Source organism: Colletotrichum aenigma (assembly GCF_013390185.1).
Source record: "Colletotrichum aenigma strain Cg56 chromosome Unknown KSG_Cg56_contig04, whole genome shotgun sequence".
Taxonomy (NCBI): Eukaryota; Fungi; Ascomycota; class Sordariomycetes; order Glomerellales; family Glomerellaceae; genus Colletotrichum; species Colletotrichum aenigma.
Window position 1 is genome coordinate 5,567,492 of NW_023500910.1, and position 68,288 is coordinate 5,635,779.

Consider the following 68,288-nt stretch of genomic DNA (forward strand, 5'->3'; position numbering starts at 1 on the left):
ATCCGGATTTATCACAATTTCTGTCTTCGTTCGACGTTCTTCAGCAAAAAGCAATCATTGCCGTTTTGGGTTAATTCCTATCACATCTGGGCATCCAAGGATCTGACAATGTCACGCGCAGTCCGCCCAGCTTTGGAGACCGTTGGTTGGCTGACGTAATTTCTAAAATGAGCCCTGGGGTCCGGGACCCAACTCCGCTCTCAGCCTTCGCATGCAACCCAACCTATCGCCTCAGAAGGTCTCATGGCAGTGGCGCAGCTTGTGAAAAGGGTTGTCCAGGCTAAAATATAGTCTTTTAGGCCACCAACCCATCACTTATTGCGCCCGACATTATGCTCACTGCCTGGCTGAGACTCAACACCCCCAAACAGCTGAATCCACAACATGGAGGCCTTTGAAAGATGTCCACCTTTAGGGAAGGAGTTCTGATGGATAGGTTTTGAGAATGAGGCTGAGAACAATAAACACCAATTTGAGTTCAGTAAATCCTCAGAACGGAAATATCAATGGTGGCTGGGTCATCAAGGAGGCATTTGAAGAGTCTGAACTACGCTCAAGACTCTAAATGCCCCCCAACGCCACCAGACATTTCTTCGATCAAACCATTGCTCATTATCAGCAAATTACATTCAAACAATCTGTAACTACTTTAAACTACTTTGAACTAAGCCGACATGTTTTCCTTAACCTCAATCCGGTTGTTGGCCATTCTTGCTGCCCTAAGCACTGCGATGGAGATTAAGTTGAACGTCACCGCCATTGGCACGCACAACAACGCCTCGCGATTCGAATGCTGGGAGTTGGACGAGCCTTTCCGCTCCTCAAATCAATCCGGACTGGTTGATACGAGAACAACAGTTCTCGGAGATGTCTCAAAGATGTCGTACAATGTCGTACCGGCTGGTTTCGACAGTGGCTTCCACCCTGCGCCCACCAACCAGTACGTTTCCCCAGCCAAAAAAAAACAATCTGATACGCTAACACAGCTTAGGTGGGTAGTTTTGGTTGGAGGCCTTGGTGTCATCACTTTGCCAGACAATAGCTCCACCACCTTGACTACGAAGGGTGGAGAGTTTGGCTTGCTGTTTGCCACTGACACGGCGGACCTTACCGAAGAAGGGCATGGCTCCATCTTCCCTGGCGCAACGGAAAGCATTGTTCTTCAGATCCCGACCAAGGACAACAAGATTCCAAAGCATCGCGTGTTGTACGATAACAAGCCATGCACAGCGGGCGAGGTTGCGGGGCTGCGAGCGTGGGCAGTTAGTGCTTAATCTGAGTATTGCTTCAATTGTTTCACGTCAAAATGGCATGGGATGGCTTCAGGATATCTGTTTCATGGTCCTGTATGCATATTAGAAAGAGGGGATTGATAGAGGTCACCCACTTTTCCTCAGGGTTTATACCAAATACTACTATTGTTGTCGTCATCGTTACCTCTATTGAAAGTATTAATGTGACTGGAATTATCTACGCCATCTGCACCATCGTTATCTCCATTATTGTCGTCATCGAATGAAGAGGCTAAGTGCCGAGAAAATGTAGCCGCGCAGCTATCAAAAGATTAGGCGGTTTCTATGATCACTTGCATAAGGCTATTCGCAAGATCTTGTTTCGTTCTCAGTGCAGCAATCAGTCGCTGTCGATATTTTTGACAAAGTCATATCTCAGAGCTCTTCGCTCCGGGCGTCCACCATGTGTTCCGTCGTAAATGGGGCTGTTGACCCAAAGTCCTCCACTCGTCCCAAAAGCACCTCTAGCGCTCGAAACGAGATGAACGGTGCATCACGACCAACAAAATGGCCAGACATCGGGGTCTCGAAATACGTGAGACCTCTCTCTGAATGCCATACCCCAAGCTCACCACTACCGCCAAAGGCTTCCATGTCTGGGTGAAGCGGGACGTTCAGTACATTCTCAGGCTGCACTTGGAACCCCTGCGTCCCGCCCCACGTCATGTTTTGGATACCAAGCAATGTGCCGGTGCTCTGTAAAATGAAGTCTTGTAATCCGTGCCCGATGATTACGTTTTCGATTCTCTCGATAATGCCTGGGATAACAGGCAAACTTCCAGGACCTGGGTTGTTGGAGTTGTCAATGTCATCTACAAATACGGGCTCTCTGCTGCAAAATCGCCACTCCTTGTCAACAGGAGCATTGATGGCTGCTTTGACGTCTTCTCGGTCAAAGTAAACCGGACCAGCTGACGGACGACGGAGCCTGTTGTCGGTAAAGCCGATGGGGTCGTACGTAAGCGGGCAGGTCTGAAGGACGTTATAGAGACTGAAGCAGGGATTTCGCAACCCTCTCTGCTTCGGCGACAAATGACAGGATGTCGCACTCCGGTATGTACTCGTTGTCTGGGTTCCAAGCTCTCGGGACGTCGACTGGTTGAGTTCCTGACGGTGGGAATGTCAGATATTTATCCACATACTCGCTGTAGCCACATCTTTGATCGATTTCATTGACTTTCGCCCTTGCTGTGTCGTTCAGCGTGAAGACAGGACCCCAGTATTCGAGAGTCTTGGTTACTCCAAATTGCTGACCAATACTCCGCTGCGAAATCAAAGGATCAAAGATCATCATGCCCTTGACGTTGAAGTAATCCGTATCTTCAGCATCTAGCATGGCACTCGAGATGTACGGAGAGAACAGGCCGCTATAGGAAGACCCAGTAACAAAGACTTTGTAGCCATGCAAGTCGAACGTGTCAACAAAGGCTTTCCAGAATCCCATGAACTGTCTTGCAACATCTCTTTCGTCGGTAGCCGTGACCGGGCCCTGAGAGAAGCCTGTTCCCACGGGTTGTTCAATCCACACAACATTGCTCAGGCGGTGCCAACTCCAGGGGTTCTGCACAGGCCCGAAGGTTCCAGGCTTCCACGATATGGGGCCATTTTCTTGAAGAAGTTCACCTATGGACGAGCAACCAGGCTGCATCTTGATTAGCTTTTCGTCTTCAACACCACCAATGTGCATGGAAACCGAAAGAAGTCTTACACCACCAGTGAGCCAAATGACAATCTCCTTTTCAGCCGGTGGCTCATTAGAGGGAAAGAACCAGAAGAATAGCTCTTGCAAGTCATCCTTGGCCACGGAAGAGTTCCGCATAAGACTCTCCAGCATCAAAGTGTACGTTTGGGAGGGTCTTTCCATCAACAGTATACCCTGGTCGTGTTAAAATCGAATTCATTTGGACTATCATTTGATTGTTGCCTTACCTTTGGTCTTCTCAGTCAAGAACCTGTGTTGTTCTGGCTGCGTTTGATCCTCCTCAAATGACGATTCGACGAAACGTTCTCGTGTCCAGTCTAGTCCTGGGTTTTGAACTTTTAACGCGGGTTCATTGAACACCCCAGCGACTTGTGTAGCGTAGAGCGGAAGTAGAGATAGCCAATGCATCGTTTTTCGGATGGTCCGATAACCTTGAGGATTGAAACATTTCTTCCATCTCGCGTGATATCTGCTATTTGCTTTGCCAAGCTCGCTTGTGTTGGCGAAGCCGACGCGTTGAGGTCTCACTCGGCTAACCGCTTTCGCTCTCGCCAAGATTTCGAACAGGCAGGCGGTAATGTGAATAGCGTCATTGTGCAACGAAGGCCGACGCGTGTCGGCGCCCTTCGCGTGGGGTCATCGGCAGGGAAAAACGGACCCTCGGAAACCCTAGCCAGCCGGGCGATTCTGAGATTGGATGTCGCATTCGTGCCAAGGTGTTTGGTCGCCAACAGCGAATCCGAGCCTTGGCAGTTAATTACCAGCAATTCAACAGCTCTTTGGTGAATCTGCGTTTCCGCAAGGTTAGCTCCGGCTAGCTCCAAGGGTCGCCTATCTTGCCACACGTGGCATCGAAATTGACTTTGCGAAAGAAGCATCCAGTTTAACGGCATTGCATCTTCAATGAGCCGCCCCTCGATGAGCTCCCTACACGAGTTGACACGCCATATTAATCGAGGCCGCACTTTTGCCCAGGGCCAGTCCGGCCGTGGCGCGCGCGCGCTAATTAAGGAAGCTGATCCCTGTTGCGCCCGGGCACGCGGTGACAAGAACAGACAGGGATATCCGAACTCCGTGAGGTCTCCGCGAGAGCTCAACACGGATCCGAAGCGCCCCGAGGGCGCAAGCGACTCGGGCACGGTCGTTTCGCGGAGATATCTCGTGCGATTGCCTTACTCGTGAGCAGTAGCGATAACTTAGATTCTATCACTCGATGATTGATCCCATCATCCTCCCACCTATGTTTATGCCGCGGTCCTGGCCGACCTTTTTCGTCTGTATCGTCCTCCTGCCGTTGCCTTTATCGTCCAAAAAAGTCGTTGCAGACTCTAAATGTTCGGCATGTGGGAAATTCTCAGCTGGCGGGCTGTTCACAGAAGCCTATTCTACAATTAGACCTTTGTGGCGCTAGGAGAGGTCAGATTTCAGATGGAAGCCGTCGATCCGGAAAGCTCACTAACGGCCTGAGGAAGCTGGGCATCGTGGGATTTCCGTTGGGTTCGATTATTATTTCTCCGACAAACTCATTGGTACTAGCGCAGGGGAAAAAGCCTTACAGCTGGGGTCTTTGGGTTTACCCCTGACTACGACAGTGAGGATCGCTGCCCCTTGGGCCTAACTGACTCTGGGCATTGCTTGTCTGGTTTATGGTTGACAGAAACCCCACTGGCGGGCGAGACGCAGCGCGACTGGATACTTCACATTCGAGACACCTCGCGACGGCGACCCTGCCCCTTATGCAGACTTCGGACGGAAACTCAAGGCGGAGAAGTCCAGTCAAAAGTGGCATGTTGCTGCACACCATCTCAACCTATCGCCTAACCGTCATAGGCGCGGATCCCCACAGGCTTGAGTTTATCCTCTAGCTCAGCGCCCTGATCTTGAGGCAATCGCTTCTTGCGGTCTCGGTTGTCTTCCAATGCGGGATGCCGGTGAACGAGAAGCACTCAAAGTGTGTTTGCAAATCACTCAAAATGCGTTTGAACTACAGTTGCGGGAAGATGGTTCTGCCCGGCTTGTGATCATAGCTTCTGCAGGTATGACAGGTAGTAAAAGCAATTGTTTCTCAGTCGCGTTTCTGTCACGATCCTCCGGGATGGCTCATTCCGCAGGGCAGTTTTTTTCAGTCTCCACAGCATGGCTTAGCTGATTCAAGATGCTGTTATCTGGGGCTATATAGCATGGAATATCTAAGATAACGCGCTTGTCGTATCTGGCGATAAGTCATGCAGCCTACCATCGGCGATTCTTGTGGAACGCGACCTCCATTGCACCGTTGCACGTCTCGGGATCGGCCTTTTGCCAAGAGCGCGCCGAGAGGAGTGTTCGCCCATCATATTGGGTATGAAAATCCCAGCAAGGGTTTCAAAATTGAAGACACAAGAGCTTTGATTTGCATGAGAAGATGAATGTGGTGTGGTGTCGTGTGGTACTGGTCAAAACACGGGCTGGCTTATTACCATGAGCGTTTCCGGGATGAGGCTCGTGGTTGAGGCTGACACTCATAGTGTCTTTCTTAGTTGGGATGATCATCTCGCCTATTCTACAATGCAATGTGCACATGACAGATTCTTAGAATCGAAGGTGGTGGGCTCGATTGCATGCAAGCGTGGTGGCGCACATGGACATCCGTTGGCGACGGAGTAGTGTTATTCTCCGCGAAGATGGTGGCGCTCAGTCCGATCAGTGAGAGCCAAACATCTGGGACAGCCAGAGGGAGAGTTTCTGTAGATCCGAGGAAACATTTTTTAGCGGGTGACCGAACGCCTCCCGCAGCTTCCACAACGTGGGAAGGGAGCGGGGGAAGGTTGACCGAGATCCAGGCCGCTCTTGTGCAGCCCTATCAAACTGCCAAGGAAATTATATGAGACTCTGTTAAGAGTCTGTTAAGAGGCCGGGCCTCAGCCAGCTGCTGGCCTGATTGACCACTGGGGCCAGAGCACTAGACATCAATTTCGCTACGGTCCATTTGAAACTGCGCTTTCTTTCAATTAAGAGAAGGAGGGAGAGACCCGGACAGGCAAACAAGCAATTAAGTTGTTAACTTGCAGGTTTTGAGGACGGGTGTTTGAACTGCCATCCGTTCCTTTTGGCTTAGATTGGGCCACCTTCGGCCTGCTGGAGGCTGCTTGTAGTAGCATCACCCAAGGATGGGAGATGACTAACCAAAAGCTTAGCCTATTGTAGCGACGGCGCTGTCATTAAGCTTCTCGGAGAAAGTACTCTTTTCAGCATTGATGGGTGTGGGCAGCGGAAACATCCTTCAGACGAGTCATGGATGTAGCCATGTTGGCAGTCGGCAAGACTCACCAGTCCCCCTGAATTTCCAGGAGAAGAGGGACGAGAATGGGCCCAAAGAGAGCGGGAAGGAAGGGCACCATTCCAATCTAAGTTCGAAGGCCGAGACGTAAAGTTGTGACGTCTGGTCGGGGACCGCCGGCGGCCCCCCTGCGAAGGTGCCAACCAACGCCAATCCGCTCCGCATGTTCGGACTCGTCCTGCCTTATGAAGCCGACCACGAGTCGGCAGGAGGGGAGAAGGGCAGGTGGAATCTGGACCGGCGCCCTGCCACCAGGGATGTGATTCGTGGGCGGTGTGCCTACTCTGATACCCTGCATCTCAATGCACCGTCTGTGCGACTGAACAATCAGGGAAATCCTTCCTTCGTCCCAATGGTATTCAAGGTTCGAAACAAGCAGCACAGCGACTCGGCGACCGCACCAAAACACTACAGAAAGTCTATCATCCGGAAGTTTCAACCTCCTTTGCTGGCCCGCCCTGTCTTCTGCGCTGCCGCCAATGGCTCCCCCACCCGCGGCATCATCTCATGATTGCTTCGTGAACAGTGCCGGCGTTGGACTGAATGCCGTCCCGTCGTTGCAACTTACTTATAAGACCAGTTGACCCAACTCTGTATACCCATTCACTTTTGGCCGGTACTGAATCTGGATTCGGCATCGTCGTCAAGCAGCAGCAACGGTCATTACTCAACCAGCCCCGGGCAGGTCCTTCATACGCTAATCAACTGCTATTCAATCTTTACCAATAATCAGTAAACAAAAGCAAACCGCAAAAATGAAGGCCTACGCTGTTATCCTTTCCCTCGCCACCTTGGCCGCCTGCCAGGCTCCCCAGCCGCCCCCGGCCCCGGCCCCGAATGACACCCCCGCTTGCGCTGAGGCGAAGATTCTGGCCGGCGGAATTGCTCTGAACATCCAGATCCAGCAGCAGGAGCAGGCCGGACTCGCGGCCGTGATGCAAACTCTTCAGGCCAACCCCGTCAACATGCAGCAATTCCAGGTTGCCAAGTCCAACTTGCTGTCCTTCGTCAGCGACGGTATCCAGGTCCGCCAGGCCAACCAGCTTATCGCCCCCTCCGGCAACGGTGCCGCTCAGGGCCTCGCAGTTGTACGTAGTGCTTAGAAACGATATGAAACAGAGCATGAGAATTAATAGTCCAATAGGTTGCGAATGCCCAGCTCTCTGAGCTGCAGAAGGTTGCTGGCCTCACGGGCAACCCTCAGCAGGACAACCCGGTCACTCAGTCACTCCAGATGGACTTCTCTGGAGGTATCCAACAAAACATGAAGAACCAGCAAGCTGTACGTGGCGATCACTCGAAAAGCTCCAAGAAATAGTTACTAACATCCTCTAGGCGCTTACTGGCTGCTAGAGAATGACATATCAAAGCGGTCATCATGATGATAAGCGACGGTGCTTGGGATGGGTCTCGGACAACGGCGTTCAGCGGCTTTGTCCATATCTTCTTTTTAATTCAATGAAAGAACCGGAGCTGGGGCGGCTGGGACTTGACGATGTTGATCCTCGACGGGATTCAGCCGGCAGAAGCACCCATTAGGCTACTTGAATACCACCAGACATCCGACTACTATTAGTTCCATTCTCGTCGGGGGTGAGGATCTAGGTTTCCCTCCTGAAATATTATACAAATAAAATATTACCATTTGAGGGAACTCTCTGTATTATTCACAGCTCCAGTGGCATGTATGGTGAAAGAACACTCCTCGATCCAGTCCGCAAAAATGACCTCATTGTCACGCGAAGTGCGGGCACATCAAACTCGCCTTACATGTATTTACAAAGATCAGCCTTAGACGATGCTGATCCGGCGACGCAACCGACAGAACCCCACCTGGAGAGGATGTTCTCCGTCGGCCAAAGGAGGGTGGGGTAGCAAACTATATTCAAAACAAAAGAAGACGTGCTCTCTGTAGCCCAGTTGAGCCTTGCAATGCAAAATCAAATACCCAAAGCCTCAAACAATGTCCCATTTACTTGAAGCTAGCTTCTCTCCAAGTGGACCTCTATCCTCGAATGAGACGCAGACAACGTCGGTTCGGACGATGCCACCATCCGCAGACTGGGGCGGAGTCGTCTCGTGCCTGTATGACATGCACGCCGGGGCTGGCCTCTTGCACTCGGGTAGAATGTTCTCCTGGCTGTCATCCTCCATGATTGTGAAGCCTAAGTCGTCCCGAGGTTTCGGCCTGGGCTTGCGCTGCCCAAGCTCGATCTTGCTTCCTCCTCGGGACTCCCTCTGAGAAGCGTAGTCCTCGTAGAACTTTGGCGTCTCCTCGGTCGTATTTTTGGCGGTGCTGAAGGGGTTGCGTCGCAGGATCAATTCGAGCAAGGGCTGGAGGACAGGGATGGTGCTCGCAATGGTGATCGTGCTGCCTTCGACCCTGTAAACTCTAGTCAGTTCCGTATGATCGACACAAAGAATCAACTACGGCTCGGAGCCGACCAGCCGAGAAATTGGAATAATGCTCACACAGTTCGTATTTGAAGGTCAGAGGTGAGATCTGGGTCGCGTGTCAGTGCCTTCCATGGCATTTCAAGGAGGGTGGGGTCATACAGGTGAAGTCGTCTTCCCTGAGTTGTGGCAGGCGTATGGACTTGACAATTGCAACAGCACCACCACTGAATCAGTGTTAGTCAAGCCTCGCGAAACACTAGACAGTCTTCATGGGAGTTCCATACACAGCACCGACTCCAAGTGCACAAGACAAGGCAATCTTTCTCTTCATTGCCATCTGCAATCTGAATAGCACCACTGCTGGGTACAACGCTAGATAGACATCTACAAATGCTGACAGCACTACGCAGGGATGTTAGCCAAGACTCCCATGACTGAAGGTCCACGTTGTTCTCGATTACCTCCTCCATAGATACTGTAATCGACGATGATGTTTGGGTCAAAGCAACGGCCGAGGACATGCTCATCCCAGATTGAAGCGACGGGAACGCATCGACCGAAATGTAAGCCGGGGACGGCGATGTGTGTTAGTAAACACAGAATTGTGATACCCCAGAGAAACCAAAGATGATATCGCCTTGGGTTCATTAACCGCGTTAATAATGAGACAACCGCGAGTTTCGGAATCGCGAAAGACATGATTCCCGGAGCAAACCCCACATGTGACCAGAAGATGGCACCCTTCCTCTGCTCATATGTGAGTACATCCTTATGCCTGCCATAACCATAGCTGATGGCACCGGTAGCAGCTGCACAAGACGCAAGTATACAAGCCTATGATGAACCAGTGTCAGTGCGAAGACAATCTCGCCATCCTCGAAGAAGAGACCACATGTGGACCCAAGCTCCCAATAGATGCACATACCAATGATAGGATGCAGCAGTAGTCATCGCTGTAGAACGTCCTCCCAATCCTCCGCCTACACCAGACTCGCGCCAAGACGAAAACTGTTGTCAACCCAGCCATCGTCCAACAGACCCATAGCATCTCCGGCCCTTTGTCCTCGGCCCTCCATGCCTCAGACCCCTTGACCGACATCGTCTGGAGGTGTTATGCAGAGGTGGCTGGCTTGTTGTGTTGAGCGCTAGGCGCGACTGGCGGTGAGAAGAAACTGCCACCTGAGTGTCGATATGCAAGATCAGTCGCACAAACAATGGAATGAACTTTGGAACCGATGAAGCCAAGGTGTTGGCGAAGGCGCAGAAAGCGAGTTGAAAATTAGAACACCGCCAGGTGTCTCTGGCAGGACGACCATCACCATTTTGTTATGTGGTCACCCGCACCCATCTCGGCCATGACGCTCGACGAACAATGGGGTTCCCTTTGAGGCGGATATGTATGCTGACCCATTCATTCAGCTGCCCGTGGCCTGGTTCTGCGTTGAGGAAGGGGGCAATCAGAACGCCCCAAAGAGCGGGTGCAAATTACTTGGCAAGTGAGCCAAATGACCGGGTGCATCTGCCCAGAATCTCGGTTGACAGGCGGTTGGCTGATTAGAGCCCAGGTCGTCGAGGGGTCCCATCAAACGCCGTGGAAAGTGGTTGGCATGAGCACAGAAACGTTGGAAACAGGAACTGTGCTGGCATGTCAGGTGCCTGACGGCAATCCGTGCTGTGGAGAGCTGCCTGTTGGAGCCTGCATGCTGCGTGGTTACGGACGTATGGAGAGCACGGATGATCTGCAAACGAAAAGCAAACAATCAAACAAGACTCGACCCCATGGCGAGGCCGGATAAGATGTAAATGACAACGCCACGTGGGATTCGCCGAGGGGGGGAGTCCAGGGCTTGGACTCGATAGACGATCTGGATTGAGCATGCGAACGAATCACTAGGACTTATGGGTGATGCTCCTTATCGCAGGCTCATTTGACGTATCAACATTGAAGGATCATGCGAAAGCCTGTTCTCGTGGGTTCGTGGTGGCAGCCTCGTGGCAACAATGGCGCAACGAAACAATAAATTCATTCACTACAGCGATTTTAATCTTATCACCTACCATGGATACAATGACTTTGACGAGTAAGATTGACTCGAGTCGGCGGGATCCGACACTCCATAATCATCGCCTGTAGGCGAAGCTCGGCTGTGCAAACATACCAGGGTGTTTGCGCCGTTTGTCCAAGAGGGGTAAATGTACACCGAAGTGCTGACCTCGAGGCCGGAAATAGCTGTCTGCATAACATGAGAAGGTTGCAAACAACCAAACCCTGGGTAATGACAGCACATCCAAGCCCGCAGTTGAGGGCAGAGAACTTTTGCCCGGTCAATCGGACCAGTTATCCACATGCGAAGACGGGCAAATTGTGTCACTAATCGCAAACAGTGACAGTGAGATCCTTCAAGAGGACACACAGAACCTGATCTGCCTCATCATTGGCGCATTCGATCGAAGTGTGAACCGACAAGGCCAAGTTCCAAGCCAGCAGGTTTGATGTAGCTGAATGACATATAGGCTGCGTGGAAGAAGACCGAGATTCGGTGGCTCAAGTATCCGAGTCACCATTCTAAATCGAAACGCACTCGGGATTTTGTCAGATCTCAGACTTTGTACGCAAGTATCTCTGATGATTTGGTTATGCCATATGACTTCACTGAAAGATAACGTGTTTTGTTTATTGCCTCGTTAGTCAAGCAAATGCCAATTAGATCTAGTCCAAGAGGCTTGAAAGGTCTCCGCGCCATTCAGAATAGCAATTGAAGTTGGCCACACATGCTTCATGACCCATCATGATGGAGATACATTGATTTCGTAACATTTGCCAGGGGCAAGGATTCTTTCGCTGTGTGTCGCTAACTTCCTGTCCATCGCTTTCGAAGCACATGCGCTGCCATCTTCGGTCTCCGATCTCTCGTGAACACACCCTTCTTGTTCCCGTCCACGCGGAAGATGAAGGTTGACGGGGTCTGAAAGTCGGCAAAGTTCCACACGTGCTCCCCGACAACACTGTCTATCCGATCAAAGACTCTGTGGCTCATTTCCAATACGCGGCTCTGGTATTCCTCACTCCACGGAACATCACCCACAGTGTGCAGCCCAGCAAGAGTGTCGGCACCATATTCTGACATCACGATGGGTTTGTTGAACTTTGATTGCCATTGAAGCAGTTCCTTCTCGAGATTGGTCTCAGCAGCCTCGAGGTCGCCCGTGTGCAGATACCAGCCGTAGTAGCGATTGAGACAGAGCACGTCGAACAGGCTGGAAATGAGACATTTGTCGACGCTTGCTTGGAATTCGTTGGCATAGCAAATCGGACGGGAGTCGAGCTGACGAGCAAGCGCGACCAACGGTTCAAAATACTCCCTGGCTCCAGGCTCATGTGCCGCCGGCTCGTTGGCAATGACCCACATGACGACTGAGGGATGATTCTTATCGCGGTCGATGAGTTCTCTGATAGCTTGCTCGTGTGACCTCCTCGTCTCGTCACTGACCGTGTCAGGGGAGTATGTTGGTAATTGCTTCGATCCGTGAAGGCCGGCAACCACTGCCAGGTTCAAGCCAACTGCAGCCGTTTCGTCGATGATGACAACTCCATGACGATCCGCATACTCTATCACTTCCTCTGCGTAGGGATAGTGCGACGCGCGGAATGAGTTGGCTCCGATCCACTTCATCAGCTCGAAGTCATGGATCATGTAGGCGGCATCATGGCCTTTGCCTCGAATAGGGGTATCCTCATGCTTCCCAAACCCGCGGAAATAGAAGGGCTCGTCGTTAATCAAGAACCGGTTGTCTCTCACCTCGACCGATCTTATGCCAACGGGAAGATGATACGTATCCTCGGCACGACCCTCGTCGTTGACAAGGTGAATGCGAAGCTGATATAGGTATGCTGCTCCCGGCTGCCACAGATGGACCGAGCTCACCACTACCTTTCCGGCCGTCCCAGATGCTTTTCCAACCACCTTGCCGTCTTCATCTGCAAGTGACACATTGACTTTGGAGTCCGGTATCGACTGGCTGGTGCTGATCTCAAAGTTGACGATACCAACTCTTCCCCCTTCGGTGACGTCGGTGTTGACGGTTACATCAGAAATATGTATCTGTGGGACACAGTATAGCCACACAGATCGAGCAAGTCCAGAGTAGTTGAAGAAGTCGTGTTGATAGTGCTGCTTTCGCTTCCCGTCCTCGATCTCGATCCTGCCTGGAGGGATCGTCGTCCAGTCCAACTCATTGCTGACAGCAACAGTCAAACGGAACTGTTGCCCCGGCGACACAACATCAGTGATATCCGCCTCGAATGGCGTATATCCACCAATGTGTTCAGTGATGAATTGATCGTTCACGTAGACACGGCCCCGATGGGTGGCGGCATCGAAACGAAGGACATACCGCCTTCCAGACCACGCTCGAGGAATCGTTGCGTGACGTTGGTAGTATACCCATCCGACATGGTTTCGAATCTTTGGATCGATGAGAATGTCGTTGTAACTGGCTGGTACAGGGACTTGGAGCTGGTGTGGTAAATCATGCTCCCACGCTTTCGGCTGCGGCTGTGTTGAAGGTTCCAAGGCGAAGTTCCAGACCCCGTCAAGTGAGATGAGTTCTCGAATAGCGTTAGCCTGTGGCTTAAGCATGTTGTGTTGAAAGAATATGCTTCGAGTAAGAGAATGCGATTTCAAACATGCCGTGAGCTTGGGGGTTAGGCGATACGACTGATGTTTGAGTTGAAATACACCGCGGCTCCAAATGGGCACACTTGCTCCCATATGCCCCACCAAATACGAAGCGCAATATTAGCTACCAACTATCATTGCGTCATAATGAGGGGTATGAACTGAGTACCCATGATCTTTTAGGCGTCATGTGAGCTACAGGTGAATCGAACAGGTGGATTTATCTCGAGAAAGTGCACTTTGCGGAGACCGGATAACGATCGGCCGGTGGTCGGCCGGTCATCGGCCGATGGTTTCCCGGGGCTAAACATCCATTTTGGTCCACACCGACTGCTTAAACGTCAGGACGGTCCATTTACCGAGCACATGGGGTAAGTACGGCTGAACTATAGAAACGAGTGCCGGGCTTTTGGAAATGTTCGGCTAAAGGCCGGTCTGCTCACGTTGCAATGGCCAACCATCTTGAGCCATCATCAACGAAGTGGATGAAGTGAGGTGGGCTTGCCCTGTGGTGTCAGGGATCGGGCATGGTCGAGAGGCCGGGACATATTTCTGGACCCCAGAAATCACGCTATTCTCATATCCATGGGTGTAATGTGACATGATTCTAAAAATGCTCTGGTCAGTGTTGACCATTTATGGTAACATTAAGCGTCGTGGCTCAAGGTCCCCGCGATCTCCAGGGAACCTGTTTCCCCAGGGTTGGTCTTCATAACCACCCCACATCCCCGGACTTTCCAAAACGTCGGAACTTGCGACTACTCAACTTCTGAGCCTTGAACTCTTGTGCTTCTTCTTACACTGTTCGTGGTCATTCATTGCCGCTGTCTTGAATTGTCATTCACTCTCTTCATTCGCTTTCTGTCAACAACAAATGACACAAGATCGCGACGGTGCTCATATAGCCGAGAAGCCGAATGGCGACTATCTCGAGGAAGCAGCCGAGATGGACCATGAAGCCGGCATCTCGAAAGAGGGTGCGGAGGTAACACCCATCACCTCTGCATTTGCCGACTGGGGTAGGGCGAAATGTATCAAGAAGTTCTGGAGACTCTACGCCTGCGGCCTCTCTGTGTCGCTTGCGGGAATATCCGTTTACTCCCCATGAATTCACAAACCAGACACGCTGAGACTTCCTTCCAGGTACGCAGGCTATGCAAATTCGGTAGTCGGAAGCATCGTCGCCAACGAAGGCTTCATCAAGCAATTCGCTACCGTTCGAGATCCGAAGACTGGCCAACCGGCTCTCAACGCCAACCATGTATCCCTATGGAGCTCCATGTTCTTCGTCACTGCCATCGCCATTCAGCTCATCGCTCCCCACACAGCGGATCGCTTCGGGCGCAAGTTCAACATGTGGGGAGTCACGTTCTTCCTGACATTGGTAAACAATCATTGTCCACACCTCTAGAACCGACAAAGACTAACAACAAAAGTCCATCATAGTAGCCATTATATCAAAGAATTGGACCGTCCTTCTTGTCGCTCGACTGATCGCAGGCTGTGCCGGTGGTATGATGGGAACATCTGTCATGGTGTACATGTCCGAGATTGCAATGCCTCAGTTCCGTGGCGCGCTATTGGGCAGCTTTTCCCTCGCCTTCTCGTTGGGTCAAGTTTTCCTTGCCATCAGACTCAAGATCCTCGAGGACACCAACCCCATGCACTTTAAAAAACATCTTCTACTCGGAGTTTGTGTTCTGTGGACTCTGGATCATGCCGATGCTTTTCCTACCGGAGTCACCAGGTACGTTTCAAGCCATCCGGGAGCAGTTTTGGGCCATGGCTAACTAGGCTCAGCCTGGTATGCCTCCAAGGGGAAGCACGAAGAAGCCAAGAAGTCCCTCCGCAAACTCGTTGGAGACGTCGAGGGTTGCGACGTTGAACACGAATACGCTGTCATGCGGTATGAAATCGATCAGTCCATCGCCCTTTCCCAGTCCCTCGGCGGCGATAGTGACTGGAAAGCCCTCATGACTCCAATCAACCTCAAGCGTGCCATCATCTCAACCCTGCCCCTGACCTTTCAGAATGTTGTTGGCGTGCCTCTCATGTTTGGCTACACAACATATTTCTTCTCCATGGCAAACGTCGAAGATCCCTTCTTGGGCAAAATCGTCATCAACGCCATTCTTCTGGTCGGGATGATCTTGTCGTTCTACATGGTTGACAAGGTCGGTCGCCGCACCCTGGTTCTCGGAGGGGGTTTCGGCATGATGGTCATTTGCTTCATCGTCGGCGGCCTGGGGTTTATGCAACCCACCTCGGCGTCTGGTCCTGTACTGATTGCTCTATGCGGTATCTGGGCGTTCCTGTATGCCAACTCACTGGCTCCAATCGGTGAGCCTGTCTTTAGTTTAACCTTCTGGGATCGATCAAATGCTGACATTTCTAGGATGGATCTCACTTGTCGAGGTCTCAAGTCCGAAGTTGAGGGCAAAGACAACTTCACTAGCTGTAACCGTTCAGTACATCACGGGTATCATTTTTGTATGTCATACCGTTACACCTTGTCGTTTTCTTTCCCATCCAAGCCTAACCAGAGTAGAACTACACTGTGCCGTTGATGCTTTCAAATCAGTACGCTGGCTGGCAGCAAAAGATTGGTCTCTTTTTTGGAGGCATTACCTTTGTATACCTGATCCCTTGTGTTCTGCTCTATCCTGAGACCAAGGGGCGCACATATCAAGAGCTTGATGAACTATTCGAGCGCCGTATTCTCGCATGGAAATTTGCCAAAACAAAGACAGCGCATCAGGCCGGTATCGAGCTGCGCGCTCGAGACCTTTAAGCTGTGGCGCATACATCAAATGGTTCACGAGGCTTACCTACATCTGTACCTTACTCTGCGTTAGCTACTGCGGTGGATTTCATGCTATGTTGCCGAACGCAACATTTCGAAATTGGTTTTATGAGGCTGGGCTTCGATGCCAATAGAGCTGCTACGGTTACTCAAACCACAGTAAATGTATCAAATGAAATCTTTTTCCAAATTGAAGCTGGGTATATAGGTCGTACATGCTCCCCCCGAACCATTAAATTGACATTCCTGTCAAGGACCCCTCCGTACAATAGGAACGAAATATGGAACTAAGTAAATGCTCATCCGGTGTGTAAAAACTTTGTCGTTGATCGTCTACTCCATCTCAGAATATGTATGTTTCCATTAGCGCACCGGACTTGAGTGACATTCACATCAAACAAATTCCTGCGTTGCAGTCCTGGGTCAACATTAGCTAACGGATCTTTAAACATGCCTATTTTGAGATACGAACCGCCCTGCACCGAGCCAAGCAGATCTACACCACGTATTAGCCGCAAAATACAGTACGCGACGTCATCATTGAGTGACTTACGCATTTATTGTGTTGACCATTGTACCGACAGCAGACGTTGTATCTACCACTCGAACCTTGACCCGGGCTAGGAGATCCGCCATTGTCGCCGACAGGCCCGCCGTTCTCACCCTCGTTTTCGTCACCACAGTCGGGCGGGTGGCCTCTGAGAGTCAAAGGGTTGTAAGGGTCACGAAGATCCATTTGGAACTCCATCAATGTCTCGGGACTTGCGGCATAGGCCGCCGCCGCAAACATAAACAAGGGAAGAAATAGCTTCATCTTTACAGCGGTGTCTTGTCTCTGGGTGCAAAATGAGAGGATGGGCACTCGAGGAAGATCTCAGAAAGCATGAGGCTGTTAATATGTAGGTATTGACCACCCAGGGCCTCGGAGGCATCGCATTGACTCGCTCGAATGTGAGTGTCACGTTTCCTCTCAATTTAATCATCAAACGTTACCGACGATTGACGATGTTCTGGAGTCCGGCTGACTCGGGAAATAAAACGGTTTGGCTTTATTTTTTGAGCGATATGCAGCAAAGCCCTGCGCATTGCCCTTCGCTTTGATTGCGCAGCTCTGAGTGGCCCCAAGGCTGCGAGACTTCGGCCAAAGTTTAAACGATTCTTTGGTCCAGTATGCGCACACTGAGGCGCGGAATATGCTGCTTACTGAGAGTCTAAGGGCTTCCCTATGCAACGTTCCGGAACTTCCATGCAGGTCTGATGCATACACGCACAGTCAGCGCATGACAACCCCTGGCTGTGCTGATGAAACCTCGACCCGAGCCCCAGAACAAGCGGTGGACTCAAGTGATAGGTCAACGCTTTTTTGAACGATTCATTAAAAATGGTGCTGGGTTACGAAAAATGACAGTAAGCAGTTATCAGCAACTGAATATCGAGCTTGCGGTGACTGTCTGGAAAATAAGCTGATGAGTTCTGAAATTGAATGCGAAGATTGGTGCTGGCTGCATTATGGATGTTTATGAGGTAAAAGCTAAGATGAACCCATACCACTTGCGAAATAGCACTTGCGATGAGTAATGCGCTAGGCGTAGCCAAATTTGGTTGCACCCTTCGTGTTGCCTCACCACCAAAGGCAGATGTCCAGCTCGTGCTCGGTCTAGGCTGTTTCATCAGTATCTCTCTGTCTACCATCGTCCTAAGGGTTACATTGAAGCATAGATCAGCTCTTGTGGCGATAGGCATTATGCATTACCTTTATGCTGACTGTGCCACGTGTTCAATTAAGTCCGAGGTTTTGCTGCTACGAATTTTCACGAGAGGAATGAGCTGATGCGTAGCTCCAGTCGCGATTCTCCTTGAAGAGTCAGCAGTTCAGATGGGGTGGAGATGCTCTTGGGCCCATGAAGTCAAGCGTGTCAATCCATGGAATAGAAGTAAACAGATATGGACCATGCATCTATTTCCTAATATACACTGCGCGGCGGCCGCTTATCATCTGGCCAAGGATACGAAAGTATCCAACAATCTCCTAGCCTAAGCTCTTCAGGAGAAAAATTCTTAAAGGTTTCCGAAGTGCAAATGTGGCTAAGCGTCTCCCGGCCGGCAAATGCCCCTCTATCAGGCTGTTCATGGCCAGTCCATGTAGCAATGAACCTTCCCGGGTTCTTATTGATTAAGGCGGTTGCTTCTGTAGATTTCTCGCCGCCTTTCCGGAGGTTAGCCGGTAATGAAAGCTTCAAACTACCGTCATGCAGTCCGAGTGCTGGTTTTCTCACCCTGAACTTTGGCTGCGTCTTTCCCGCTGGAGTTAAACAGCCAAGTCGTCCCGGCGCCGCTTTGAGACGCAAAACCATTGGAGCCACCCGAGCGGCTCGTTTTGAACCCGCCAAAAGGGCTCGTGTTGGGTTGTATGCTTTCCTTTGTTCCGAATCCCTTTTCAAAATTGAAGGTTGTCCCAAGTTTTGATTGAGGCTGGCTTGAGACTTGGTTGAAGACGTTGATAGACCCGTCACTATACCCGGCGGGCTTTCTGAAACTGGAGCCAAAAGGTCCGCTGTTCTCAGTCGGAGAGACTTTCTCAGGATTGGTTGCAGTTTTTGCGTAGCTTTCGGAGGAACCTAACCCGACTACTGGGTCTTGTTTCTTCTTCTTCGAAATTGGAGTAGACTCGGCTGAGTTTTCCCTCTCTGTGGGTGTTGTGACGATGGGAACTGTTTTTGGTATGAATCCTAGCCACGTCTGTTGGCCGTGAGGTGTAGCTATCATTGGCATTCAGCATCAAGCTTCTCATCTTGAAGTAGTAGGATACTGCTTACCGATCGTGGGCAATCCCCCAGCAGTTTCCCACTGGATACTCTTCGAAGGGATGTTGCGTTGAACTGAGGAAATAGATGTTAATGTGACATGGTCTTTCAGTGCTGAAGGCATTGAACTATTCTCACCCGTCAAGCCTCTGGGTCTGTACCGGCGGCACTGGTCCAGGCCCTGCTTGAGCAGCTTAATATCGGTTTGCAGCTGTGTGCGGCGCGCCCGAATGTCCTCTGACTCGGCCGCGAGCTCCGCCAACCTCGTGTCATCCATTTCATTCACAGATTTCGGTGTCAAAATTCCTGGAAGCTCCTGTATGAGACAACTCTCTAACGCCAGATTGATCAGGTTATCGGTGAATGTGCGCAACACCATCTAAGCCAAGTCAGCAAGTCTACGACTGATTACATTAACAAAAAAGAGTACGTACGTCGTAGAATGTCTGCATTGTTTCGATGGCCCGCCCGGTCCCAAACTCATTGCATTGATGTGGGAGTTCTTCTTTCGAATATTGCAAGGCGCTTGAGCTACCGTCGTATGAGTCGTCTACCGCGTCTTCTGAAACCCGATCAGATGTTCTATGGTCCATAGCTTCCTGAAAGTCAGCATCGAGAGGTAGCGCATACCCCTCCTGAAGAGGTCGGAGAAGCTCCCGCAATTTGTTCTGGAGGATTTCCTCTCTTGCATCGAAGAAAGGATCGACGCAAGTCGACAGAATAGTGGAAGTGGTACTGCAGGTGCCCAAGGGCCCAGCGACGTGCTCAAACACGTCGTCCACGAAGGCCTTCACAACAGCGGTGACCTTCTCCAAATGCACCCTGGCAATGGCTTCCCAGGGCTTCGACTGTCTCTGAAAAAGCTGCAAGATCAAGTTCGTACTGGCATATCCGGGAAACTCGGTGCCCTGGTTTGCGGCCGCTTGCCGCTCCAGTTGAGTGGCCATCTCGGACCAAGTGATTGGTTCTGGCATAGGAAGATCGTATGGATACTTGCTGAGGAACTCTTGAAGATGCAGAGGAATGCTTCTTTGTCTCGTCGCACCAGGAGTGCCAGTGGTAATCCTCTGCGATGACCCCTGCACAAGGAGGATGTGACGAATAGCTCGATTGAAACTTCTTAAGTGAGATCGCAACTTTCGATCACTACCATCAAAGCCGCCGAAAAATGGATCATTATAATGACCCTGAATACCATCGCGGACAAGTCTCTCGAACCCTCCCGCGATGTCCACGAGATAAGCCCTCATGTCGGCGGCACTGGATCTGGCCTGCCCTAAGCGTGCGAGCTCAGCCTCATGCTCAGAGAGCTTCCCTTGAATCTCTTCAAGAACACCAGGCAGACTTTTCTTGATATGGTCGTGAAGAATATGGCTGAGACGTTTCCGAAGGGCAGATATGCCCCGATGAATTACCGGGACGGAAGCCCAAACCCCGGATTCGAAGAACGCTTTTTCGACTGCGTCACGAGAGTCAGGATGCGCCTCAGATTTGGCGTAGTCTGGAAGGTTACGCAACACATGCCATCCCAATTGCAGGTTGTGCACCGCCTCGCGGCCTCTGACTACCTGAAGATATTCGAGTTCGTCGGGAGATCCTGGATGGAGAAGGTCTGGCTTGGTAATGACCCCAAGTGTACGCTCTCTAGCGGGGTCGTGTTTCGCGGCCTCCTCCAGGACTCTCTGGTTAGCAAGCTGATTACTCGCTGATATGATGGCGAGGATGATGCTGTTTTGCTTTTTCATGTAGCTTTCTACCAGCTCCATGACCGTTGTTCTACCCTCCGCTGATTGCTTCGCTGTCGCAGTGTGGAAGATTCCGGGCAGATCGACTAGGCTGAGAGGATACAGATTCGGGCCTTCAACCTCCAGACGAAGGACGTCCTTAGAAAATCCTCTGTTGGAATCTGTGAGGCCCATGTGCTCTTTAGCGGCGGCGACGATTTTGCCAATATCCTCTCCTTCAGAATAGTCGACTCGCATTTCCTGCGCAGGCTTAACATCGTTGTGGAACTGAATGGTGGCCTTGACGCGTCGTTGGCTGCCGTTCCGGAGAACTAGTTCCGTAGCAAAACGCGTGCACAAGCCCGAGCTGACGGGAAACTTGACATGGGAGATGGCTTCAAGAACAGATGACTTTCCAGACGACTGATCTCCAACGACGATTATCTGAGGGAGGTTGACAATCCTGCCAATTCCAAGAGAGGAAAGCTTGTCGGTAGTATCGAATAAGGCGCGAGTTTCGAAGGAGTTCAACTCGTCGAGAGCTCCAGGATCGAGGGTGACTTGAGCCATGTCTGTAAGAGTCTGCACGAGTTGCAAATAGCTGCGAGCTGACTGTCATCAAGGGAAGTAGACTTTCCCCGGAGAAAAATGGCATCTTTATCTTCCTCATGTTATAGTAACCAAGGCCCACTGGGTCTTGCTGGTTCAGTCTGTTGGTTCAGTCTGTTGGTTCATTTGCGAAGGGTGTGGCGCAGCTCATGCATACCAACTAACCACACGCAATTTGACACAGCTGAAATGCAGGAGACCCGATCTAACCCTTGGCCCGAAGAAATACTGACTCAGTATGGAGTTGATGGTCCGATATCTACAGCTTGCGATCTTGATCAGGCAAGGCTCCGCGCACATCTAGGATCAGTCCCAGATACGCCATTCTCATTTCGGATTCGTATGGGCCCCAATCTCCGCGCCCCTTGTTGGCGCGCGCCAACAGGTCAGTTGTCACTGTTGGTATCACATATCACAGAGCTAGGTCTCATACAGCCAGCTTTCTCCAGGGTAGTGGGGCGTCAATTGAAACTCAGTTGGGAATCGTGGGCGTCGCAAAACTAAATTCGACGACGCGGAGTCCTTTTCACACCTGCCTCGTCGCTTGAGTCGGAAAATGGCGCAGACGAAGCAAAGCAACCCCGCTTTGAAGCTCTTGCTGGACTGAATTATTTTTTTATCAGGGGACCGGGAAACTGCCGGGCTATGGAATTTCTCGCTTGGCTAGATTGTTGCGTAGATGCAGAAATGCGCTGAAGATGGCATCGTCGTTATCGTAAACTTCGCTGAGTGTTACAGTGATGCTATTCTAATGTCGTCTGAAAATTTCAATACAATCAACCCGGTTCATCTAAGATGTCGAAAATACTGACATTTGGGCATGCCTAGAGAAGCAATGGAAGGGAACAAGGTTCGAGTGGGCTGAGAGAAACAAAGAATGCGTGCAATTTTGCCATGGCTATTGGAGATCTGCGTGAAGAAGATTCTCGATGAGATTTACAGCAATCAAGATCTAATAACTGAATTACCGGGTGTCTGGGGGATTGGAACCGGCCTGTGCAACTTTGTACTGGCCCTTGGGCGATCAAACATCACCGTGGCTCAACTGAGAATACCCTAAGCCGGGTGATTTCTTCTTATGCTCCGTCTGTCAAGGCTCTCGCAGACAGTCAGAAAGATGCAAAAGCGCGCAAAAGCGCATGGCGCCTTATTGGGCGATGGATGAAGAAAGATGTGAAAAACATAGCGGAGGGTCATTTACACGTGAGACTGCTGAACGTGCCGACTGCAATGGAGGTGATTTCGACGTTGAAGAAGTGTAGCATCGCCCACTTGGCATGCCACGGATTTTCGAATCAACGGGACCATTCCAGCAGTGGACTCATCTTGAGAAAATATTATCAGGAAAGAGAAGAGAAAGATCGCCTCACGGTGTACATGGTGTCGGAGCTGAATCTAGCCAATGCGCTTGTGGCTCACCTGTCTGCCTGCTCGACAGCAGAAAACAGAGCGACAGGTTTGGCAGATTAGATGATTCATGTGATGAGCCGGTTTCAAGTTGCCCGTTCCCGCAAGTTGTGGGCCGTCTTTGGCTGTCCGACGACAAAACGCGTGTAACGGTTGCCAGAATATTTTACTCGAAGCTGTCAGGAGGCGGAACGGCATGGGATGACCGGGCTGTGGCGTCGGCGTTAGGGAGGCTGTGCCGAGTGCGAGGAGTGAAGATGCCGTCATTTTGGGCGCCGTTTGTGCATTATGGAGCTTCAATCTTGCCTTGAACAAATTAATCTTCAGCATCCGTTGGCGGGAAACAAGTGATGAAAGCGTGACGCCTAGCCCTGTGTGCTTCTTCGGGCCAATCGTCTCTCGTCTGACACACATTCAACTCGCAGTGGCTGTGCCAAGTCTCTGCGGGGTTCTTCCATTTCTCTCACCGACATGAACAACCCCATCCGCCGCCTGCTTAAGTCGCCCCGATCGTTCGAAGCCGTTGCTCGAACAAGTAGTCACTTTCGTGTCGGGGTGTCCTCAATGGAGTTCACGCTTGCGTTCGGTGCTGTGGGCGACTTCATCGCAGTCTTGGAACTTATCAAGAACATTATCGCCGCGCTAGACGATTCTCGTGGTTCGACAAAAGCATATCGAGACGTTGTTCAGAGCCTTGGGATCCTTGAAAGCACGCTTCGGCAGATCGAGAAAGTTTACCATGATCAAGATCTACAAAGTGCTCTCGGCGAGCTACGAGCGATAGCGTTGCGCAATGTTGAGCAGATCAAGCGATGTCTTGCAGACTTTAACAGCAAAATCGAGAAGTTCAGGCCTAGCCTGGCAGAGACGAAGAACACCTTCCGAGATGCCGCCCGGAAAGTCCAATGGAAGCTCGAGGAGAAGGATGTTGAGAAGTTTCGTTGGGAACTATTGGGGCACACAATGGCGATGAATACGTTGTTGGAGCTCACGACATTGTATGCTTGGGTGCAATTTCTTTACACGTACTCTTTCAGCGACAATACTGACTTATCTTAGGAGTGTTTTCAGGCAAACCCATCATGCAACTATCAAACAGATGTCCGACAGCGAGAAACGCACGACGGCCATCGTCCAGAACTCCAATCAGTCACTAAGGGAATACGTGGGAGCGATTGGGCAGCGAGTCCTCTCAAGACTTGAATCCATGTCTCACCTAGCAATGGACTTGAAGAGTTCGACATCTCAGATTATTTCTATGGTGCTTTCTGTCTCAGGGGACCTAGTTCGAATTAGAGCTGTCCTGATGAGACTAGAGAGACCTTTGAGCGATGAACATTTCATCTTCGAGGATGCCACGGGAAAGGTCTTTCCAATCCACCTGAGGACGATTACATCGTGGGAAGTTTTCGAGTTCATCATCAACGATCGGTTCAAAGGCAAGAAGGGCGCTCATCGAACGCGAAGTGGCCGCTATAAGTTACAAGAGCGGGATACGGGCCGAGAAGTGGAACGATCGCTAGACTGGGAAAGCGCTTTTTTACCGTATCAAAGGATTGATATGAGCATGATCTGTAGGGAAGCAAGCGATGTCACCCTGCGGGAAAGGTCATCAAGTTGTCCGAAGTGCATGACTGTATCCCTATGCAATACAGGCCTCGAAGTACAATGGTGAGTGCAAAGCGAAACGCTAAAAGCTGCCTTTGGCGACGATATGAGCTAACCCGTAGAAGCCAAAAGTGCAATATGCTCTTCACGAGAATTCTGGAAACGGGCGATAAGCTAAGTTCCATAGCAAAACAAACACCTCGGGAAACCAGTCACGGACACACATCAAAGTCAAGAGTGCCTGAGCAGGAGCCAGGATCAGATTCAGACGACGAAGATATCCAGGGATTTGTGAGGATCACGCTTATCTCACGGCTCAAGCAAGCCAACACCTTCACTAGGGAATTCCAGAACTATCTCTCACCACTGCCACTCCGGAAGTGTTGCATGCCACCAAAACTGGGAGACCCCAAGCGGACGATGTATGGTGCCTCGTCCATGGGGCTTTGGAATAAAACTCGACCAAAACCATTTTTAATTGGTGGGGTGAGAAGGACCCAGTGTGTTATCGGACATATCTGCAGAAACAGCTCGTTCATGCCTCAATTATAATAAATGGATCGAAGTCCACTAAACTGGGACGTGATAATATGCTCTGGAACGGTGCAGTTCATTTAGTCTTGGATGCTATTGTGATTAATACCATCTCACCCGTCCCTCCACGAAACCACCTCACGTCCTCCACCTGAACGCAGGATGCTTCCAATCTAGATCCTGAATCTCCTGCTCCGACATGCCCGCCAGCTCCTCGATGCTGCGGTCTTCGCGGCGCTTGTTGTCCCACTTCATCCAGAACCATGCCGTGAAGGCGACGATGAAGATCATGCTGGCCGCGGCCAAGTTGAGCCCGTTGCCGATGTGGTAGTCGGGCGAGTCCCACGGGAGGTACGACCAGGTGGAGATGATGCCGCCAATATTGCCGCACATGACGTTCAAGCCGATGGCGCTGCTTCGGGCTGTGTCGCTGAGGACGTTGGCGCTGATGTGCGCGTTAGACATTGGGCCGAGGACCATAGCGGAACTGGGATACGGTCAGTACTTGCAATATCAAATCTCGGATTCGAGGGTGGAAACTCACCTGGCAATCAAAAACGTCGCTGCGTACCGAATCTTCGCTACCTTTGACGCCAGAAACATAATATACCCCGTCATAACCATCGGCGCCGACAGCCCAATCAGCACCTGCCTGCGATCCAGATACCAACTCAGCCCCGGGAACGCCAGCGTGAAGAACGCGCCGACGGCGTACGGCGGCACGGAGTACAGCTGCTTCTGGACCGTCGAGAAGGTCGGGTAGATGGTGCTCACGATAGTCGGCAGGAAGAACGCCAGGCCCTGCACGGTGATGTTGTTGAAGAGGAAGATGAGCGAGATCTCGAGGGTGACCGGGTTGAGCATGCCGCGCAGTAGCTTCTTCTTGTCGATGCCGTCGATGACCTCCGTGGTGCCCACGCGCTCCGACTTGACGCGCGCGATGCACAGGTCCTTTTCCTCCTGCGTCAGCCAGCGCGCGGTCTCGGGCCGGTCGGTGAGGGTGACGAAGGAGATGAGGGAGAGGGCGATGGTGACGATGCCCTCGATGGCGAAGATCATGCGCCAGCGGTGGAGGGTGCCGAAGTGGTCCAGCGTCAGAATCGCAGAAGCCAGTAGCCCGCCGAATGCGCCGGCTAGCGGGGCCATGACCATGTACAGCGACAGGCGGAAGGTGAGCTCGGCGCGCTGGTACCAGCGGGAGAGGTAGTAGGCGATGCCGGGAAGCATGCCGGCCTCGAAGATGCCGAGGAGGAAGCGGACGCCGCAGATGGCGGCGCGGGACTCGCAGAAGGCGGTGGCGATGGAGACGATGCCGAAGGCGAGGGAAGTGGCGGGGAGGAACCAGCCGGGGCCGATCCACTTGCAGAGGACGGTGGCGGGGATCTCGAAGAGGATGTAGGAGATGTAGAAGGTGGAGAGGATGATGTTGTAGTCGTAGCCTTTGAGGTTGAGGTCCTTGTCGAGGCCGGCGATTCTGGCGTTTCCTTTGGTTGTTGAGTTAGATGAGCGGCGGGAGTGGGGAGTGGGAGCTTGGGCTTACCGATGTTGGCGCGGTCGATGAAGCAGAAGAGGTAGAGGAGGGCGACGGTGGGGATGGTGTAGAGGTCGAGCTTCCAGCGCAGCTTGCGTTCTGCGACGGGGTCGAACTCGATCAGGGGGTTGCCGTACCTGGTGGTGAGTCGTCAGCATGGCGCGTTCATGAGGGTGAGGCATGGGTGATGCTCACTTGTCAGTAGCAACCTGGCCTTTTCCGGCTGCGCTGGAGATGGTTCCATCGTGGAGGGGGACTTGGGTGATGCCGTCGGCGCCTTCCACGTGGGTGCCCTTGGGCGTTTCTTTCTCGGTGGACGACATTATGGAGATGCTGTTTTGACGATGGCTGACGTGTTGTCGTCACAATATCTCAGTTTGGCGATTAGCCCGGTTCAAGAGTGAAAAGTTAAGGCCGTAGGAGGCTATCCCTCGAGCCAATTGACCGGTCTGGCGCGTATGCCGGTATTCGACAGCACGATCAGCAGTAACCGAGGATAAAATGGGCGTCACGATGTTGTCGAGTCAGGACAGAAGCCGTGACACCGTGTGTGCTCAACAAGAAGGGCACTTCCAGGTTCTGAACAAAACCCAAAGAACCTCTCAAAGTCGACGACAAAACAAGCGCCCTCTCTCTCCTTTGACTCACGATGGCAATACCCGTTTTAATACCTCCAGCGAGGACCCCCATCAACCCCCAGGGCAGAGGTTACATCAATACCGTTCCCGAATAAGTGCCGACCCCCAAGATCCCTCCCCCTCACAAACCCAGATAGAGCTCCACCCGCGGACGAAAAGGCTGCAGCTCTAAGCTATTCCGCGCACTCCAACTCGTCGCTTCCCGGGGACCCATGAGTGTGTGTGTGGGAATAGACATGGGATATTTCTGCGGGGTAAATCACATAGATTGCAGACGCGGACCGGGGGAGAGGGCAGGCAGGTAGGCGTGGCAGCTGCCAGATTTGCTTTGCCTGCGGCATTGGATGTAGGTTTCTTTCTCAAAGGGTTGCAATACTGAGGAATTTGTCACCATGCTGCGTCGTTGCGTTTGCTGCTGCGTTCGCTTCTCCTCCAATTGTGGTTCGCGGTGACATCGTCTGCAAGAGCGATGATCTCTTGTTTCTGATTCCGCGCGGGAGATCAGCGATGCCGAGACCTTTCTAAAAGCCTCATCTTCACGATAGAAAACATCGTGAACGAGTTCAACAACCATCATATCATTCTGTGAAGGCGAATTGCTTGCCGAAGTCATCCACGTATCCGCCCGCACCGCATTCCCCAGATTCCTCCCCGCAATCCTGGGGAAGAAGGGCACTAAGGAAATACTGAAGGGCAAGTTCCCACATTGTCTCCACGTGCCCCGGGCACCGCCAGATGGCCCAATCAGGGAGGTTGGATTGCAATGGAAAGGTGTGTCCGTCGTGGAGTCCGCCAAGGAGGCCGTAGACGGGCCAGCTTGTCTTCGGCAGCTGGGATCGGCAACTGAGGTCTGCTGTGTGTGGTTGTTCTCGTTGCGAACGTGTCGCGTTGAGATGAACGGGCTGTCGGCGAGTGACAGCGTCTCGCTAAGCTTGCGGATGGATAGCTGGGCTAATTCGGGTGTCGTGCTAAACTCTGTTTTGCAGTAGTGAGGACGTCAGTTCCGAGGTGTCGGAATTCTGTCTTTTACTCGGAAGAGCTCAGATGATCTATTCATGGCACCTTGGGTTTGGTGATTGGCTTGTGGTTAAGCGACGCGTGGGTTTCGGGAACAGGCGCCGGCGCTTTTGCGCTTGAATGGCGCGGAGCGTGAAGCTAAAAATGTACGGCGGGGCATGTCGGTTGATGAGAATGAGTATTTTGACTTTTTGAGTTGATGGGCTATTGTTGGGGCATGAATCAATCACATAATTGAGATGAGCATCGTGCAATGCAGCAGCTTGGGCACCCGAGGCTGAGCTCGCTGTGGCTCAAGTACGGGAGCCGAGTAGGCACTCGATCTTTCATCCCATCATCGGCCGTCTAGACGCGGCGCAGTGTTCGGCTGTCAAAATCCCGGTACAGCCTTAGAACGCGTCAACATCTTACAGTCCGCAAGAATGTCATGATTACATGCTCAGTTTCCGTGCAGCGGCGAGAGCGACGACAATTGACCAAAAGGATCGCAGAAAGATCCGGATCGTGAATGCTTCCGATCTCGTTGGCGGGCAGACCGATGCCCCGGCCGGGAACCCACCTTCAACACCACGCACCGGTCGCGACCCTACGGTTCGGAGCTGGAGCTTGTTCAGGTTGCTCTGCAGCTGGATCCCAAGGGATGAGGGTGTGAAACAGCACAGCATGCCTCGGTCGAGTCAGCCACATGGGCAATTGAGCGAGCTGCGTCTTTTGAGACAGGTCCATGTGGGATTGAGCGACGAGGACGTGCTTGGCGTTGACACTTCCAGGTTGGATTTTGGAGAATTGGGGTTCGGAGTTTGGGGGGCACGAGGTTTGACCTCGGCCGAATGGGCCAGCAAACTGCGAGATGAAATCTGCCGCGGATGGTTCGGTGGTGATGGCTGGTTGATGTCAACGTCAAGATGCAGGATATCGCATGTAGCTGCCTGAACGGGGTAGCTCTGCAGTCTGCATAGTAAATGGCAGGTTGACGATTGGAGCTCCGCTGCGATGCGACTGTGAGGGTTGAACGGATATTGAGGTCTTGTCTTCGTCAGCTGGTGGATTACCGGCACATGATGCGGCGGCGGTCAAAAACCAAGAAAGAAAAGCCAAACGGGAACTGTCTTCTAGATATTCCCTCACCGATTCCGTAGGAGGAACGTGATATCCGGCTTGAACAGTCCGGCGACACGAGGGAGCTGGCCCGGACGGCTTGGCGTCGCCGGACATCGGTGAGAGATGGATGATCGGCACCGGATGTCTTTTCGTGGCACTCTCCTCGGTGCGACAAACGTCAAAAGAAGCAACGCAGCGGTTGCGGGCGTTGGGCGATTCAGCCCAGGAAGGTGAGTCAAGACATTCTTCTAAAATCCAAGACGGCCGAGCTTTCCAGCGATCTGGTTGCGAGGAAACGTCAAATCTCACCGTTCGCATCCAACGCGTCTGGACGGAGAAAGAAGGGTGAAAGGGCAGCCAAGACCAAAGTTCAACGGCCCAAACTCTGAGGCGTCGCGGGGCGTTGCGGCGTGGGAACGGCGCCCCGCGATGGTTGGAACGGGGGCGCCTCCTAACACCGGTGCCGAAGACGTTGGGGCCTTGGAAAAAAAAAAAAACCACGAAAGAAAAAAAAAAACTGAAGATCTGGGTCGTGTCCGGACTGGCCGCCGTCTCAGACCCCCGAAGCGGGGACGCCCAAGCCGCCGAGCAGCTGGAGATCACGGAAGATCAGGGGGCGAGCTGAAGATTTGCGGCGGAGACGGGGTGGGAATGCCGTCAACGGCGGTGGTCTTTTTGGAGGTCACGGTGTTGGCAATGAGATAGAAGCAGGGACAAGAGGTGACAATGGCACCCCGACCAAGCAACCAAGCTCCTCGTTCCAACAATGACCCCGGTCGTCAGCTCTTGGGGTGTCTCGGAGGACCCTGTTTTGTCGGGCTGAGTGACATTGATGAGTATTGAATCCACCGAGGGATGACTTTGACAGGAGAGACACATGAAAAAAAACATCCCTGAAGACATGAGAAACATAAGAAACAAACATGGATAAACGTGGATAAGATGGGATAAACATGCATAAACACGGATAGCCAGCTGGCATGGTGCACAACTCGTGGCTTGTGCACCCTGCTGTGTGGCTCCTGCGCCGGAACGCTCACAGTCCGGACGACAGCAGCGGCTTCTCATTGGCCAGTCCTGCACACAAGAGAAGCTCTAGTGATCCTTCGGCCTGGGCTGGCCTTGGCTTAGCGAACCTACAGCACTCACAAACGCATCCTTCAGAGGGTTCTGTCCGCTAAATTTGCAGACAAACAGTGAAATCCCTACGAGGTGCCCCTCTGAGACCGCAAAACCGGAGACGGATCATCTGCACCCGTGCGCCAGATGACGTGAGACCGGACGGTGCCTCCTCTTCACCTGCTTGCTGGAAGAAACCCCGAACCCTGCCACACCCCCCACCAACGACGCCTCCCTCCCTGCACCGCTCGCCCTGCCCTGCGCCGCCCCTCCCCTCACAGAGAGTCTGCGCATCTTTTTGCGCCTGTCTAGAGGTGTGTGGTGTTTGTCTGTGTTTCGCTGGATTGCAGATGCCCATGCTTTCTGCTCTCCTCCTTAGCTCCAGGCCGAGAGCTAAACCAACCATGCCAACCTAGCACAATGGAGAGGTCCCGGCCCGGGGGGCTGTGGCATCCTTGGCCGCGATCAAATGCCTAATCATCAGCGGCACCTCCGTCAGCAGACAGAATACCCTACCTGTCTTACCTCCAACGTCTTTTTTCGTGTCTGGCGCATTTCTCCTCCAACAGGCTTGCCATCCTACACCAACACCACCAACGACGACTCTCGACGCACAAACGACGGCCGTCCATTGACACCCCCCAACCCCAGCATCACCGTCGCCGCGAACCGACCACCTACACGAAACCAACAAACGAGAGGAGGAAAGCGCTCTGCGCCCAGCGAACCGTCACCATGCTGCGCAAGAAGGAGGTCTACACGACCATCACCCCCATCCCGGGATTCATCCCCCGCCAGCTCGCCATCGACATCCTCCACTCCCACTCCGAGGTCATCACCCTCAACCCCCTCGTCCTCGACCACAAGCCCATCAAGGCGCCCCGCGACGCCGCCGCCGACGAGTACTACTCCACCTGGTACGAGATCACCGAGCGCGTCCAGTTCATCCCCGGCATCGGCAAGATGGGCTCCGGCAAGATCTCCTTCAACGGCTGCTTCCACGACATGCCCTGGGGCCTGCAGACACACACCTACGCCCCCATGAACATCGACATCCGCATCAAGTACCGCATCGACGGCAACCAGCCCGGCGTCGAGCCCCCGCACCAGCCCGAGATCGGCATGGCCGGCCTCGGCGTCCCCGTCGACGGCCTGTATCTTCGTGAAGATATCGAGATCCGCTGCAACGTCACCATGACCAGCTTCGTGCGCACCCAGCTCAAGGCCGCCAGCAAGGAGATGGTCTCGCGCATCATCAAGAAGGCCGAGCTCCTCGACGCCGGCGTGCTGCAGGCCATGATCGAGGACGGCAAGCTCAAGACGATCAACCCCGCCGACAGGACGAGCACCGGCATCAGCGGCGCCCGATCCCCGACCTTCCCGCCCCAGCGCCCCAACGGCAGCCCCCGCCCCGAGTCCGTTTCCTCCCCGCGCTACCAGGTGCCCCGCCCCGTCTCCATGGCCAGCATGGGCCGCCCCGGCTCGCAAGGCAACTACGCGCCGCAGTACCAGCAACAACAACGCCAACAACCCATGGAGCTACCCAGCTCCCCGCAAAACCAGCAACACACCGCGCCGGGCCACACCTCCTTCATCGCCGAGCTGCCAGGGAACTTCTACCACCCGCCCGAGAACAAGACGCTCTACCCGCCGTCGCCGCAGCCGCAGGGCTCCGGCTCCCCGCCGCAGTACGACCGCAACTCCATGTCGCAGCAGAGCTCGCAGCTGTCCCCCGACCCGAACTCGTGGCGCTGGTCGCAGGGCCAGCCGAGCCCGAGCCAGCAGAGCAGCCGCCCGACGAGCATGAGCTCCGACGGCAGCGGGGGCTACGCGAGTCCCGGGCTGGATCACAAGGGCTTCTCGTCCGAGCTGGCGACGCACGCGGAGACGCAGGAGGAGCACCGCCGCGATCCGATCAAGGTGGCGGACGCGTCGCAGCATAGAGTGAAAGGCCCGACGGCGTATCAGGCGTATCAGTACAATCCTGCAGACTACGTGCAGGCGGGGAGGTGAAGGACGCGAGGGGATGTGATTGTACGTTCTAGTGGCACACGGTGTTCAGGGCTGGGATTGGCTACGATTTGCTTTCTATGATACCGCTCTGTTTGGGGGATTTCGGGTCCATCTATGGGATATATCAGCGAGTCACGGTGATTGGAAAATGGCGTTGATGTTGATATCCAGTATTGCAGTCAAATTTTCAACACATCTTCAACTGTTCGCATGAGCATTGCTCCTCCCGCAAGTGCGAACTGGTGCTGGGGAAACCACGGTGATGTCACAATGCGGATATCGCCTCCCTGGGTCGGCACTCGTCATCTCACTGGAAGATCGGCATGTAAGCAGCCACTGCATAATCCACAACCAGCCGATTGGTGATTGGAGCTGGAGGATTGCACTTTGGTGCACCATCCACTTTTGCTCAAGGGGTCGCGAACCCACAACATTTATCGGAATCTACATTGCAAAGGGCGAATCAGCGCCACGTCGTGCAGTCCAAATATTGGACCAGCATGTCACCGTTGTGGGACTGGATTGTTTTGCTCGCCACACCATACATTGACTCTCCAATCTTCCACCAATGCCACATCATCCCTTTGTCCGTGTTCAAGAGCGCCATTGGCTACATCAGCGGCTCACCTTACCCATGGACACACACCGGCCCGCATCGGGGTCCGATCGGTGCGGGTTCGGTGTGGGGCCGTATTCAAAGTGGGGGCCGCCGACATTGACTTCACCTCACTTCTGGCAGGAACGTCACTTCCTTTGTAAATTCTCAGAGTTCCTTCTAGTCATGAACAAATTTTCCTCTGTGTCTGATCTCAGACACCTCCAAAAACCAAAAGACTCTGAACATTGACGTCTTGCCTCCGGCATGCCCGCCGTGCATCGTCGACATGTACATCTCAGTATCAAAAAGGCCGATGCTGTCCACTATTCTGAAGTTGTACTCTGCCCCCAGAGCTCTGGAAATTGGTGAAGCGACAGGCGGAGGTGGTCCTAGTGTTGGCTTGGAGGTTGTAGCTTCGTACATTGTGACGCCTAGATGTACTTTGCCAGCGTCCCAGTACAGATACGCGTCCGCTGAACTGCTCCGGGGAAGTTGCCTGGTTACAGACTTGTCGAAATCGCCAAGCTTACGGTGCGCTTCGTTGCCGTCGCTCATGGGGATGATCCATTTCCGAACTGAGAAGAAAAGAGCAGGCTGCGCTATGAACACGACGCTGACGACGATCCCAAAGTTGGTTCCTGCCCCTTTTATCCCCCAGAGCAGGTCGTCTTCGATTTCTGGACGTATGGCCCCGGCGGCTTGGTGTTGCGCTGGTATGCGACCGATGCACAGGATCTGTCCGGAGTCGACGCTGACTAGGATAGCCCCAATGATAGCGTCGCAAGCGAGGCGGTGGAGGCGAGCTAGGTGTCCGATGCCACCTTGAAGCCATAAGCCTGCCCCACACTGGGTCTAGAGCCAAGAGATACGGCGAGGCCCTTTTCCATCGCCTTTGCTATGATGTCGCCTGTTTTGCAGCCGGCCCCGGCGAAGACTATACCCCCAACCTTCGCGTCAGTCAGAACATGCACTTCGTTGAAGGCGCTCATATCGATTGCAACGACATTTTGCCACTGACAGTGACCGCTGTGCCCCCCGCCTACAACCGTCAACGCCATACGATGTTTCAAAGCCCATCGGACACACTCCTGCACATGCTGAATCTTGGTTGGTCTGATGACTGCGGCCGGGCGATGTAGACGCGCTTCCCGGTTCTTGACCTGCATCTCCTCGTCTGCGACCGGCACCCTCGACGTTAGCTCCGGTAGTGCTGTTGAATGTCGCGTGAAAGCCATCATGACCTCCGGCGCGGCGAAGATGAGATGTCCCTCGTCGTGTCGGCCAAGGGAGCGGCAGACATTGCGCCATTCGAGTTGGATGGCGGTGGTTTTCGGCATGGAGCCTGCGATGAATGAGGTGAAGCGGTCCAGCGATTCATTGGTGTTTTCCACTCGAACAATCCCTGTGGGGGAAGGTGCAACTTGGTGAGGTATGAGGCCGTCTAGGTGAAGTGGGCCATCTCTGTGGAAGACGATTACCGTGCCGTTTACTGAGTGGTCCATGAGCAGGTCTAGGGCGGCCCGGAGATAGTCGTGTTTATGATGCATGCCGTACATGCTATGACAGAAGAGAATCACATCGAACTTCTCATCGTAGAAGTTCTCCTTGGAGCTGTCCAGACCGAAAGGAATACATCTCACGTCCGGTCGACTCTCTAGGGAGGGCAGCGGCAGCCCTTTATCGTCCGCCGACTCGAGCCACTCTTCTAGCCACGAAGCAAATAGTCCATTCGGCTCAAGTGCAGAATAACTTGTGATCTGATGCCTCATTTTCAAAGGCAGATATCCGAGTACGCTTTTTGTACCGGGTCCGATCTCCAGCACAGAGACGCGGGGGCGTGCTTTAACGATTGGAGTGAGGACTTGTGTAAGCTGAGGCAGAATGAAGTCATCGTATGCATTTGAGCCTTCTTTGAAGAGGTTGAAACTCATGCTGTATTCCTTATCAGATAGTGGTTGGCTGGCGAGTGTATCGTTAGACTTGGAGGGTTCCCTAAGAGCACGCTTGAGATGATCGAGGGTGGCCATTTCGGTGGAGCGAGTGTAAGTTGAAGCTGAGAAACTGAGGTTTTGCCAACAGTTGATGGATAGTATGAGTCTCAGTGCTTTATGTATTCAACTGCGAGCCGGACCGACGCCAAATGACCGTATCAAAACGCCCCGCCACGGGACCTCCAGTGGAGTGTGTCCTCCAGCAGCTTGCCACAAACACTCTGCGTTTTTGCATGACTCCCGTGAAGGAAAGCTGAAGACCTGGCGCAAGACATGCGCTTGGCTTTGCTGGCCCCCAACAACACGCTTGTGAGTGGCTACGATTGTTGTCGGCCTCCGGCGTCATGCATTGGATTTCGGCCAGTAGTGGGCATTGTCTGATAAGGTAGCAATCATTACGTCAATGATTTTGGTTCTGGAGATTGTTAGTTATTTTGGCTTTGTTCGGCGTCTTCTGATCTCCCCAAATGAGCAAAGCAGCTTGTCAAGGTGCGGCAAACATGCGGTTGAGGAAAAGGCGCTTTTCGGCTCTTAGCGCCCGGTGACTGGGTCCGATTGCGGCCCCACTTGTGCTTCCGGGACCGACTTTGACCCCCGAGAGCCTAGCAGTACAATGGCTCTAATATCAGTGCTTAAATACCGGTCGTATCCTCTTTGGGCCTGTGTGCACTTCCCATTCCGCTAAAATTAAGCACTCGATTGAGAAGGTTTGGCGCAGTTACGTAGTTTTCTGGGGTTTTCGCATTGTCATCCAACCTTTCTGTCCATGTCAATCTCAACCCACGACAGGGGAAAGCATCAACTTGCTAACTGACTCTATGGCATCTATACTATAGATATGGTGCGGTAATGTTGCCGCCGAAATAACTTCAGGTCTTCGCATCGCCATTTTCCAACCCTCATGTAGATCTGCTTCTGCTTGTCGAGACACTGCAAGGCTAGTCCTTCAATCCAAATTGGAGGCGACTTCATGCTGCGATGTTTCCCAAGACAGAGGTACTCCGTATACCCGACAGCTGTTCGCTTGCGGACGTGCCCTGGGACGTTGGACTTAACAAGACAGACGGGCAGATACCAGAGCTCAACGAGAAGGGAGACTTCATTGTTGTCGATCGTCACTGCTCCCAGAGACTCACCAGTCTCTGCGTCAGCGAGGTCATCGCCCCGCTTGATCTTTGTCGGGAGGTGCATTTGGAAATCGTACTCAACATAAGGCACATGATATGCCTTCCGCAGCCGACCCTTCACCCTCAGCGCCGACCGTGGTTCGTTGGGGCCTAGCGTGTCGAAGCTGAGGATATCTAGCCACGTCGTGTCGATAAACTCTCCAGGGGCATCAGACAGCACAAACCTGCACGCCTCCGGCAACGAGCCCCATGACCAAGACGGCGCGCGATAGGATCTCAGCGCCGTCTGACTCTTGACCCCTTCCGACACCACCCACACAAGACCTCGGTGGATATCGCCTTTCCAGAGTCCTGATACGTACTCGTCTTTCAGTGCGTACTGCAGCGCCTGCGCGATGCCAGCAACGGCGTGAAAAATGTCTGATGCCATGGTCAATTTGCAGTGCGTGTACTCCCTCACGATCTCATACCAACCGTGATACAGTCTGTGTGATGCAGCGGGCGATGCGTAAAGATTGACACTGCCAGCTCATTTGGGTTGACGAGAACAAAAGTAGTCTTGGCGAGAGGACGCGCTCCTGGACGACCCACGCTCGTGTCCACAGCGGAGGCTTGTGATCGCCCCAGATGTCGCGTGCCGGGTCAGGAAAGTATAGTGCGTTTACAAATCCCTTCATCTTTTCACCTCGTGGGAAGGCGATCTCCATTGGTATTGGAAACGTGAGGCCGGGGTGTCGTGTGGCAAACAGGCCGCCCTCACCACCAGCCGAACTCACTCCCGATATGTCATGAGTGAGTCAGTGTAGTACTGGCACATCCTTTTGGCCTCAAATTCCCAGTCGTCTTTCGAGTCTTGGATGATGCCTAAGCGGACTTGTCTCAGCGGGAGCTGTGTTGCTCGCACGGAGATCAGACTTACAAAGCGAGTCTATCCAAAGATACTGGACACCCAATGCTCTTGAAGTAATAACAGCATCGCGAAAGGCCTGAGATAAGTCTTCGAGGAACACACATCGCCTTCTTTGGTTAATGGTAGCCTTCTTCGTCGTGATAATCGTTGACTTGCCCCAACAATGACTCATGGTGATGATGTATGGGCCCAGGTGACCAGAACCATCAACAAGGCAGAGTCCGGATGGACTGTTGTTCGCCATAAGGTCCATAACACGTGTCGGAAGCGGTGCCAAAGGATTCGTGATCAGACTGCATAATGTATGGGTCGCAAGACACCGCTTTATCCACGAAGCCGCAAGCCGAAAATCGTCGTCCGAGCCGGTTGTCCACGAGCAATCTATTGCCTTTGTTGATGAAATAGAGCTTATATTGTCTGCGGTCTGTTGTCAGCTTCAAAGAGGGGATGATGCGAACTGTGGGACGAGGAGGGCCCGACCTTCATACTGCGCAAAGTGGAACGGGACTTGGAATAGACTAAGACTCGAGAGAAGAAAAGCAGCTAAGCAACGATATGTCGCTCTCTCATTCCAAAGTCCGTATTGGACGTCTGGGTACCATCGTATTTCTACTGCACTTTCAGGGAGGATGCGAGGTGGTCTATTGCGGTCGCCAAAGATGCTGTGCTTGAAGTTGTCGAGTAGCAGGGCGCACAGATGACATCCTCCATTGGCCGCAGCGCGAAGTGCTCCGACGCTAGGTTGATGAGGACACGAGTGGAACGATCCGTGTATGTTCGCTGTGACGTTTTGGGACCGAAAGAGGTAGTACCAGTTTGGTGGTCGTTCATCTGGCTGAGAGGAAGCACTACTGAAGTGAATACCTACACATGTTAAGATCCAGAGAGGGCCTTTTGGTCCGATCTGTAAAGTGGATTAGACAATGATAGTCAGCGGGCCAAGAACGGGTCAGTTTTCCAATGTTGCTGAGCTGAGGGCCAGGTTAATTGTCAGTCGGCAATAATCTTGAACATAGATGCCAGAAGAGATAATGCAAATTGGTGTATTAAGCTAATCGGGCGTTGCTGGCGCCTGATGGCTATGCAAAATAAGCCCTCCTTGGCGTCCTCTGTGACTGGATGAGCTGCGATGTTCAGGTTGGACATTGGACTTGTATCAACCAATGAAGGCTGCCAAAGGCGTTGATATTATGCTACCCTTGTTGACTGAGACATTGTACGCCTTCATTGGCGGATCAGTCAGCCGGTCCATTTTGCGTCGCTTTCCACAGCCTGATTTGCGTGCTGGAGCCCCTTCTTCTTCCTTGCTCCGAAGACTGTCAGTTCCTTCGCTTGATCACTTCCACGACAGCGCAAGTTACGACAGATTGCTCACTTTTGTCCGAACAGGAACAGGCACATGGTGTCCTGCAAAACACTTGATTCCCAGTGACCCACTTGAATTTGACACCGATCAACAAACCTAGCAAGGTCTGAATCCAGTGAGCTTCAGTAGTCTACAAATTCCTGGAGAACATTTCTGCTGACCTGGATCTCGTGCAGCATGGACATTACGAATCGCAACATAGCGCCCTCGAGCGGGGATGCGACGAGCGAAGCCGAGGACAAAGATGCGTATACGGTTGGATGGATTTGTGCCCTCCCCTTGGAGATGGCCGCCGCTGAGTTGATGCTCGATGAGGTTTATGAGACGCCTCAATTCGAGCAGGACGAGGGCGATCACAACAGCTACACCCTAGGCATGATGCGAGGTCATAAAGTAGTTATTGCCTGTCTGCCAAATGGTGTTTACGGAACCGACCCGGCCGCCACAGTCGCCAAAGATATGCTCCGAACTTTCAAATCCATTCGATTCGGCCTGTTGGTTGGTATCGGAGGTGGAGCACCATCTTTGGATCATGATATTCGACTGGGCGAAATCGTCGTGAGCAGACCCACCGGCACCAGTGGAGGCATCATTCAGCACGACCGGGGTAGAAAACGGAAGCACGAGGACTTTGAACGAACAGGGTCGCTTAATGCGCCACCCCAGGCGTTACTCACGGCTTTGAGCCGCCTGCAAGCTCGTCACTTACGCGGTGGCAGTACCATGTCCCAGTTCCTGTCCGAGGCACTTGGGAAGATTGAAAAGGCAACGATCAGACAGAAGTTTAGCCATCAGGGCGAACCAAACGACCGCCTATTTCGAGCGGAGTACGGGCATGTCAGGGCTGAGTCCAATTGTGATGACTGCGATGGCTCGCAAACTGTGCCGCGGACGAAGAGAGATGATACTGAGCCGTTGGTTCACTACGGTAACATCGCCTCAGGAAATCAGGTCATGAAGGATAGCGAGACCAGAGATCGATTGAGCAAGGAACTTGGGGTGCTCTGTTTTGAGATGGAGGCTGCAGGACTAATGCAAGACTTCCCTTGTCTAGTGATTCGTGGTATTTGCGACTACTCTGACTCGCACAAGAACAAAATGTGGCAAGATTACGCCGCTGCAACGGCTGCAGCTTTTGCCAAGGAGCTTTTATCTATAGTATCCTCTGGCCAGGTCAAGAAGGAGAATGAGATTGTACTTGGTAAGTAGTCTAGTTTATTCCTCGGGGCAGGGCAAACATTACCTGGAAGAGCGATTTCAACTTTTGTGATATCGACAGATGATTTGTGATGTCGCGGGTTTACTAACGCGAACTGATTTCAGATCCCAAGCTCTACACCCTCGTGTCTGATATAAGAAATGGCATACGAAATCAAAGGCAAGAGCAACATGCTCGCCATGTAGATGAGAAAGATCAAGAGTGCTTAAGGGCACTCTCTCGGACAGACTCTTTTGTCGACAAGGAGCATATATTGGAGAAAAAGGACAAGCTTCTCCGAAAGTCGTATCGTGGGATCATTGACAATCCCGAATTCCGGCAGTGGCGTAACAGCACGCAGAGCCGTCGACTATGGATCAAGGGAGATCCAGGCAAGGGAAAAACAATGCTCCTCTGTGGTATTATCGAAGAGCTTGAGAACAGCAACCGTTTGTGCTACTTTTTCTGCCAAGCCACTGAGGAAAGGCTTAGTACTGCAAATGCCGTTCTACGCGGACTCATCCTTCACCTGGTGCGACAGTACCCCGCACTCATTTCGCATGTCCGCAAAGAATACGACAACAAATACGAAGCCACCTTTGTCGGTCACAACGCGTGGCAGGACTTGTGCAGGATACTGGAGTCCATGCTGGAAGATGAGTATCTGGGCGAGGTTTTGATCATTGTGGACGCCCTCGACGAATGCAAGGATGTCGGCGATCGCGAGAAGCTGTTAAAGTTCTTGTGTAAGATATCGTCCAGTTCTCGCGCGAAGCTTATTGTTTCGAGCCGGAATTGGCCAGATATTGAGAAGGAACTGGGCAAGAAAGAAGACTACGCGGTGACTCTATCTTTGGAATTAAACGCAAGCAGCATCTCACACGCTGTAAACAAGTACATCGAATGGAAAGTGGAAGGTTTCGCGGAAGTCGAGCCCTACAAGAGCAACAGCGATCTCCTTAGGTCAGTACGAAGTCACCTGGAGGAAAACTCCAGAAACACTTTTTCTGGGTTTCGTTGGTCTGTCAAGAGCTTTCTGGAAGCAAAGCAACCAGCAGACGTAACGTCAAAAGAATCCTTGGCCAGTCCCCAGCAGGCCTTGGAGGCCTATACGGACGCATGATTGAGAACATCTTTGATTCAGAGAATCAACAGCTGTGCATGGAGATTCTGGCTGTTATATCGGTCGTGATACGCCCCATCACGTTCCAGGAACTCTTTTACACTATCCGTCATTTATTATACGACGATCTGGAGCCGGAGGATTTGGAAAGCATTATTGAGTCTTGTGGTTCCTTTTTGAATATGCAAAAAGACACGATCTACATTGTCCATCAGTCAGCCGTGGACTTCCTGCATAGCAGCGCTTCGAAACTTCCTCGTGTCGCAGAGAGGCATCAAGCTGTCTTTTGGAACTCTCTCAACGTCCTTCTCATTTCGGACGACGTTAAACGCGACATGTATGGTATAGAAACACCTACAACACCCTACGAGGAAATCGAAATCCCTTATCCCGATCCATTGTCTGCCTTGAAATACTCTTGGACTTATTGGGTGGATCATTTGGCCGAATGGATTTGTGGAAGGAACATGGACTCGAGCGCAACCTCACCCACGGATACCGAGGCCATCTCCAGGATCCAAACCTTTCTCCAAACCAAGTTTCTATACTGGGTAGAGGGCCTTGCCCTTCATGGCCAAATGCAACTAGCGGTTCGAGCTATACAGAGCCTTCAGAGGATAATGGTAGGTCATGTCAGACATTTTCAAAGTGTGTAGAGTCTCAACAGCTGACAGGAAATCAGGACGAAATTCCGAATGCCTCAGAACAGGACCTCGCAGTATTCGTCCATGATGCAACCCGATTCCTATTAAGTCACAGGGTTACGATCGAAACTACACCCTTCCAAGTTTATGCCTCAGCTCTGGTTTTCAGTCCCGACGAAAGTATTGTGAAGAAGACGTTCCGGCATGAAGCACCTAATTGGGTTACGGCAACCCTACGTCCAGGTACAACCTGGACGGCCTGTCTACAAATTCTTTTTGATCACGAAGCATCAGTCACTTCGATATCTTACTCGACAAATGGTCAATGGTTTGTTTCTGGGTCTGATGACGGTACTGCGAAGCTGTGGGATGCAGAGACTGGGGCTTGCTTGAATACGATCGGTGACCAAACTTACACCTACGGCACGGCCATATGTATCGCAATGTTCTCAGCAGATGACCAACAGGTTATCACAGGGTCTCGGAACGGGATTGTGAAAGTTTGGAATAGGTCGAACGGGGTCTGCGTGCGTGAGACTCGGTACCATTGGGGTAACGCGGCGTGCTTGGCTATATCAGCTGATCACCGCAAAGTTGCATTTTCCTTCGCAGATGATACCATCTCAATCTGGTACGAAGAAGAGAAGTATCCTTTCCTCGTGCTCCAGGCTCACCATTTCATTTTATCAATGAGTTTCTCGCCAAATGGAGAAGGTCTTGCAGCAACAGTCGTCAAAGAGATGAAAACGACTTTCATAATCTGGGATCTGGAGACTGGGGTCTGTGAGCAAACAATAGATGGGCACAACTTAAGTTCGTATTCAAGGAATACACAGTGGCTCATGTCGAGGGGCCATATTATGCGGCGTGGGGAAACACTCAGTGGGTTCGAGCCCAGCCCCTTCATGTCGCTTTCAGACGTCCTGAGCAATGTCCATGTCCCTTGCATGACGTTTTCTGAGAAACACCAACTACTTGCAGTAGGTGGTTTTCAATTCAGTTCTGTCTGGGATGTCGCTACAGGAACTTTAGTTTGGTCTCGTCATCAGTCGTCCTATGCACTCGCCATTTCGCCGGACGCGTGCCGACTTCTTGCATGCACCGGCGAAAACGTGATCGAAATTTGGGATCTATCAATGACTCAATCCGGAACTACGTTCAGCAACAATGAAGGTCGACCATACCGCGTTTGTTTCTCAACCGATGGCCAGCAGGTCGCAGCATACTACGACACAAGCCACAAGGTCAAGTTCTGGAACATGACATCGTCTGGTCAGAGTACAGAGATTCGTCATGATGGCGACCGCGTAGAGGAAATGGCGTTCTCAGCTGATAGCAAACATTTTGCGATTGGTTCGATAACAGGCAAACTTACCGTCTGGGACTTGCAGACTGGTGCCCTCATGACGACATTGGGCGAAAACAAACCCTCTGCATCGCAGGAGTGTCGCCCCTACGACACATATGTCACTTCGCTGGCTTTCCGAGGTGATCTCCAACTAGCATCATCCGCTGAAGGCGTCATCAGCCTGTGGGACATACCTGGAGGCAAGCGCAAAAAGACGCTTCATGGCCCCGACATCCACACTATCTATAACATTACCTTTTCGTCGAACGGAGACTGGTTGGCGCATGCGTTTCTAGACTCAGAATGTCGTTGGTTGGTCGCATTCTGGAACATGGCAACAGGTGCTTGTGCGATAGTACCCGAAGTTTGCTACTTAATCGATTCCCTCATCTTTTCAGTCGACAACCAACTGCTGTGGAGCTCGTTTGATACAATTACAATCTGGGACGTCAACTCAAACACCTGCACGCATTCAATCAACTTTGATGACCATAGCATTAACGAAATTCACTTGTCCTTCGACGCGGAACTATCTTCGCGCCTATACACCGAGTTCGGGTTTCTAGACTTAGATCGGCTCGGTACTAGTGCAATAAAAGCGCCTGATGTGGACCAAGAGGATACGCTACGTTTGCCTGGGTACACATTGAGCAGGAACTGGGACTGGATATGTTCACATGGAGAAAAGAGACTTTGGATCCCTCCAGAGTATAGGTACAGATATTGTGATGAACCGGAGGGAAAAACTCCCCTCGCAACAGGCATGAACGGGCCCGCTCTTACACGGTCTACTGATACAGGTAGAATAGTACGACTGCAGTTTGAGACAGAAAGATAGACTACTATTGTGCGCAGGGAGCCGATGTCGGAAGAGAACGGCAAGCCTGGGAGAGATCAGAGTATAGATAGCATCATGGAGCTTTTCACAATCCTTGAACTATATACGCAATGACACATGGGAACCAGGTGCTGTCTCTCACAGTCTACCATCAATGATGTGATGACGAACATGCATCATTCAGCTTGGTCGATCGGCAAGCACAAACGCTTCAGTATCATGTGGCTCAAACGCTACTAAGCCTATTAATGACTCTATGGGACGTGAGCTCAGGCGCCTGCATAAGAAGGCTGGAAAACAACGACTACAACTTTATCTGTAAGTTGTTCGATGTCAAGCACGAAACGCGCCTGCACACCCAGTACAGCTTTCTCGACTGCACCAGCCTAGAGCGGGGTTGCTTGAGCCCAGCCACTTCAAAATGAGACTACTCAGACTACTCAGACTACTCAGACTACTCAGACTACTCAGACTCTGACAACATGGAAACGGTTCTTCAAAAAGCACCAGCTTCAGACATGTCGCTGGAAGCGTACTTACTAGGGTATGGCTTTAGCAGATACCTACAGTGGATCACGTTGAATGGGGAAAGATGCTGCGTATTCCAGCGGAATACAGGCCGAGCACTAACCATCATCTCTACGATATGACCCCAGTTATCAACGGACGGTGTCTCATGTGGATAACCAAGGCAGGAAGACTGGTTCGGGTGAATTTCGCGGAACGAGACTGGACTGTGTGAGCCTTTTGGCCATCAGTGAAGATAATGAAAGCATTTCAGAATGGAGTAGCCGCCTTTCCTGTGTCTAGGCTTGCGCATCACCACTGGTCCATGATGAAAGGCGTTCATTATGCTAGTTCAGGCAAACCAGCAAACAGTACCCGCCTCACGTGTTGTGCAATATCTTCCCATGCGCCGCCATAGACATATTGACTGGCGTATGCATTTGAAATCACCCTAGGATTGAAAAGCCTGATAATGAACCGCCTGAGCCAAGGAAAATATGAGGAAACGTACAACGTACAATACACAGTTCAGACCCATCGTCCCAAGGCCCTTTCTTTCATCAGAATCCCCATAGCTCACCCCAAATAGCAAATTTAGCCAGTAAGCCTCGTGACCCAAATCTTCCGTCTCCTCCGGTCTCCCAAATGTCTATAATCTTCTGTATCAAACCGCTAAAGCGTGATCACGGCCGAACCATCTCATGAAACAGGCGTCTTCTTGGGACGACCACGACCGCGCTTCTTTGGCGGCTCGCCATCGGTTTCCGTCTGTTCAGCCGCCTTCTCCAGCTCGGCACTCTTGGTGGCGGCCTCCTTGGCCTCGATTGGTGCCTCTGCTTCCTCTGGAACCTTCTTTCGGCCGGCGCGGGGCTTCTTCGGCGCAGGCTCCTCGGCTTCCTTGACTTCCTTGGCCTTCGCCTTCGGAGCTGCCTTGGGGGCCGCCTTGGGAGCATCCTCGACCGACGACTCCTTACGAGGACGGCCACGGCCTCTCTTCGCAGGCGCGGCGATGGCTTTGATCACCTTGTCGCGGCCGCCCTTGGAGGCCCAGTAGTCTTCGACAAGCTCGCGAGCGAATTGCGTAACATTCTCCTCGGGTTCCCAAGATCGGTCGGGAGAACCGGTCCAGGCGACGTACAGCTCGACCTTTCCGGTAGGCTTCTGCTTGTGCTTCTCGACACGCAGAACGTGCCACAGATCCTTGTCGGCCATGGCACCCAAACGGCCGCCCTTGACGCTATCCCAGTATTCGAAGAGCGCCTCCTCGGCATCCTCCTGGATGTTGCTCTCAGGCTCCCAGCTTGGCTCATCGTGCTTCCAGCGGACGTGCATCTGGAAGAGGGTCTTGTCCTTGGGATCCTTGCGATGGCCAATGATGGTGTCGAGCACGAATAGGCCCTTCTCCGGGTCGTCGACCATTGTCTCGTCTTCGTCTTCGGCCGCGGGTTCAGGCGCAGGCTTGGGAGCGGTCTTGGGCGCGGCCTTGGCCTTCAGTGTGATCTTTGGTGCGGACTTGAGTGTGACTTTTGGCGTGGCCTTCGCCGTGGCCTTCGGTGCGGCCTTGAGGGCAGCCTTGGGCGCTGGCTTGGTCGTCTCAGCGGCTTGGATCGTGTCGGCGTTATCGGCATCGGTGGTGACGCTGATCTCGCCGGCAGCGGAGGTAGGTCTAGGAGCAGCTGCAAGACATCAGTAATTAGTTCAGAGTGCAGAGGAAACAATCTTACGAGGCAATGACTCCTTGACGGGGCTTTTCGCGCGCTCCGCAGCAACATCCTCCTCGAGCTGGTTGCCGAGCTCAATATGGGTGTCGTTTGCGCCCATGGTGACGTCAGCAGGCTCAGGCTCCTCTGTAGTCTGCTTCTCGGCGACGTCAGCCTTCTCGGCTGTATCCTTCTCGACAGGCTCAGTCTCCTTCGCAATCTCTTTCTCGGCGGGCTCTTTCTCTTTGGGAGTCTCCTTCTCCGCGGGCGCAGGAGTTTCCTCAAGAGGAGCAGGCGTCTCCTCAGCCTCCGGCTCTCTGCTGCGCTTCCGGCTCACGATCGTCTGCTCAAAAGTCGTTGTGACGCTAGCCGTTCCGTTGCGCGCACCAGTGAAGTTGTTAAACACATTGGTAAGCTTCTTCGACACGGACGAAACCACGCCGCCGGTCGGGCGCGGAACAACCGGCTCAGGCGTAGCCGCCGCGCTCTTCTCCGCATCCGAGGTCGCCATGTCCGCCGTGGGCGCAGTAGGCGTCGGCGTAGATTCCACGGGCGTCTCGGCAGCAGGAGCGGAAATCACCACGTCGGCGGGCGTGCCGCGATCCTCGCTCGTGTCCATCTCGTCCGCGCCAGCAGTACCAGCAGCAGCGACCTCGCCAAAAGCCTTGCGCACGGGAGAGCTGAGAGCTGCTTGGCCCGGCAGGCGCGGGACGGGGGACAGCGAGCGCGATGCGTCGGATCGGGGGCTGGTCAGGCTCTTGAGGCGTTTGTTGGCATGTGGCGACTGCGATCCGGAGGGCTTGGCGGGCGAGGAGAGGAAGCCGCCGAGGGCGCCGTTCTTGAGTGTGATTTGGTGCTTGTTCGCGGGCTGGGAGCCTCCTCCGCTCGCGCCGTTGGCTGGCGATTCGCTGAGTCTGGCCATGGTGTCGGTGTTGGGTGAGCTATTTCGTGATGTTGACAGATTAGTGCAAACGTTCCCTCCTCGGAAGCCGTGGGATAACGGGAAACGACGTGTCGCGGGTCGGAGGTTGTTTGCGCTTACCTTTGCTCGCGCAATCCGGTGGAGGGTGGTGACGTTGTTGATGGATAAGCTGCCAAAATGGGTTGTTTGACCGCAGCAGAGGCGTATGCGGTCAATTGGCAGGGACAGATATCTGCGACGCGGTTGCGATTGGGGGCGATTCGGAGTCGGAGATTGTACGTGAAGTGCGCTGATGGGTTTACGGCGAACCCGTCACGTCAGCTTAGGTTCGGGGGGGAGGAGGAGCTTTGGCCTCTTGGTGGTGTGTGTTGCCTCTTTTTCCTGCAGCAAGCAGCAAGCAGCAGGAGCCAGCAGCACCTAATTGGCGGGTTGCTCCTATCTGCTGGTAACGGGATTGATAGCGTAAGAGAGAACGAACGCGACGCGATGCGACACAAGCTTAGCTAATCGCGGGACTCCCGCTGCCATTGGCTCGCTAAAAGCACGGGCTGCGTCAAACGGCATCGCTGGGGGCGATCCATGCACGTGACATCCACTTTGTGGAGACCGTTCCTTCCGTCTGGTTCCAAGGGACTGGACGCAGCCGTGGAAGGGGCCGCCGCCTGCGGTACCTTACGGATACCGTGCCACGGCCCACGGCCCACGGTGTCACGGTGCCCGTCGGTTGGAGGGTCGCCGCTGCCGGTCGGGGGGCAGGACCTGGCCTGGGTCGCAGCGCAGATAGGGGGAAGGTGTCCCGAAGCCAATGGCAGCAGGCAGGTGCAAGCGCACTCAATGGCTGCCCGGGGAGGACAAGCACGTCAACCCAACAGCAGCTGCAGCTTCCTTCTGTTGTCTCCTTCCCTCGAGACGATGGACCACGTGCAGTTCATCCCGCATCCATCTGCATTACTCAATGTCATTCGTTTTATTCTGTTCATTTCCCTTTTTCTTGCATTAAAAAGTTTCATCAACTCAGGTGATCACCCGGGGAGGCTGAGAGACCCCGTCTCGGCCCAAACGGATCAGGCCCTTTGGCCCCAACCGGAACGAACCCCGGCCCCTGTGAGCAGGTCACGATGCATCTGCCCCCTTGCTCCCGCCAGAGTCCAGCCCCTGAACCGGCATCGGCTTCTCCAGAGAATTCCCATCTGGAGAAAGCTGGAGAGAAAGAGCACCATCGTGGGTTTGTTTACTGGGACTCACCGCTTTTGCTGGACCACATCCCGCCATCACCCTCAATGGTGGTTGACGTACTGAGGCTTGCGTTGACAGAGATCATGTCTGCAACCGAAACCGTTTCATTTTGCTCAACAAAGCACTCATCTGGGATTCTCACTCACCATATTGGTCAGACAAATAAATTTCAAGACACACAGAAGCTGTTCATATCCTCCAGTAGTATTAATTCTATCAAAATAGTCCACTCATAATCGCTGCATCATCTCAGGTCTATCCCTTTAGGTTCAAAATCCCATCTATCCACATCATGAAAGCCGTGAAGTTTTTTGGTTGTTGCATGTAGTAAAACAAACGTCAGACCCCATTTAGTCGACGTACTTGGGGAGCGTAGCCATGACACCGTCCTTGGCAATCAGCTCCATCGCCTTGGCGACCTCGTTCACGAAGCGCTCGTCGCCGCGCAAGTCATCACCAAACAGGTGCTTGATCGTCAGCAGCTGGCCCGGGTGGTTGCCGCCCGCCTTCGCCAGCGCCTGCAGCTCCTCCTTCATCGGGTCATCAACCTCAAAGTTCTCGCCCTTGTCGTCCACGCCGTTGATGTAGCGGAACCACGCGCCCGCCACGAAGCACAGCCTCCTGAACGGGCCGGTAACCCAGATCTGCTCCGCGATCGACGGCATGATGAACTGCGGGATCTTGCCCGACGCGCCCAGCGCCACGCGCGGGATGCCGTCCATGATGGTCGGGTTCGAGAACCGCTCCATCAGCGTGGTGCAGTACTCGTCGATGTCGACCCCCGCAATCTCAGGCAGGAGAGGCTTCACCTCCTGCTGCATCATCTGCCACACAAACTGCCTGTAGACGGGGTGCTCCATCACCTCGTGCACGTACTTGAAGCCCGCCAGCTGGCCCGGGTACGCCATGGCCGAGTGGCTCGCGTTCAGCAGGCGCAGCTTGTGCTTCTCAAACTGCTCGACCTCGTGCACGCCTTCGACGACCTGCACGCCGACCTTCTCGAACGGCGGGCGCCCGTCGCAGAACTTGTCCTCGATGACCCACTGCATGAACGGCTCCGTGACGACCGGCCACGCGTCCTCGACGCCAAACTTGGCCGCCAGCGAGGCGATATCCGCCGGCGACGTGCTCGGCGTGATGCGGTCCACCATCGCGTTCGGGAACGCGCCCTCCGCCGCGATCCACTCCGCCACCGCCGCGTCCCCGCGCAGCCGCGCGAACGACTGCAGCATGTGCCGCGTGATGCTGCCGTTCTTCTGCATGTTGTCGCAGCTCATCACGGTGAAGGGCTTCAACCCCGCGGCGTGGCGCCTCGCCAGCGCGGCGTACAGGAAGCCGAACGTGCTCACGGGGGCGTCGCCGTTAGCGAGATCGTGCACGATGTCCGGGTGGTCGGCGTGCATCTCGTGCGTGTTCTCGTTGTAGTAGTACCCGCTCTCCGTGATCGTCAGGGACACGATGTGGGTGTCCGGGCTGGCCATCTTGGCAATCACGGCCTCGCGGTCGTCGGGGGCATACAGAAAACCCGTGATGCTGCCGACGACGTTGGCGAAGCTGCCCTTTGCGGAGCGCTCGATGACGGTGTAGAGGTGGTCCTGGGCCTCGAGGACGTCGCGCATGGCGGCGTCGTTGGGGCGCAGGCCGACGCCGCAGATGGCCCAATCGCGCAGGTCGTGTTTCTGCATGAGCTGGTCGACGTAGACGGCGAGGTGGGCGCGGTGGAAGCCGCCGACGCCGACGTGGACGATGCCGTGCTTCACGCCATCGCGGGCGTAGGTCGGCGTCTTGACGCTCCTCTCACCCTGCTGCGAAGCGAACGTGGACAAGTTGTCGCTGGTGAGCTTGAGGGACTCCGTGCTGTGAGGCATTCTAAGGGACTTTTTGGGGACTTGTCTTCGCTAGATGAACAAAAGATGATAAAGAAATGAGATCACGGGTAGTCCTGCGGACGGAGAGGATGAAAAATTAAGACGGATGAGGACGCAGAGGCGTTATCGTGAGTCGCAGCAGGAGGAGGAGGACGGCGTTGTTGAATGAATGAGAAACAGAATACCACAGCTCACCGCCGGTTACCCCTGAGGTCAGCCCTTTTAAACCAGGCAGGTCACAATCCGGAATAAGTTCGGGCACCGAGTTTTACGGAGGCCTGGGCCTGACCTCCTGGAGGGCGAAAAGCACGTTCCCGTTCCAGCCAGGTTGTTGAGCAAAAAAAAAATCAAGCACCTTTGATGGATCCGCAATTCAACTTCCCCATTGTTAGTGTCGGGGATCAAGGTGGCGGAGGAGGGTCCCCAAGGTCGCTCCCCGTGTCCACGAGGCCGCAGGTGTGTGGGTGGTGTGTGCTACCCGTCGATGGATACACAAGTGGTGTGTGCTTTCAAAGATGGTGCCCGCCCTGCTTCACAGTGTTCACCTTGGATTTAAATCGGGTCCCCCAGTGGCGGCTCTGTGGGAACCCTTGAGGAAGCTAGAATTTTTAAAACTGGGACAAGAGGCGGTCTAGTGATTATCTAAGGGCCCCGGTCTGTGGAGTTCTGGCTTCTTCTCTGTTCTTTCTTATCAGGATATGACGCAAGGATTGTAAAAATAGGCTTATTGCCAATGTTGTGGTTTCAATGTCGGTTTCTGCCCGAAGGTTGGCCAAAAAAAAAAAAAAAAAAAAAGGGTCCTCTTGGCGGCCGCAGCAGACGGGATGCAACATCACATGTTTAAGGTGCGCAGTGCAACATCGTATTTTCAACCTCACTTGTGGTGGCTGAGGAGATGCTGAAATCGCCCTGAAGAACCCAATTGAATAGTGGTTGAAGACCTTTGCGGTGTCTGAGTCAGGTTGTCGCCGTTGGACACGTTGGCGCTCTGACTAAACTGGATCTTCAACATCAGACGACCAGTGTCCACGTCAAAACCACCGAGACATGAGTAACAACGAGCAATAACTGTAGAAGTAGGTAGACGAGACACCATCAACATGACATACGTATTGGATTTCACATGGCGCCTTCGATGCTTGTGAAGCCTTTACTTCTCAACCGTCGTCTGTGACTTCTAACAGGTGTGCAATCACATCTGTCGTCACATCTGCCATACGGTGTGACGAGGGCAACATATACCACCTCAAAATATCAAATATCACGACACCCGGCCGACATCCACAATCAATCATTCCTCCTATACAGTGTCTATCCCTTTCCCTCCGTCTTCCCCTTTTCAAAAAATGTACCAAAAACCGGGCGCCGCATCCACCCAATCCCGGAAATCAACATAATCGCTGTTTTGAAACACTTCGCTCACGGCAACTGGGACCGCGAAAGTCTCTGTACTGTCGTAAGCCAGCTCTCGCGGGATGTTGATGCCAAGATAACGATCCTCATGCTCGTCGTCTTCAGTTTCGCTCTCCTCGTTGTCTTCACTCTCGTTTTCCTCATCGTCTTCACTTTCGCTCTCCTCGTCTTCACCCTTGTTCTCTTCGTTCCCCTCATCTTTTTGAATATTGTTCTCGTCCAGATTGTCGTTCAGGTTCTCGTCCTGCTTGTCGTCCCGATGGTTCTCTTCCTGCTGGTTCGCCTGCTGCTCGTCCTCGTCCGGCTCGTCTTCACGCTTTTCTTCGCACTCGTCCTCGTTGTACTCATGTTCCCCGTACTCGCCCACTCCGCACTCGTACTCATCTTCTGTAACGTCATTCTACTCCCACAACTCCTCCTCACACAAGATCTCCTCGTTCTTTTCCAAATCGTTCTTGTCCTGTCCATACTCGTCCTCTTCAAACTCGTGCTCGTCGCAGTCGTACTCACTATAGTCGTCGCCATTGTACTCCTCCATGCTGTAGTTATCTATGTCGTACTCGTCCTCTTCATCATCGCTATTTTCGTCGGTCTCTTCATCTTCGGTCTCTTCGGTCTCTACATCCTCGCCAACGTCGCCCTCGCTCGTGTCGTCTTCTACCAGTTCCAAAGAATCCTCTTCCATTTCCACTCCATCTTGAGCTTGGTCACAGGAGTCACTTTCGTCTTCTTCTTCTTGGGGGTAAATTGGTTCACTTTCGTCGCCTGAAGAAACACTCCCGCCTCCTGAACTGGTGTCCTCTCCATCCAAATCCTTGCCGGTCAGTATGTTGGCCCACCACTCCAAGTCGTCCGCAACGACACTGGCGTCGCCGGCCATGTGTAGTATGTACAAAGAGGGCGGGATCGTCCGAAGGACGCTGTTTTGCGAGTCCTCGCCAAAGCAAGCACAGCTGATCCAAAGAGCTCCGAGGCACGTGAAATCTTCGAAGGAATCGATGTAAGGTGGGGAAAGTTCGTTGGCTTGCTCGTCAATCCAAATAAAGTTCAGGCAGAGCACTTTAAGACTTGAAGCATGCTTCTTCAATGTCCGAAGGATTGTTCCTGGGCTGGGAAACTCCGGGCAGATCCAGACGTCGTGAGTGTAGACGAATCTGGTCAGACGTTCGCAGTTCATGATGAGCTGTTCGGGTATCGACGGCGTAATGTACCTGATCTCCCTCAACGCCAGGGACGTAATATTCGTCGACCACGCCAGAGGGGCTCTCAGTTGGCAGTCGCGGAGATACGCAGTTGATTTTGGCCTGAATGAGAATAGTGTCTGAAATCCGTCCGGTCGCTGGCCTTCATATTCTCGTGTATGGGTGATTGCGAAGTGTTGGAGATGAAGAAACGGAAGCCGTTTGTTGCTGTTTGCGATGTACTGTTGCGCCCGGCGTAGAACGTTGACCATTGCCTTTAGGGATGTTGATGGGAGTAAGATCGTGAGGTCTCGGATGTTTGAGAGGTGGAGAATGAGAATTCCAATCATAAACCCCTTGAGAAAGTGAGGCAGGAAATCAGCTTTGGTTGTCAGAATGCTTCCAATGATGTGGCCTGCCTCAAAGCTATTCCATGAAAATGTCTCCTTCCAGATATCAATGCCCACACGTCCTGCTACTTCCTCGAGAAGCTGCACCTCACGCTGGTGACTAGGATTGCTCAGGTCGAAAGGCTCCCCGGGGTGATCTTCTGAATGCAGAAAGATGAAAAGCTTTCGTACAGCACCGCATGACGCTGCCGGGTTGTGGAATCAGAGTCGCAAAAGCTTGAACAATTGTCGCACTTCTGTATCGCCACTTCGACTAATAACTCCGACTGATGGCAACAGCTCCGGGACAAGAAGTTGGTAGTAGCCCTTCGAAGTAAAGGCAAAATTGAAGAGAGACTCCCGGTTGTCTTTATGGGCATCATATATATCCCAAACACAGTCCCAACCCAGGTCTGCATGATCCAAGACCATTTCGCCGGACTAGTCTGGGCAAAGAAAAGAACCGATGTGTCGGATCATCTCTGGTGGGAGTTCGGACAGTCTCGCCATGTTGCTATCAGGGGATTGCGTCGGCGGTCGATACTCGAGCGGAAGTCGGCGGGTGTCTGGAAATTGTTAGACGAGAACGATGGCAGAGAAGAGAAAGGGATACCACCAACGAGAAGGTTATTCGCGTCTACTGTCGCGGTTGTGGGCAGAAATCGATCCGCGCTGTTCGTGCCTCGAGAATCGGCAGCTCGTGAAGTGGTAGAAGTGAAAGAAGTCTGAGGAAACCGCTTATTTGTGCGCGGCGACCTGGGTTTGTGGGTGTGCTTTCTGATTGCTGCCGCCGTCGTCGTCGCTGTGCGATTGAAGAGCGAAGCTGGAATCCGAGGGGTGATTTGAGAAGATCAACGTGGACGTGAAAGTCAACTGTCGAGGTGAGTTGCGCAAACGCAGCAGTTCCAGGTCACGTGATATACTTGACGTTGAGATTCGACGGCAGGAAGGAAGGCTCCAGCGGGTAGGTGTGGGCTCCTTCCTGCCTTTTTGGGTCGTGGGGTTGAAGCAATCAAAACTCTCCAAGTCACCTTTGTTATCGGTCGCAAAGAGTGTGACATGTGCAAAGGAAAGTTCTGGTATTCAATTCAAGCAGGTAATAAGACAACTCCATTTCCCGGTCTGAAGCAAAACCCAGCAAGAGAAACACTGCCCGCGGTCTGATATTTGTATGCGACCTTACACGTGTGATTGTTTAGCTAAAAGATACCAGGCAAAGGGGAAGGTGCCTCAAAGAAGTCAACCCGTTTGCTGTCCCGAAAAGCTTCATGAACCTCATGGTCAAAGTTGTCCAAGCCGATATCCCAAGCCAGATGCTCTGGGATATGGACATAGTCGTTGTCATTGTCGTCTTCCTCCAGGCCTTCCCCCATGTCTTCCTCGTCGTCTTCCCCATCGCCTGCGTCATTGTCTTCCTCGTCGTCTTCCTCATCGTATCCCTCGTCATCTCCCTCGTCATCTCCCACGTCATCTCCCTCGTCATCCTCTTCATCAAAGCGTTTCCCCGAAAGTATCACAGCCCAGCGCAACAAGTCATCCTCGATGATTTCGACGCTGCCAGCAAAATGAAGCCTCCACAAGGAGGTTGGAATCGTTCGAAGGACTTTGCTACCAACATCATAGCGGTCCCCAAAGCAGGAGCAGTTGATCCACATCTGCTCAAGAACCGTGAAATCCTCGAAGGAGTCGATGTAGGGCGGAGGAATCTGGTCGAGGAATGATTCGTACGGCAAGGAAAACCCCAGGCAGAGGGTTTTCAGGCTTGAGCCGTGCTTCTTCAGCGCCTGGAACATTGAACCAGGGCTGAGCACAGGACAGTTTTCGTTGTCAATCTTCTGGATGTAGATAAATTTCGTCAGACGCAGGGAGTCGTTGATGAGTTTGCAGACGGTCGACAGCATAATGCCCTTGACATCTCGGAATACCAGCGACGTGATGTTCGGGGCCCATGTCGGAGGCGGGTATAGAATGCAGTTGCCGAAGTATATTGATGCATGGGGTCTGAAAGAAAATAGTGTTTCGAAACCGCTGGGTTGAACGCCGTCAAAGTTCCAGTTCCTGACCGCAATACTTTCGAGGTGAAGGATCGGTTGCGTATCGTTGTCGACTACCCTCAGTTTCTGAACAAGACGCAGCAGCTCGGTCACAGCCATGTGCGACGCTGGCGGAAGTATGATGCTTAGGTCTCGGATGTTTGGGAGGTTGAGGATGATCAGACCGACCAGAAACCCCTTCAGGGAATATGGTACATGGATCAAGACTTCTCCGATGCTCCAGCCTACCATATCGTCGTTCCAAGCGAGCGTTTCCGTCCAGATATTGATGCCAAAGCAGAGGGCTGCTTCCTTGAGAAGATCCATATCGCGTTGACAGACATGGTCCAAGCCGGAAGATCTTCCCGTATGTTTGTCAGAGTGAAGGTCAATGAATAGTTTCCGAACGGCACCAGGCGATGACGCCGGATTGTGCAGCAAGTAGCGAAGCAACTTTAACAGTATTCGAAGCTCATTTCCGCCAGTTCGGTCAGGGACCCCAAGCGAACGCACTAGCTCGGGCGCAAGGCCAAGGTGGTGGGCTTTCGAAGTGTACGAGAAGTTGAGTAGAGATGCTCGGTTGGCGTTGTGTAATTTTCGAATGTCGTGGACCCATTCCCAGCCCTCATCGTGATCCAAAAGCAGTGCGCCGGGCCAGTCAGGGCAAAGAAAAGACGCTATGTGGCGAACCAGCTCTAGCGGAAGGTCTGAAAGCTTCGCCATGAGAGCGTCGATGACGATTAGGCGGTGCTTGTGAAGGTTGCAGGATCGAGTCGGCGGTTGAGAGGCCGAGCAATAAATAACAGGTACATATCCCTAAATACCTTGGTTAGACGAGAACACCAACGGAGAGGGAGACTGGGTACTGACGAAAAGGGTAAGTTGCAGACGATGTGGCCGTTGCTGGCAGAGACCAATCTTCGCCGTGTGCGCTTTGGCGATCGACAGCTTGAGAAATGTCGAGGAAAAGCTGGAAACCGGCTATCTTGAGGGCGACCACTTTCTCAATATCTTCGGGTGTCTTAGACGTTGTCGTCGCTGTACTCTTTGAGTCCGACAGCCTGGTAATTTGCGAAAATCAGCCCCAGCGTGAAAGTTGTGTTGAGAAGGAAGGTGAAGAAATTGCGCTGTGCTAAGGTCATGTGGGAGGTGTCGCACTTCAATCTGAGAAAGGAAGGAAGGCTCCAGTACCTGAACGTGGCTTCCTTCTTGCTTCTCGTATTGTGCGGTCGAAGAAAGCTGCCGCATGGCCACAAAGGAAGAAAAGTGTTCAAGATCAATAGGCATCCACCGACGCAGGCCCGGTGACACCAAAGGACCGACCATAAAGAGCGATGGTACTCATTGTCTATGACACAGTAACAATCCTCATCTGCCTCAATTCTCTCACCTCAAAACACTGTCCTCATCCAACCATGACTTTTGCTAGCTGGGCAGTGTCTGTCATGAACGCTTGTAATCAGTATGTCCGACTGTGCGCGACCCCCTTTCTTTTCCTGTCGTCTCATCGTCTATCATTGTTGTTGTATCTGTCGCCGCCGTCGTCTATCGCCGTCTATCGTCATCGTCCATCGTGGTCACTATCCATCGTGATCATCATCTATCGTTGTCGTCTAATATTATCATCATTATCGCTATCCCTATCTTATTCTCTACTACTACTGGCCTAACCGACGGACGTCAATCTCTGGTTGTCGTATGTATCCGCTTGTCAAGGCCTACTTGTCTCCGTCTTCTCCTGCCTTTCCGTCCTCGGACCAGGCAAATTCAGCAAGATCGTACCTACCACATGGCAGGGCGTGGGTCAACTGTCGTTCGCACCGGGACGTAGTCCGCGAACGCCTCCTCAAGCTCATCGTCCCACTGTCCCCTGCTCAGACCAATCTCCCGCAGATTTCTCAGACCTCCCATCTTGATGCGTTGGGCCATATCCAGCAGACTTTGTCAGATCGGGCGCACTCCCCCACCCAGGTGCAAACGCTTCAACGACTCAGGAAGACTTGGGAGAAAGGTCTCGAAGACCTCATGTTCTGCCAAGTTACTGCCATCTGTGTCGCTCTCATTACTGTTGTGGCCCTGACTCTCACTGTTATCGATGTTATCTTCCTCGTCATCGGCGAAGCTGCATGTAGTGATCCATAGCTGCTCCAGATTGGGCAAGTCGCCAAGCGTCGCAATGCGATCAGATACACGCTGGTCTTGCACGTAGTGACAGGTGGTTAGGTCAAGACCAAGGGTGTCCAAACTCTTGTATTGGTCCCGTATGGCATCCATGAATGCATCGAGATCCGAGGACGACATTATCTGAGCTGCGAATCGAACGCATACAAGCTTCCTCAGGGCTAAGCAGCTGCGGAGCGTCTTTGCCAGGAGAGTTACATGCATGCGAACTTCGTCGAGCACCAAAGAAGTGACTGTAGAAATGTTCAACTGCTTGCGGCAGACGGACTTGTGGAAGCATCTTTCAGAACCGGGTCTCATCCATTGGGAGAATTCCGGCTCTCCATGATACTCCCACCGTATATTGCTGATAGTAAGAGCTCGAAGAGCAGGAACAAACAACGGTATGGTTCAATAGGGATGTTGGTGAGTTCGAGCGATCGAGAGAACCCGGATCAGCATTCGCAGCGTTGATAGCGACACACTAAGTTTGAGCTCCTGGAGACTTGGAAGGCGAATAAGAATGAAGGCAACACAGTAACCGAGGTAAGTGCGCAGCGGGTCAAAAGCGCTTGAATCATGGCAAGGCAGGTTAAGGCCCGCGGGCGCGAATGGTTGCAGCAGCGTAGCCACCTCCTCTTCATTAAAATCCATGACATCCCTTCTCGAAGTTGGATATTCTGTGTGGATGTAGAGATGTCGGATAGAAGTGCGCACAGTGTTGTTGCGGTCGATGAGTTGGAGAAGGGATGTCATCCTCTTCAACCCTGTGCTCTCGGGAAGATTGTGAATTCCGGCAATGCTATGGATCTGCTCAACTGAAGCTCGACCAAACGCCCTATGAGAAAGGGCAAAGCTCGCTAAAGCGTGGCGCTTCTGACTGTTTTCGTGAAGAAGGTCGCTGACGGCGAATGTAGTGTCGTAGTAATCTCCTGCCGATGCTTTCTCATGGCCTGTCGCGACTAACAGCTTGCCATCAAATCGAGGTCGAAGAATCTTGATAAATATGCGAATTATCTCGGGAGGAAGGTCAGTCAGCTTCGCCATCTTGGATTGCCGACCGCTGGCGAGCAAGGTCCAGTTAACAGGGACGCAAATGGGGGAAGCGAGGTCGATTCTGGCGAGTCGCACGGCTAGGAGAAAGTTAGCAGAGAGACGATACGGGTGGCGATAAAGATAGAGACGCTGAATTACATGTACGAAGAAAGACGACGACGGAGGCTGATGACGATGACGATGGACACCGCCGGAAAAGCCAAATGGCGCTGCCCGGCTAGCAAATGCCCTCCTAGCACGCAGGATTGTCAGGCTCGGGAGCAGTCGTACTTCGATTCCTGGAGACGACGTGAAGTCTGCTTCCTCGATTGATAAGGTAGGCTGCGCGTGTTGTTATTTTGGACTGGGTGGCGGGATAGGAAAGCGTCGTCGGTAGGTGCCCGAAGGTGAGTGTGCGATTGTGGAGAGTGAAAAGTCGACTACGCGAATCTCGCGGGGAAGGCGCGAATGATGAAGCAGGCAACGAAATAGGAAAGTACAATCGGGCAAGATCAGAATGTTGGTACCTATGTTTCCAGGAGGCTTGCCTGCTTTTGAAGTTCTTTCTGACTTTTGATTTCACGAGTCTCCGAGAAAAACCTATTTCTTTGGGAAATGAAAGCGGCGATCTCAGAATTTACGCCATGAGCCTTCCACGTTCTGTTGCACCACCTCGACCTCGTTACTTCCAGCTGTCATATGAACGCGATTGTACTCAGTAACCTATATGATGAACGTCGTAGAATGGTGTTATTGAACTTGACTGCGATACCTAGGGTGCGGAGTTTCTAGTAAATTTACTGCTTGCGGCTACAAAAAAGCAGGGGTTTGACTAGAACTAACGCATAGCAAAACTCCCCTTCTCCTCAACATTTCATGGTTCCATATCAAACCTGTGAATTTTGAATCAGAATATTGAACACATGCCGCATCATTCCCAACTCCCTCAAAGGCAGCGATCCTCTTCTCTTCAGGGATCGAGTAGGTGGACTTTTTGGAAGTCACACCGGCGACATGGAAGACCTTTAACAACGGTGGGATAGTCCTCAAGAAAGAGATGTACGTTATATTTGCATCCAATCCTGCTTCTCTCCCGACCTCTTTGTGAATATTGTCGTCCCAGAGAGCATCGGTAAAGATCCACCGTAGTGTGCTTGCCGAAAGACTCAGCCTCCTCAATGCCGTAAACACCCCCAAACAGCGCAGGGGGCTATGATCTCTCCGGTAAATTAAGCTGGGGAAATCGAGGCATAATGTCTTCAGAGTGGCAGTGTGCTTTTTAAGCATGCCAATCGTATCCCCAGGACTAGGTATCGCAGACAAAACTGATGCACCCATGCCGCTGTAGATGAACGTGAACTTTTCCAATGCCTGACATCTGCTCAAAACGTGATGAAGTTGCGATTTTGAGATGGAGCAGCCGCTCAGTACGATCGAGCCTAGGTTTGGTGCGATGTCTGCGAGAGCATCTCCTACCTCGAAGCCATGTATGAAAATCTCCGCCCCAGCATTCCAAGAAAAGAGAGCCCCGAATCCAGGGTCAATCAGCGCGACCGAGCCCGTCTTAGCCGCATCCCAGGAGTCTCGCCCTATGGCCAGAGATCGAAGGGTTAAAAACTCGCGAATCCTGTTTCCTTTTCCGTCCTGTTGCGGCTTACGAATGACCCGTGAGGCAAATTCCGTGATTCCTTGAAGTACACGCGTCGGAAGTGATAGTGCCAAGTGTTTCACACTCTTGAATTTCAAAAGCATGATGCCGATGAGATGCGCGAAGAATCGTACGAAGCCTTTTCTAGAGAGGGCTCTGCACCACGTCCCGCTCTGCGGGTCATAGAAGCTGTTCGACGTTGGCGCCCGGAAGGCCTCGAGACCCATCGACGACGCCACACTATCCATTGCTGCAACATCGTCCACTGATACTTTTTGTTGATAGCAGACATCCCAAAACCCGATATAGAGCTGTTGAACTGATTTTGGGTTTAGTGCGCCAGTATGAGCATGTCGCAGTAAGGAAACCAATCTGCGCGTAATATGCCAAGCTGACCGCTTGTGTACTTCGATCGAGCCTTGTAATTCATGAACACTCATATTCCGATACACCTTGCATGTTACAGAGAGGTTGAAGAGTGTATGCCGACTGTCTTTAGCGCTGCAAGCAATGCTGATTCTGCCATCGATTTCTTCTGCAACGAGTTCTTTCCCTCCATAGTCCGTTCGAAGAAAGGAACAGATATGGAGGATCAACTCAGGGGGAAGGTCTTGGATAAAACCCATGGTAAAGGGTCGTTTAGATTGAGGTCGTGGTTAGGAGTGGGATTTTGCAAATGGAAGGAACCAGTTTTAGCGGACGAAGAGAAGCAGAATCAAAGAGGCTGGAGAAAGCACTCTTAGGTTTTATTTTGAAGATTTGGTGGCGCTATAACTTTAGAAAAGAAAAGTGTGACACCTTTGGTACCCTCATGTGGCGGCCTAATCACATGACCAAGACTTTGCGGTAGGTTTCGCGGCGTTCTCGAAATTTACTTCAGATCGCTACATGTATTCGAAGAGGTAGTTCATACACCTTAAGCGTAAAAGGTGCCATGTTGGGTTCATGAAATAGACATTTAATAATAAAAAAGACATTTGCCAATGTTAATGGTGTGTATTTAACCGAAATATGTATACATGTCACCGAAATCTAATTTGTACAAGTTCAAGATTGCTCAACCATGCTCTCTAGGTCCACACCCACATACGACGAAACACTTGCCTGCCAAATGACCCAAGACTAGTCTACCATAGTTGTGGAAGAGGATCGATCTCGAATTTTATATTGAGTCCATGAATGTTGCCACATTGAAATAAATGTTTGGTGGGCCAATCCTGCGCAACTTCATCAATTGCGAGAACGTTGGGCAGGCGTTGGGTAGGGCGTTGTGAGGCGTGTTTCTCCCACATTGACACCAAGTCGGAGAGAAGGAATCTCACCGGTCCGCTCAAGTGAAACTTCTTCAAAGAAGCTGGTAGACTGTGAAAAGCGGGATGTATTATTTCGTAATCCGAAAGTCGACTGTCATTTCCGCCAGCAAATGTGCTATTATTGGCGGCTAGTCCTAGCAATTTCTCTTGGATATTCCGAAACATGCTGGGGACGGATCCGATTGAGGCCGACATATAGCTTCTTGCTATGAGCGTCTCGGGATCGCAAGCACCTCCTTGTTTGAATTCGAAGAAGGAGTCGACATGCAGCCACAGGTTCTCCAGCGCGGTGAACGTTTCTAGCGACTTGATCGGATGGACTTTCCTCAGACTCCGGCAGTCTATGCAGATCGTTCTCAGGGTCTTTGCGTGTATCTCAAGAGCTTTAATGACATCGCCAGCCGTCAGATCTCGGTCATTGTGAGCGACTTCGCCTTGTGCCACGTAGATGAACTTTGTAAGCTGCCGGCAGTCGGACAGCGTCTGACGCAGGGCCTTGGGGCCCATCAACATCTTCACCAGCACGATCGACGTTAGGTTTGGCGTTAATTGTCCGCGGAGGGACTTGCAGTCGTCGAAAATACAGACCTCCGAGCGATCATATCCATGCGAGTAGACTTCGCCTCCCGGGGCAAGTGGGAAAAGGCAGTCGTATGCGCGGTTGCACATGAGCCAGTCTATCTCGGTCCGTTGCGGATTTCGAAAGGAAAATGAACGCACTGTATTGAGCGGGGCGTACTTCTGCCTGTGGCCTGTCGGCCCGCGCGCCGAGGCATTCTGCTCTACATCCGATCCATCACCCTCGACGTCTCGTGTGCCGGTATCCTCGCTGCTGGAGTTCAGGCTCTGAGTAAGAAGCCGGCGATTCATACAGCCTTTGTAGAATTCCTGTAAGTATTTCCACGTGTATGGCGTGACATTAAAAGCCATATCGTCAACACGAGGCAAGTGGAGGATGATGGCCAAGAGGAGGGTTCCCATGAGTGCTTCTGAGTCGTCCATTTCAATGGCTTCGCTGAACTTGACTTCTGAATGCCAACTGTTGCCGGGTATAACTCTGTCGTAGTCGAAACCAATGGATTCTAAAGCCTGGATGACGAAGTCCCGGCTATCGTCAGGAATCTCGGCAAGAGTCGCGTGCGCTTCATCAACATAAATGAATAGTTTCCGGATCGACGAGAACTGCGCGGGGTATTTCTTGACGTTCCTGAGAAAACGAATCATCAGGAAGATGGCCTCTTGACTGTCTTTGGCGTAAAAGCCAAAGTTGGTCTCGCGCCAGGTTGACTCCAGAGGGAGAGTGCTGAGCCTCTTGCATGTGAGGGCAAGATTCACGAGTCCGGCTCGATCGCGTCGAATGTGTTTTGAAATGTCATGGGCGACTGCGGCGGAGTTGGACTGGGCTCTGGCGATTTCATCCAAAATGCGTTTGCCGGCGTAAGGCGCTGGAATGAAGGAGTAGGTCATTAGGAGCAACTCCATGGGGAGACCGCAGAGCCCTGTCATCGTTTCTGCCTGCGCTGGTGGTTGATCTGTGATAAAAGGCATGATGGCATGACAATAACGACCCACGCTAGCACAAAGAAGTGTGAACAGAGGTCCAAAATGCCTCCACGAAAACTTTCGCAAATGCAGGCACTTTGAAGGGTTAAATATGTGTTGCGGATGGCACAGTCAGGTTTTTAGATTGGGCGCTCACATAGACGGCAACATTCGTAGAGGTATCACACGTGATGCAGGCGTGTACGGATTCTGGGCATGGAAAACTTTGGGTGATCTGATTCTATAAATAAAGTCACCGCGCGGCGAGAGGCCGCAGCTGTTCTCCCATTCCATCTTGCTGTCCATTTCCCATAACCTGGATGGCCCAAGACAAGCCCGCCACGCAGGCAACGAAAGCTAATTCTCAGGAAGCCTCCCACATAACCGCATCCACCTCTGTGATGGTCACCGGGACACCGAATTTCTCAAACTCTTCCTTCATATCCTCCACGATGCCGTCGTAATTGTCAAGGTCCTTCAAGTAGACGCGCTCTAAGTTGGTAAGATAGCTGAGATTCTCTGCAAAGTTGGGGAGAACATACTTGAAAAGCTCAAGCTTATGAGTGAAGCATATTCTCTTCAAACTCGTTGGTAGGGACTAAAGCGCGTCTTCGTGGTAATTATATAGTTGCTCTCCTTTTTTGTGTACGGTTGTAATTTTGAATTCTCCACGGTAGAGGCTGTCTCTGTTGATCTAGAGGTTCTTGAGATTCTTAAACTCGTCTAGATAGTTGATACTAGACTTCCCATATGAGACCTAATTATTGGAAAGGTTGATAGCTAGGCTGTGGGGGGTTTTAGTGTGCCGCTCGCCCTGCTGGAGTCCTTTAAGAGCGTGCAATAGGTTGATTCTATAGCTGGGATCTGTAACTAAATCACTGAGGTGACTGACAAGCTGAAAGTCAAAAAAAAGGGCTACAGTCTGCTATAACAGAGTGTTATAAACTAACTATAACGTATATATAGCATCTATATAAATAAACGGCTTAATTCCTTCTAAATTAGAGTCTAATGTAAAAAGTCTTTTTAAAGAGCAGAACGTAACACGCTAGAATATTATTAGCCTAAATAAATAGATTAAAAATAGGTTACTTTATATTTTCTTCTAAATATAAAACTATTTTAGATATTTAAAAATATTATAATATACTTTTTTAATTTTAAAAAATCTTCAAAACCTTTAATTTTATATAATTAATATTATTATTTTATTTAATAGAAATAGAGGTTTTTTATTAATTTAAGTAGAAAAAGTAAAATAATAATAATACTAATATTTCCTATATTATTATTCTTTTTATTTCTATTGTCTATTTATATTATTATAAATATATATATTATCTATTTTACTTCTCTACATATACATATTTATATTTATATAATAATTATAATTTGTTTTGTATTTATAACTTTATTTTTAATACTAATTATATTATTTAAATTACTAAAAAGAGTAAAAGTAAATATATAGCTATAATAGTTAAAATAAAAGCTATTTTTATTAATAAAAAATAGAAAGAAAGAAAGAAAGAAGAGAAAATAATAATATATTTTTTAATATATTTATTTAAAATCTTAAAACTTTAGATTTGAAAATTAATTATTTTATTTTCTATTTTTAGTTTCTTAAAAAGAATATTTTATTATAAAGTATTTATTTTATTTTATCATTTCTTTAAATTAATTATTAATTTAAGCTATTTTATAGAAATTAAGATGAATTGTCACGGGCTAGAGCCCGGATTGATATCTCCGGCTTCGCCGGAGCAGTTACTGAGGTCCAGCTCCGTTGGACCCACTATTCTGCCGCAGTACGCCACCTAACCCAGCCTGCTTCACTGCTGTTAGGTACCTACCCTTATAAAGTCCTTTCTTCCTTCTTCAGCTTAGAATAGTTAATCAACAGCACCTCTATGTTAAATAAGCCTAGGGGCTAGCCCCTTACATATTCTAAGTTTAATAACAAAAGATGCTAAATGAAACCTCATAAGAGTAATATAATAATTTATAAGAGGGTAGCATAATAAGAAGATGCTATATAAAACTTTATAAGTATAATATAACAGATTTACTAGAAGGTAGTATAAATGATATAATAACTGTAGAGATTAACTGTAGGGTTAATAAAGCAGTTAATATAAGCATATATCCTCTTTAGGACTAGATAATATAGCTCTTAATAGCTCTAAACAGGCTTATATCAACAGATAGAGCAACCCCTACACTACTTATAAGCAGCATATTAACCCTATTTATAGCTAATATAACTATATAGGTAATAAATAACAGCATTATAATAATAGTAGCTAAGCCTTATAAACTAACCTTAACTAGATAACTAAGGCTAATACTTCCTAACCCCCTAAAGTTTAATAGCATACGATAATAGTTTCCATAGTAAGCTTAAGAGATAAACTTAAAGCTATAGATTAATATTAAAGCTATAGGTGGAGAAGAGAGCGTATTTGCATATATCTACGCTAGGCTAAAGGGAACTACCTAAGCAATATCCTCTGCCTTCTTTACTAATAGAGTAGCCTAAGGAGACACCTCTTTAGCTTAATTTATAGACTATTTTAAAAGAATATATAAGGACCTAAACGCTAAAGCTTAAGCTTTAGATAAGTTATATATTATGTAGTAATAAGAGGAAGAGAGTTTTACTTCTTTCTTTCCTAAGTTTAAGAAGAAGCTTATAATAAGTAGAGGAGGATCTTAATAAGATAAAATTAAGATTAACTACTTAGAAAGTATATTAAATTCCTAGTTAAGCAACTTATTAATAGGAGTATTAGAAGTGCTAAAAGACTACTATTAATATATAAAACTGCTTCTTATCATAAAATCTTATTTAGATAGTAAGACGCTTAGGGAATATTACTTCAGTTATACTTCCCAGAAAGTGCTATAACCTAACTACTAATAAAATATAGATAGAGATATATTAATATTTAGTATTAGCTACACTAAGAGCAAAAAGAAGATAAAGTTATATTACTACTAAAGTAGCTCCTTATCTAAAGACTTACTACAGCTTATAAGAGACACCTATAAATACTGTAACTATAACTAGATTAGCTATATTACTAAATAATATCTTAAGCTAAAGCATTTCTATCTTATAAAGGTTAAAAAAGCTAAAAGATAAGAAGAGAGCAGTAATAAGAGTTTTATAGAGGAGCTAAGAAGCTCTAAGGCTGAAGAGAGCTTAGGAAAAAGAGTAACTCCATTATAAAGTCAAGCGTTAGAGGCTAAACTTAGTGATATTATAAAACAGAAGTAGTTTAAGTATTATATAAGCAGTAAGTTAGTAATAATTACTACCTATATATATAAAGGTATTTAAGCAAATACCCTAATAAATATAGGTTATAACTTATACACTTTTATTAACTATAACCTAGCCTATAAGCTCCACCTACTAGTAGTAGACTGCTTTAAGCAGGTATTAGATAGCTTTAGCAATACTATAGGCGCTATAAAAGCAATAGGTATAGTTATCTTGAACTTTAAGCTGTATAGTTATAATAAGAAGATCTTTATATATATTATATATAGCCTTAGCAATAATCTATTTCTAGGGAAGCCTTAGATAGAGAGGAACTATATCCTGTATAATACTACTATATAATAGATATAATATAGGAGGGGCGGCGTAGACCTACATCTAAAAGGCGAGGAAGAGTTAGAGCAAGTGCGCCAGATCAAGGCTGCCCACCTCCTCCTAGGAGCCCCTTTTGCAACACTCTATAAGAAGGCATAACAACGAACCAAAGGAACTATAGGATATAAAGTTTAAGCGATCAGCTTAGTAGATATATAGAAGGCTCTCATAAAGAAGACTAAGAAGGCAGACCTAAAAGCCCTCCTCCTACTAGCTATATTAGCTAAGTTCTAAGAGCTATTCCAACCTAATAAAGCTGCTAACCTTCCACTATATCACCTTAGGGTTAACTATAGAATTCCTATCAAATAGGATAGTAATAGTAATAAAGCTATATTATTATAAGGTCCACTCTATAATATATTATAAAAAGAACTTTTTATCCTCTATAAAACCTTATTAAACCTACTTAATAAAGGTTTTATTTATATTAGCAGCTTAGAAGTATTATCCTTAATACTATTTATATATAAACTAAATAGAGGAATATATTTCTATATTAACTACTACGCTCTTAATTTAAGTATAATTTGTTAACACAGGTATAAGCGTATTCAGGGGCGTGGTATATGCGCCTATATAGTATAAGGTTATAGATGTGGTAATGTTATGATAAAAGGTAATGATTCTGATCATTTATGAGCATTTAATTGAATAGATAAGAATAAGCGAACAGATGTATTGTGATGAGTCTGGTTGTTGTTGTTCGCAGGTTGCATCCTCTAGTAGGGAAAGGTGAGGGGAAAGATAACCTGAAACGTAACCTGCTAAACTGCTAATTACATAAGGTGCTTACGTAACTGTACGTATTACATAATCAATATTATAGTTATAAGTTATAATAAATCAAGTAATTTTATATAAGGTTTTATACCTTAAACTTTATTAGTTTATTTTATATAGAATATTAAAGTAAGTTTAGCGTTATTATTATTCTTATATTATTATTATTATTATAAAAGAATGTTATATGTTAACATAATTAATACCTTTTTCCCTTAATTTAAGAGATATTATAAACTATTAGCGCTGTTAAGTGGTTTACTAAGCTAGATATAGTAGCAGTATTCTATAAGATCTAGATTATATAGGGAAAAGAGTATAAAATAGCTTTCTAAATAAGATGTAAGCTATTTAAATAGCTAGTTATCCCCTTTAGGCTTATAGAAGCCCCTACTATATTCTAATAATATATTAATAGCATATTTTAAGAATATCTAAATATCTTTATAACAGCATATATAGATAATATCTTAATCTACTTAAACAGCTTATAATAAGACTATAAAGTAAAGGTTAAGCTAGTATTATATAAGCTTACTATAGTAAAGGTATATTTAGACCTTTATAAATATATTTTCTCTATAAAGATAATTAAATACTTAAGGTTTATTATTATAGCTAGAGTTAGTATTTCTTATAACCTTAAGAAACTAAAGGTAATTAAGGAATAAGCAGCTCTAAAGATAGTTAAAAGAGTCTAAAGCTTCTTTAGATTTATAAACTACTATTAGATCTTTATCCTAATATATTTAGAGATTGCTAGACCCCTAATAGCTCTTATAAAGAAAGGTGTCCCCTTCTACTAGAGTAAGGTATAAGAAGCAGCATTCTAGGAGCTTAAGAGGATCTTTACTGCTAAGCCTATTCTATATCAATTAGACCTTAAGCGTATAACCTATATTAAAGCTAATTGCTTAGGCTTTACCCTTAGAGGCATACTCTTATAAGAAGATAAGCATAATAGATATTATATAGTAGCCTACTACTCATAGCAGCTTAACGCTACTTAGTTTAACTATCTAATATATAATAAGGAGATATTAGCTATTATAAGCTATCTATAAGAATAGAGAGTAGAGCTATAGAGTGTTAGCTACTTTAGGATCTTATTAGACTATAAGAACCTAAAGTACTTTATAATAAAGCAGAAGCTTATAGAATAGTAAAGCTGATAAGTAGAGGAACTATCTCAGTATAACTTTAAGATATAATACTAGCTAGAAAGTAAAGCAGTAGTGCTAGACGTACTCTCTAAATGTGAATAAGATATACCTATATCTCTAGAGGATAAGTATAAATAAAGTTAAATCCTATAGCTTCTCTTAGAAGCAACCCTACCCTCAGTATTCATATAACGTATAGAGGTAGCATTATTAATGCTTATATTTACTAATAATAAAAAACTATAGTAACTCTAAGATTAAGCCTAAGGATAAGATAAAGTCTACTAGCAG

The 68,288-nt window shown here is 50.6% G+C and overlaps 18 protein-coding genes across 18 annotated transcripts; 6 read left to right on the forward strand and 12 right to left on the reverse strand.

Moving 5' to 3' along the window:
* Window positions 1–731: 731 nt before the first annotated feature.
* CGCA056_v007317 (uncharacterized protein) lies at window positions 732–1,274 on the forward strand (the record flags this gene model as incomplete). Its single annotated transcript, XM_037322566.1, has 2 exons — window positions 732–940; window positions 992–1,274. The coding sequence occupies 2 exons, from the start codon at window positions 732–734 to the stop codon at window positions 1,272–1,274; spliced, it is 492 nt and encodes a 163-aa protein (XP_037180436.1).
* A 393-nt stretch (window positions 1,275–1,667) lies between these two features.
* Window positions 1,668–3,111, reverse strand: CGCA056_v007318 (putative serine carboxypeptidase; the record flags this gene model as incomplete). The annotated part of the gene is made up of 2 exons (XM_037322567.1): window positions 1,668–2,264; window positions 2,305–3,111. 2 exons carry the CDS (start codon window positions 3,109–3,111, stop codon window positions 1,668–1,670), a joined length of 1,404 nt encoding a protein of 467 aa, XP_037180439.1.
* A 3,957-nt stretch (window positions 3,112–7,068) lies between these two features.
* CGCA056_v007319 (uncharacterized protein) lies at window positions 7,069–7,666 on the forward strand (the record flags this gene model as incomplete). The annotated part of the gene is made up of 3 exons (XM_037322568.1): window positions 7,069–7,401; window positions 7,458–7,595; window positions 7,649–7,666. 3 exons carry the CDS (start codon window positions 7,069–7,071, stop codon window positions 7,664–7,666), a joined length of 489 nt encoding a protein of 162 aa, XP_037180440.1.
* A 603-nt stretch (window positions 7,667–8,269) lies between these two features.
* On the reverse strand, window positions 8,270–9,809 carry CGCA056_v007320 (uncharacterized protein; the record flags this gene model as incomplete). The annotated part of the gene is made up of 6 exons (XM_037322569.1): window positions 8,270–8,696; window positions 8,786–8,816; window positions 8,870–8,934; window positions 8,995–9,112; window positions 9,172–9,544; window positions 9,636–9,809. 6 exons carry the CDS (start codon window positions 9,807–9,809, stop codon window positions 8,270–8,272), a joined length of 1,188 nt encoding a protein of 395 aa, XP_037179393.1.
* A 1,753-nt stretch (window positions 9,810–11,562) lies between these two features.
* uidA-1 (Beta-glucuronidase) lies at window positions 11,563–13,350 on the reverse strand (the record flags this gene model as incomplete). The annotated part of the gene is made up of 1 exon (XM_037322570.1): window positions 11,563–13,350. The coding sequence occupies one exon, from the start codon at window positions 13,348–13,350 to the stop codon at window positions 11,563–11,565; it is 1,788 nt and encodes a 595-aa protein (XP_037179392.1).
* A 913-nt stretch (window positions 13,351–14,263) lies between these two features.
* On the forward strand, window positions 14,264–16,180 carry ecdC-3 (Major facilitator-type transporter ecdC; the record flags this gene model as incomplete). The annotated part of the gene is made up of 7 exons (XM_037322571.1): window positions 14,264–14,463; window positions 14,533–14,773; window positions 14,826–15,080; window positions 15,130–15,136; window positions 15,190–15,729; window positions 15,785–15,879; window positions 15,938–16,180. 7 exons carry the CDS (start codon window positions 14,264–14,266, stop codon window positions 16,178–16,180), a joined length of 1,581 nt encoding a protein of 526 aa, XP_037179542.1.
* A 50-nt stretch (window positions 16,181–16,230) lies between these two features.
* CGCA056_v007323 (uncharacterized protein) lies at window positions 16,231–17,006 on the reverse strand (the record flags this gene model as incomplete). The annotated part of the gene is made up of 2 exons (XM_037322572.1): window positions 16,231–16,233; window positions 16,746–17,006. The coding sequence occupies 2 exons, from the start codon at window positions 17,004–17,006 to the stop codon at window positions 16,231–16,233; spliced, it is 264 nt and encodes an 87-aa protein (XP_037179541.1).
* Window positions 17,007–18,979: 1,973 nt separating this feature from the next.
* Window positions 18,980–21,290, reverse strand: mx-0 (Interferon-induced GTP-binding protein Mx; the record flags this gene model as incomplete). The annotated part of the gene is made up of 3 exons (XM_037322573.1): window positions 18,980–19,071; window positions 19,135–19,375; window positions 19,431–21,290. 3 exons carry the CDS (start codon window positions 21,288–21,290, stop codon window positions 18,980–18,982), a joined length of 2,193 nt encoding a protein of 730 aa, XP_037179397.1.
* A 1,917-nt stretch (window positions 21,291–23,207) lies between these two features.
* Window positions 23,208–23,795, forward strand: CGCA056_v007325 (uncharacterized protein; the record flags this gene model as incomplete). The annotated part of the gene is made up of 1 exon (XM_037322574.1): window positions 23,208–23,795. One exon carries the CDS (start codon window positions 23,208–23,210, stop codon window positions 23,793–23,795), a length of 588 nt encoding a protein of 195 aa, XP_037179396.1.
* Window positions 23,796–25,016: 1,221 nt separating this feature from the next.
* Window positions 25,017–26,732, reverse strand: CGCA056_v007326 (putative transporter; the record flags this gene model as incomplete). The annotated part of the gene is made up of 4 exons (XM_037322575.1): window positions 25,017–25,365; window positions 25,423–26,362; window positions 26,419–26,546; window positions 26,605–26,732. The coding sequence occupies 4 exons, from the start codon at window positions 26,730–26,732 to the stop codon at window positions 25,017–25,019; spliced, it is 1,545 nt and encodes a 514-aa protein (XP_037179395.1).
* Window positions 26,733–31,019: 4,287 nt separating this feature from the next.
* On the forward strand, window positions 31,020–32,297 carry CGCA056_v007327 (uncharacterized protein; the record flags this gene model as incomplete). Its single annotated transcript, XM_037322576.1, has 1 exon — window positions 31,020–32,297. One exon carries the CDS (start codon window positions 31,020–31,022, stop codon window positions 32,295–32,297), a length of 1,278 nt encoding a protein of 425 aa, XP_037179394.1.
* A 6,169-nt stretch (window positions 32,298–38,466) lies between these two features.
* CGCA056_v007328 (Vegetative incompatibility protein HET-E-1) lies at window positions 38,467–40,610 on the forward strand (the record flags this gene model as incomplete). Its single annotated transcript, XM_037322577.1, has 2 exons — window positions 38,467–39,490; window positions 39,613–40,610. 2 exons carry the CDS (start codon window positions 38,467–38,469, stop codon window positions 40,608–40,610), a joined length of 2,022 nt encoding a protein of 673 aa, XP_037179538.1.
* A 4,036-nt stretch (window positions 40,611–44,646) lies between these two features.
* Window positions 44,647–46,569, reverse strand: CGCA056_v007329 (uncharacterized protein; the record flags this gene model as incomplete). The annotated part of the gene is made up of 2 exons (XM_037322578.1): window positions 44,647–45,623; window positions 45,672–46,569. 2 exons carry the CDS (start codon window positions 46,567–46,569, stop codon window positions 44,647–44,649), a joined length of 1,875 nt encoding a protein of 624 aa, XP_037179537.1.
* Window positions 46,570–48,155: 1,586 nt separating this feature from the next.
* Window positions 48,156–49,673, reverse strand: CGCA056_v007330 (Mannitol 2-dehydrogenase; the record flags this gene model as incomplete). Its single annotated transcript, XM_037322579.1, has 1 exon — window positions 48,156–49,673. The coding sequence occupies one exon, from the start codon at window positions 49,671–49,673 to the stop codon at window positions 48,156–48,158; it is 1,518 nt and encodes a 505-aa protein (XP_037180364.1).
* A 4,182-nt stretch (window positions 49,674–53,855) lies between these two features.
* Window positions 53,856–55,016, reverse strand: CGCA056_v007331 (uncharacterized protein; the record flags this gene model as incomplete). Its single annotated transcript, XM_037322580.1, has 1 exon — window positions 53,856–55,016. One exon carries the CDS (start codon window positions 55,014–55,016, stop codon window positions 53,856–53,858), a length of 1,161 nt encoding a protein of 386 aa, XP_037180365.1.
* Window positions 55,017–56,471: 1,455 nt separating this feature from the next.
* Window positions 56,472–56,990, reverse strand: CGCA056_v007332 (uncharacterized protein; the record flags this gene model as incomplete). The annotated part of the gene is made up of 2 exons (XM_037322581.1): window positions 56,472–56,628; window positions 56,680–56,990. 2 exons carry the CDS (start codon window positions 56,988–56,990, stop codon window positions 56,472–56,474), a joined length of 468 nt encoding a protein of 155 aa, XP_037180366.1.
* Window positions 56,991–57,260: 270 nt separating this feature from the next.
* On the reverse strand, window positions 57,261–57,896 carry CGCA056_v007333 (uncharacterized protein; the record flags this gene model as incomplete). The annotated part of the gene is made up of 1 exon (XM_037322582.1): window positions 57,261–57,896. The coding sequence occupies one exon, from the start codon at window positions 57,894–57,896 to the stop codon at window positions 57,261–57,263; it is 636 nt and encodes a 211-aa protein (XP_037180367.1).
* Window positions 57,897–60,659: 2,763 nt separating this feature from the next.
* On the reverse strand, window positions 60,660–62,393 carry CGCA056_v007334 (uncharacterized protein; the record flags this gene model as incomplete). Its single annotated transcript, XM_037322583.1, has 1 exon — window positions 60,660–62,393. One exon carries the CDS (start codon window positions 62,391–62,393, stop codon window positions 60,660–60,662), a length of 1,734 nt encoding a protein of 577 aa, XP_037180368.1.
* Window positions 62,394–68,288: the final 5,895 nt, after the last annotated feature.